General features: G+C 50.6%; 2 protein-coding genes across 5 annotated transcripts in view; one reads left to right on the top strand and one right to left on the bottom strand.

The window, feature by feature from the left end:
- Positions 1-32,093, top strand: part of CEP250 (centrosomal protein 250) — a 33,638-nt gene extending 1,545 nt beyond the window's left edge. The window contains exons 2-31 of one of the 4 annotated variants that reach the window (XM_074920001.1): positions 330-386; positions 1,079-1,161; positions 1,705-1,870; positions 2,540-2,646; positions 3,689-3,916; positions 4,487-4,583; positions 5,022-5,120; positions 6,109-6,270; positions 6,575-6,753; positions 7,201-7,383; positions 8,200-8,344; positions 8,629-8,775; positions 8,951-9,181; positions 11,364-11,557; positions 13,816-13,943; positions 14,137-14,306; positions 15,165-15,344; positions 16,485-16,592; positions 16,953-17,096; positions 17,531-17,832; positions 19,096-19,255; positions 19,890-20,202; positions 20,611-20,738; positions 20,979-21,099; positions 22,813-22,967; positions 24,639-27,263; positions 28,033-28,188; positions 29,235-29,342; positions 29,510-29,560; positions 31,800-32,093. In XM_074920001.1, the coding sequence (XP_074776102.1) occupies positions 330-386; positions 1,079-1,161; positions 1,705-1,870; positions 2,540-2,646; positions 3,689-3,916; positions 4,487-4,583; positions 5,022-5,120; positions 6,109-6,270; positions 6,575-6,753; positions 7,201-7,383; positions 8,200-8,344; positions 8,629-8,775; positions 8,951-9,181; positions 11,364-11,557; positions 13,816-13,943; positions 14,137-14,306; positions 15,165-15,344; positions 16,485-16,592; positions 16,953-17,096; positions 17,531-17,832; positions 19,096-19,255; positions 19,890-20,202; positions 20,611-20,738; positions 20,979-21,099; positions 22,813-22,967; positions 24,639-27,263; positions 28,033-28,188; positions 29,235-29,342; positions 29,510-29,560; positions 31,800-32,087 (7,215 nt within the window). In that variant the 3' untranslated portion in view covers positions 32,088-32,093. Of the gene's footprint in view, positions 1-329; positions 399-1,078; positions 1,162-1,704; positions 1,871-2,539; positions 2,647-3,688; positions 3,917-4,486; positions 4,584-5,021; positions 5,121-6,108; positions 6,271-6,574; positions 6,754-7,200; positions 7,384-8,199; positions 8,345-8,628; positions 8,776-8,950; positions 9,182-11,363; positions 11,558-13,815; positions 13,944-14,136; positions 14,307-15,164; positions 15,345-16,484; positions 16,620-16,952; positions 17,097-17,530; positions 17,833-19,095; positions 19,256-19,889; positions 20,203-20,610; positions 20,739-20,978; positions 21,100-22,812; positions 22,968-24,638; positions 27,264-28,032; positions 28,189-29,234; positions 29,343-29,509; positions 29,561-31,799 lie in introns of all 4 variants that reach the window. The other 3 variants (XM_074920000.1, XM_074919999.1, XM_074920002.1) reach the window with 3 other exon arrangements.
- A 17,383-nt stretch (positions 32,094-49,476) lies between these two features.
- Positions 49,477-63,994, bottom strand: LOC141967146 (sacsin-like). The gene is made up of 8 exons (XM_074920594.1): positions 63,819-63,994; positions 63,223-63,310; positions 62,923-63,025; positions 62,425-62,571; positions 60,763-62,095; positions 60,435-60,523; positions 50,337-59,791; positions 49,477-50,303 (listed from the first exon to the last, which is right to left on the bottom strand). The coding sequence occupies exons 1-8, from the start codon at positions 63,992-63,994 to the stop codon at positions 49,728-49,730; spliced, it is 11,967 nt and encodes a 3,988-aa protein (XP_074776695.1). The 3' UTR covers positions 49,477-49,727.
- Between the last annotated feature and the right edge of the window lie 5,109 nt (positions 63,995-69,103).

Raw genomic sequence — 69,103 nt, 5'->3', positions numbered from 1 at the left:
CTGGAGGGGTTGAAGAGTCGGGCTGACCCAGCGCTGAGGGATCTGGGGGAGTTAGGAACGGTCAGGGTGTGGTTCATGGTTGGACTGGAGGAGCTTCAAGGGCTTTTCCAACCGAGATGATTCTGTGACTCTGAAACCCTGTCTCAAGTTGTTTAATAATAGAAAAGGTGAATCTTTCCTGTATCGTAATGGCTTCTTGTTGGCTGTATTGGGAGCACTGGGGAATGTGCTGTGCTTGAGCTGTGAAGACTCAGAGAATTGCTGGTGCGGGAGGAGCTGAGTCTGTTACAAGCTGCATTTGCTCATCTTCGTTCTCTTTATCCACCCAGGTGCTGCAGTACCGGACTCGGTGTCAAGAGCTGGAGCAGCAGCTGGAAGCAGAAGGGGTGAGTATGGAGGTTGCTAACTAAAGATAGTGCACGTAGCATTTGTTAACACAGACAAAAAGTTCCTGAAAACAACGACGGAGGAAAACAAGATTTTTCTACCCAGGGATTTAAAGAAGCGCTGTACATTTGCCCATCACTGTTTTGTCCAGTTACCGTCCTTACAGCAGCCAGTAGTCCCAGAAATGCCAGTCCAAAAACCCATTGAAGAAGGATTTTAATTTTGTGGAAGAGTGCTTTGTTGCTGGAGTGACATTTGTCATAGGTCTCAGGAGCGGGCTGTACTGCCTGTTACATTATATGGCTGTCTCTGAAAGAGTTGACTGAAACATAGCATTTTGGAAGGCAAGAATGGTGGCATTCAACACACAGAGCCTGACCTCTGCTTTTCTTTCTGCCTGACAGCTAAAGTAAACTTAGGAAACAAAGGAGAGTATTCCCAGGCTTCAAGTCTAAGTGGGCACTCATCATCATCAGCAGCAGCAGCTAAGGATACCTAGCTGTGAGAGTGGGAGACTGAGGAGAGCCACTCCCACTGAGTAACACCCTTCCCCTCCATGGTCATGACACTGTTATGCCTGGAAGAAGCCATGAGCTCCTGAGATACCAAAGAAATAGAGGGGAAAGCGGTGGTTGCTGACAGTAGTGAAGGGAACACAGTAATTTGACTAAACATTTCCTTTCTTCTTAAGGGATCCCTTCTGGGCAGGTGGGAAGCCACAGAAGACCACAGCCTGGAGAAAGCACTGCTTCAGTTGGAAGAGGAGCAGCAAAGGTAAAGGGAAGAACCTTACATTTGGTATCCTGGATGCTTATGGAGTGAGGGAAAACCTGTCAGTGCTACCTAGTCTCCTTGAGAGAAGTGGTTGGGCAAGTTGTTTAGAAAGGAGAAAGGTCCACAGTCTGTGTGGTGCAGTAATAGTCTTGCATGCTGAATGGCTCTGTTTTGAGCAGGGGGTTGTTCTGGGTGACCTCCAAAGGTCCCTTTTCAGCCTAAATTAGGTGAGTGATTTAGGACAATGCTAGAGAAAGGTGATGCATCCAGTGATCAGACCGCACAAAGGGGAGACAAGACGTTGACCGTGGGCATCATCAAAGTTGAAGAGGAAACCAAAATTGTAGATGAAAGTTGAAGGCTCAAAGCAAGGAGAAGCAAATGAGTTTGCCATCACAGAGAGATCTTAGTTAATCCTAGAAGGCACTTTTACTGCCTCTCAGTTTGACAACAGCCAGCGTTGAGGGAGTTGGAAAGTCACGGGGGTACTGCCTGTGGACAGCAGTTGTTCCGTGACCTCATTGCTGTTTCTCCCTTTCCAAGGTGTGAGCATCTGGCAGACGTGAACACTCTCCTGCGGGAGCACCTCGATAAAGCAAATGAGGTTAATTCAGCACTTAAAGAAGATGTTGGAAAACTGACAGCGGATTGGATAAGGGCCCGGGAGGAGCTGGAATTGAAGGAGAGCGAATGGCGCCGTGAACGTGAGGTAGGGATAAGGCTGCGGGAGTGTCAGATGTGATGCCCGAGTGGAATGAGAATGCATTTTATTTCTGGCTCTGTGAAAGTTGTGGCTCCATCGAGGCTGTGTTGGTGCTGACTGCAGGAGGCAGGGGCGTGAGGTGGAGGAGTGTCAGCAGACTGTAGGCATGGGAGATACCCCCCTGCTGTGACCACACTGCTCGGTCTGAAAGGCAAATGCTTGCTGTTGCTGGACACTGTAGGGCAGTCTCACATGAATGGTCATTGTTTCAACAGTTCCTAAATCTATCTACAGCAGTGCAGAGCAGAGAGGTCTTTGTGTTTTCAGACTCAGAGTAGCCAACAGCAGAACAGGACAGGCCTCCCTTACCAGTAGCCTGCTGTAAGCAAATCTGACACTGGTCTTGGAGGGGCTTGTTTTAGTCTCTTCTACCAAGATTGTTCGACACCTCTGCGAGGAGAGATGATGAATCGTGGTCAGTTTGTTTTGCTGATACCCACTCCTGCAGGAGAAGTGTGAATGTTTCTTTCTCTGAAGTCAGGTGGCAGGTCCACTGAGGATGCTTCTGTGGTTCCTCTGCAGTCGTGATGATGGTTGTACTCTCTCATATCTGAAAGACTCGTACAGTGACAGCTGAGGCTGAATTGGCATTTCTTCTTGTCTTTGCCTGTTTAGCTTTCTGATAACTACTTAAGGGGTGAACGTAACCGTCTGCTCAGCCTGTGGCGCCAGGTGGTAACCTTCCGCCGTCATTTCCTGGAAATGAAGACTGCCACTGACCGGTGAGTAGAAGTTCAGGCTGGACCTCTTGCAGAAAAAAATGTAGCTTCCCTTCACAGCTGCTTTTTCAGCCTTGATGTTACTTTAGTTGCAGCTAAAGATAAGATTTCTCTTTTGGTAGGCTGGAGCAATGCCATTAACCATGCTTTTGGGTCTTTTCAGAATAATTTTTGATGCTGGTTTTCAGAGCACACTGCGGGGCTCAGGCTGTAAGTAGTGCAGAGGCCCTGATCAGATGAACTGACTCTGTTGATGTTTGGGCGTATTAACAGAGACAGGGGCACATGCGGACACCTTGGAAGAGACTCACCAAAGCTGTGTGTGCAGCACGTAGAGTGATCCCTTTCACAGAGGGATTAAAATCTGCCTTAAATCTCACTGGCTTTCTTTTCCCACTGCTCCTGATGGAAAGATCATTCATGAATATTTTTTTTTCCTTCTCGTTTCCCGCTTACATTTATTCTGGTCAGTTTACATCTGTTTATTCCTGTACTAACATTGTTGAGAGAAAGAATAGCTTCTTGGCCCTGTTATTGCGTTTATCCAATGTATTTTGCTTAGTTTGATACCTTCTTTTTATGATTGTTTTTTTGTTCTTGGTCTCTCTGAGGTTCCCTTCTCACAGTTGCCTTCTATGCAAACAAAAGCAGTGTAGCCATAATAGTACATTCTTCTGTTGTCAGCATACAATTTCAAACTCTGGGTTACTGTCAGCCATTTACCTTACTTGACTGTAAGCTTTCCTTAATGTGCCGGGTATGCCCTGACCTACTAGTTAATTCTTGAAGCCTTTTTTGGCTGTTCCATACATTTCTTCTTATCTCTGAGGGGAAAACAGCCTCACTCCTCAAACCATCAAATAGACCCATTGCTCCACTATCCAGATGTGTCCTGATCTCAGAGTGTCAGATGAATGTTTTGTCCCCAGCAAAGATGTCATCTTTCCTGCCAGCTTTTACTGCTGCACCATTAACATGCTTCAAAAGTGAGTCAGCTGATAAAGATGGTGGTGTGAATATGATCTCTTTCTTGATCCTTCTGCAGAGATTTGTCCGAGCTGAAGGCAGAGCAATTGAGGCTTTCTGGATCTATACTTGTAAACTGCTCCCGCCTGAACTCTGGCGTGCAGCTCTGGGAGACCATCAGTCTGAGTAGACGTGTCCTAGAGGACCAGGCACAGCAGCAGGCAGAACAGGAAACAGGCCAGAAGACTTGGGAAGTGATGCACTTACAAGTCAAGGGGGACCTGGAGAAAAAGGAGCTTCAGGACAGGTAAATATGTTTTAACTTTGCTGTTACCAACGCTACCTTGTGGTTGTTTTTTGGATTCATAGACGGGCTGTGTTCACGTTTAAAACACACCTGCTCTGCACAGACTTGTTTCTGTCCCTAGTCAAGCTATGGCCTTCAGCAGAATGGATAGAAAAACACGCCTGACTGACAGAAGCTTTTGTAAGACAAGACTGGAAAAGAGATTGTGAATTACAATTTTTTTGCTGTTACCTGGTTCTTGGTAAGAAGTTGAGGCCAGCATAAAGAGAGCTGTGCCTCTTGTACAGCCCTTTTGCTACCCAGGGCTGTGCAAAGGAGTTGCGAGGAATTTGCCCAGGGCCATCTGTACCTCTCTACTGACAATTCCTTGCAAGACTGAGTGCAGAAGTCTTTTGGGGCAAGAAGTGCCATTTTGCAACTTTAGGCATATTAACATGTAGAGATGAACGCTGCCTTTGCTGTATTTTCTGGGCTGAACTGTCTCTGCTGTGCTGCTGGGAGCTGCTTAGCTCTTTAGCGGGTACTGGTGTGTGATGCTTTTGGAATGGCCCGTGGACCTTCTCTTCTCAGGGTGACGGAGCTCTCAGCCTTGCTTGTACAGTCTCAGAAGCAGAACGAGGAGAAGGAGAAGACCGTGAAAACGCTCAACGACACTGTGGAGATTCTAGTATGTTTTACCTTTATTTGGGAGATGGCCCAATGTTTGTTCTCCAGCTTTAGCACAGAGGGGTGTGGTTTCCTCAAGAGAAAGAGCGGTGAGGACGATGGTGTGGGAGCATCAGGCACATGTGAGTCAGCCCAGGTGCAGGCAGTGGCAGGGGAGCTGCAGACGGTTCCCGGGGTTGCACCAGTGCTATTCTGCCTGTGACTAGATCTCCAGGGATCAAAGTTCCTTGAAACTGACAGCTTCATAGCAGCCTGTGAAAACTAGCTGTTGGTCTTTCTCTTCTTAGTTTTAGTAAAGAAGGAATTCAATAGATATGGGAAGGAATATACTGGAATCAGTAGGGCTGAGGCTTATCAGCACAATGGTGCTGCTGAGACTGGGAATGCTGCAGAAGGGAGCAGCTCTTCTCCACCCACCCTTTGCTTATTCTATTCTCAGGAAGCAAGTTGGTTAGAGAAAGAATATGAAGCTTCATTGACTACAAGTGTCAAAGAAGAGAATCTTTCCCTCCAAAAGCTGATAAAAGATATAACACAGGTGAGTACAGAGTTGGGACCACATCCCTGTAATTTGATTTAAAAGTACTTGAGAAAGGCAAACCACTAGCCCAGGGAATAGATATCTATGTTTTATACTGTCTGTGTTAACTGCTACTGGCTGTTTAATTATTATACCACTTTTCTGGCATAAAGCTTGTTGTTATAACTTCTGAGTTGGCTGTCTTGTGACACTTGAGCTAAGTCACTAGAAGTTTCAGTACCTTTGCCTTTGCCCTAAGGCCTCTGTTTGACTGTGCTTTCTGAGTTGGCTACTTGACATTTGTATTCTAGTGTTGCCTGGAGGCTTCTCCCACCCTCCTTGGGCAATGACTCTGTTATTTAGGTTTTTATAAAAGGTCACTGACTGAATCAATATACTTGCCAACTCTGTTCCTTCACTCTGCATTTACTGACCATTATTATCTTCCCAGAATTGCAACTGATCTAACTGTTTAGGGCTAACTTTAGCTTAGTCCTAAACCTCACTCTAGGGAGGGAGATTTAATCATTAGATCTTTTACACAGCTTCTCACAAAGTCAGTTCTTTCCCTTTAGGTAGTCATTTTTATCTTCTTGTGCTACTGCTCAGAATAATTACAGACATTAGTTTTTTCAATGCTGTTTTCCAGTATTCATCAGCTTCCTTCTTCCCTGGGTAGCATTAATATTTCCTTTCATTGCTATTTCCAGTGTTGATCTGGTGTTCCTCATGTCTGTGTCTCTAAGAAGCTGAAGGAGACTCAAATCATTCAAGAAACTGAGTGTTCAGGCTGTCTCCATCCACTTCACAATTGTTTTTTCTTGTTTGTAGTAGCTGTATTCAGAAACCCCTGGAGTGCTTATGACCACAGGGACAAAACTGTTGTTGTCTGAAGAAATGAGAGAATTCAGTTTTTAATTACACTAGGTTGAAGCGGGGGAAAATGGAGAAATAAACAAAATCAAGTAGAATGAGCAGAGAGTAACAGCTTGATGTGGGCTTTCAGGTGGTGTTAGATGAATGTGACAGCATGGTCAGCATTATCTGCACTGACAGCTCCCAGCAGGTAGAGTCTAGCAACATCCTCTCCTGTCTGAGCTCCGTTGATGCAGAGCATGCCTTTGTTTTGGTTCAGGAAGCACTGGCAAGGAGGAGAGGAGCAGCACAGGTGAGAATTTTTCCTTGCCTTCACCACTGGCCACAGGCTCAGCTGCTGATGCCTTGCTTATCTTGAAACCTTTCCATTTACTTAGCCAGTTTCTTTCTAGCCATCCCACTCCTGGTACTATATCACCTCACCAGTCTCACCAGCTCTGTGTTCTGCTGCTTTTCTCTCTTTGATATGCACCCCCTCATCACATCTTTTACCTTCAGGTGAGCTGTCTTGCTGCTTGCTTCTCTAACGGCTATCAGGAGCCATCTTCCCTGCTCCTTATTGCTTGTTTGTGCTTTTCCCCGCCTATTCCTTGCAGGCGCTAAAAGAAGAGCTCTCTGCCAGGCAGGACTCCATCACTGTCCTGCTGCACCAGCACAGGCAGCAGGAAGAGAAGTGCAGGAAGCTGCAGCAAAGCCTTGAGCAACTGGAGCAGGAATGCCAGATGGCCAGCAGCCACCAGCAGCACCTGCAGTCGCTGGTAGAAGCACTCAGAAGGTGAGTGTCCCCTCCTCCTCCTGCGTTCTGGAGGCAACCTGCTTCCAGTCCTGGGAGTTCAGAGTGTTATGGGCAAAGAACTCGCCTGCCCTCCCCGTGTATGCCCCCGTTTGGCCCTTCAGCATCCTCCTGTCACTGCTTTTCCTGCTCTCCTGTGAATCCGAAGGCTGTCTTGGAGACTCGGAGCGAAGCTGAAACAAGACGCTTCCCTCTAGACATGCTGGTTCTCTGAATTCTGTTCTTTGGGGGCTCTTTCCTAGCCACAGCTTCCCAGTGAATGAGGGCAAAAGCCTGCCTGCCTTCCTGTGTCCCTCTCCAGTGGCCTTGTGAGGGGAAGGGCAAGTTCTTCCTTAGCGTGCTGCCCACAGCGTCAGCCTGGAGTGACTGAAATGGGATCCGTGACGCTTCAGGCCCGTTCGTCCTTCTGACTGAGCCTTGTCTCTGCAGTGACTGTGCAAACGTTGAGAAAACCAGGGCAGAGCTACAGCAACAGCTTGAAGAGACGGAGCAAGAAGCCTCGCGTCTGCGTCAGAGTAACACTGAACTGCAGCTGAGGGAAGATGCAGCCCAGGGGGAGAGGGTGGAGCAGCAGCAGAGGATGGAGAGAGCGCATCGTGACCAGGAGCTCCTGTGAGCATTAAAGCTTCCTCTGGGCAGGGGTGGGCGCTGCCGGACGGTGGGAGGCCCCCCTCAAAGAATGGATTTTGTCTGCTCAGCATGTGTAGCACAGACTGGTGAAGGGAGCACGTGGGCAGATCTGGCTCCCTGCTGACGCACAGCAGAGGTGCCTCCTTGTACTTTCTTTATGGCTCTTGAAAAGAATCATTCCAAAGCTGACCAGAGTAGACCCGATGACAGGCCTAAGGTGAAAGAAGGAGGTTCAGGCTGGCTTTAAGGAGAACAAAAAATGGAACCATGAAGGCAATCTTGCTCAGAAAGGTTGTGCAGATTGCATCCCTGGGAATTTGGAAGGCCCAGGTGGGTCGAGCCTTGAGCAACCCAGACTGATCCCATAGCTGAGCCCAGGTGCTTTGAGCTGAAGATTGGGCTAGAGGCCTCCTGGGGTCCCTGCCAGCCTGAATCATCCTGTCATTGGAAATTCATACAGATCTCCCCAAACAGATTGTGGGCTCTTTCATCATTTTGTTGCCGTAAGCAAGAATAATTGAGAGAATGTTAATCTGGACTGTTGAGAGGACCTGAACTTTTTGGAAACCTGTGATGTCTGGAAGCTTATTTTACTTTCTCAATGACGAATGTTTCACCTGGGTCAATGACAAAGACTGATGCAGCGCTAGTCAGGAAATTACATTATTCTTTAGGTGTAAGTAGAAAGCTGTTGCAAATCATTCAAACTGCCATATCTTGGAAATAGTATGTAATCTTGGTTTTGGAAATGAAAATGTTTTTAATGTAAAAACTTGTTTGTCTTTCCCCTTCTCATAGGCTGAAGGACTTAGCTGCACTCGAAGAAAAACATTCTTCATTACAAAGTGAGCTGGTAGTTGCAAGAGAGACACTGGAGGAATCACACCTTCGGAGAGATCTGCTGAAGCAAGAGAAACATGAGCTTTCCATGGCCCTGGAGAAGGTATGGTCACCTTATTCCTAGGCAGCACTCCTGGGAGAGGGAATTGTGATAGCAAGACCAGCACAGGTGGCGTTTCTGTCAGTAGAAGACAGTGACAGTGTTGTTCTCCTCCTTGGAATATAGTGATCAGACCACACAGGCTCCTTGGTGTAGTTAGTCCCCATGTGCTTATTAGGAGCACTGGACAGGAGGTGTGTCAGAGGCACCAAAGGGGATCTGGAGTCACTGCTTCAAGTCAGGGATTTTCTTGTCTTTGCTTTCATGTTGTTCTTTTGTCTCTTCAGGCAGAGCAGTCAGTAGCAGAGTTGAGAGGGGCTCAGAATAAGCTGAGTGCTGAAGTAGCTGATCTACACATTGCAGCAGCGAAGATGAGCAGTATCAATGAAGCTCTTGCACTGGATAAAGTGCAACTGAACAAACTTGTGTTGCAGGTGAGCAGTTGCAAAAGATCTCACCAAGTGTTGGTCTGCAGCTGCTGCTTCTTCTCAGACTTCTTGCCTTCAGACGTATGACTGCCTGAATATGGAAATGTTCCTTTTTCTGACAAAGCCAAACCTTCTACATGGTAAATCTTACTGTATTTTCTTTGTGCTTCTGTGACTGTAGCTGGAGCAAGAGAATGAAGTTCTGTCAGGTAGAGTGGAGGAGCTGGAGAGAGCAAAGATCTCTGACCAGGAGAAGCTGAACTCGTGTGAAAGAACGAATGAAGAGCTCAGTGCAGAGAAAGCCCACCTGGAGCAGCTGCTGAAGAAAGTGGAGGAGCAACGGGAGGGGCTGCAGGTAGAGCTGAGGATGCTGGCAGAGGAGAAGGCAGAAACCCAAGAGCAGCTCAGTCAGGTGAGACCAAAAACCTGGTGCTTTCCGGGTGGGCTTTTGGCTGCTGGGCTCAGTGAAGCTCTGTCTGTTGGGTTCTGTGGTGGTTTTGTCAAGGAGAGACCTGGTAGTGCTGGAGGTCAGAAGCTTTCTTTACTGCCTTTTGGAAATGTGTTGATGGCTGGCAGAGCTGTTCTGCAATGCTCTCCGTTGTCCTCTGCTTCTACAGATGACTTCAATCCACCTGTCTGTGGTGGCCTCTCTTTTGGCTTTTGATAAGCTGCAGAGAGATGATTTGTCTTGCCCATGAATCTGAGTGAGGCTGCTACTCTCCCATGTGGCAAAAGAAGCAAACCGTGTAGCTCTTCACCCTTTTTCTGAGTCAAAAAACCTGGGGTTGCGTGTTTCTGTTTATGCTTTTTGTTGTGAAGTCTGCAACTTTCAAACCTCCATTTGTTCGAGTCTAGAGAGCGGGACAAAGCTGCAAGTCAGTGTCTGCTGTCTTGTACTGCTGAGAACGGGAACGAGATCTTGAAATTGTTGAAATTGTATTTTAAGGCATACATGCAACTTTGTGGCTGGAAATTTGCCTGGGGGAAAAGGACCTGGGGATGCTGGTCAGCAGCTGGCTGATGATCCAGCGGTGTGCCCAGGTGGCCCAGAAGTCCAGTGGCATCCTGGCTTGTGTCAGAACTAGTGTGGCCAGCAGGGACAGGGAAGTGATTGTCCCTGGTGAGGCTGCACGTCAATTACTGTGTTCAGTTTTCGGCCCCTTACTACAGGAAATACATTGAGATGCTGGATCGTGTCCAGAGAAGGGCAACAGAGCTGGGGCAGGGTCTGGAGCACAGGTCTGATGAGGAGTGGCTGAGGGAACTGGAGGGGTTTAGTCTGAAGAAGAGGAGGCTGAGGGGAGACCTCATGGCCCTCTACAACTACCTGAGAGGTTGTAGCAAGGTGGGTGTCGGTCTCTTTTCCGAAGTAACAAGTGACAGGATGAGAGGGAAAGGCCTCAGGTTGCACCAAGGGACATTTAGATTGGCTATTAGGAAAAATTTCTTGATGGAAAGGGTTGTCAAGCCTTGGAACAGGCTGCCTAGGGAAGTGTTTGAGTCACCATCCCTGGAGATATTTAAAAGCCATGTAGATATGGTGCTTAGGGATATGGCTTAGTGGTGGGCTTGGCAGTGTTGGGTTAACAGTTGGACTTGATGATCTTAGAGGTCTTTTCCAACCTAAATGGCTCTATGATTCTGTGAGCTGTTAGAGCCTCTTTAGGCTTTGAGGAAGATGAGAAATAGGTGATCACACAAGACTCTTCACTCTGGACTAATTGATTTTGATAGCCTGGAAAAAGAGCTGGAGAGAATCATGTCACTGAGAGATACCAGGGAGTTTGTCATCATTTGAATGTCAGTTTCATAATGTACAATCTTGGATATTGTGGGATAACTGAGAGAATTGTTTGTTTCTGATGGTCTGTTGTCTGTTAGGTAGTCAGTTTTGGAGTCCATGGTATGTTTGGCAAATACCCAGCAGAGGTGTTATATTGAAGAAAAAAGCTGAAGAATCGTGGTTAATCTCGAGTTGAATACCAGCAAGGTGTATTAGACAACTTCTTTTGTAAAACAAGCAAAGAGTGTTGTTGACAAACTACTGTACAAATAGAGTCTACCATCTCTTTGGTCACATCAGCCAGACTTTCATAAATCACTCCAAGGGCTGTTTCCCTGCCCAGCATCACCTCATTGCATCCAATGCACTTTGATCTTTTTCTTATTTTTCCAGAAGGAGAAACTATGTGTATTTTCACTTTCTTCAGTGAGCAAAACTGCTTTTGCTCAAACTTTTCTGAAAATTTCCAGCACTGGGATAGATTCTGATAGAATTTTAGTTTGCAGGGTGGCAGCTCTGGAAGATTCCATATTTTTGCATGAAAACACGTAGTCTGGTGTGTTTATGTTTGTTGTGAAGGAGCTGTGTGGTCCCAGGCAGCCCAGTGTGACCTTACTCATCGCTTTCAAGTTAACGGTCCCAGTGCCTTTTGGCAGCCCAGGGTATTAGCATGGTATAGAGCACATGCTCTTAAACTTTCAGCCCGCAGTACAGGAGCTCTTTCTCCTACAGCTGATGCAGAAGTGGCACTGGCTGGCTCTGCACAGAACTCCAGAGAAAGGGCTCTAACTGTCTTTTGTCCTGCTTTCAGGTTTGCCGCCAGCAAGAGTCAGCTCACAGCGGTCTGGAGCAGCTGCGCCACGAGTCCTCTCGCCAGGGGCATGCACTGGCCACGGTGTCCAAAGAGAAGGAGTTCCTGGTGCATGAGAAGGCTGCCCTAGAGGTGCGACTGGAGGCCATGCAGCGGGACAGACAAGGCCTTTCAGAGCAGCTGGCAGAGGCCAGGTAAAGGCAGGGGGGAAACCCTAGGCAGGACATTATATCATGTCTATAATTATAAAGGTGGCAATCAGTACACAAGGATTTATTGCATCCTGTGTGCTTTTCAAATGTTTTCACCTTCCCTGGGCAGAGAATGAAAGAATCTTGAGCAAAATGAAAAAGAGTATACTATGATTTTAATGTTGTTTTCCTGAGAACTAAAACTAGCAAACATCTCCTGGGCCTTGGGCTCATGTTCATGCCCCCTTGCACATTCCTGTGTGAAGTCCAAAGCAAGCCAGCTTGGCTCTGAATTGAGTATGTGTTAAACCCTGCAGATGTTTACTGAAACTGAAGTTTCTCTCTGGTTTTGGTGTCTTGTTCTATGCATTTGAACATAGATCCTTCCTTATCAAGTAGTTGACTATCGATGGCTATTGCATACAGACGTTGTGAGTAGGACACTGCCATCTAGGGTGAAGCCAGAGGCTCATGCTGCAAATCTTGAGGGTATTCTGGTTGGAAGCTCACTCTTGTCTTGGTGCAGAACCCACAGCTGGTTATATCAGCAGCTGGGAAACCTGTTTTGAATCCTCACGTCTTTGAGGATTCTTGCTCATCACTGATGTCTGTGTCCTGTACTCCTTACCACATGCTGTTAGAGACAGATGTCTTGGAGAAGTTACACAGGGAAGGAACAAGATTCTGTCCTTCTGCCTTTCTAAGATCGTATGTGACAAGTTCTGCTTTTCAGAAAAAAAAAAAAAAGAGGAGTTGTTTGTACTCCTTGTAGGTGTTTTTTCAGAAGACTCCTGAACTTGCAGAGCTGTACAAATGATGGTTTAGACATTGCTTCTCATGTTTCTTGACTTTTACACTTTATTACTCCAGAGTATGTCATTAGGATTTTTGATAAACACCCGTTTTGACTCTGTGTGTTTCTTGAGAGCTGCTGCTTCTTCTGAGCTCCAGCTTCTCTTATTTGATCCAGCTGTGTGGATTGGTCAATTGATCAATTTGAAAAAATTTGAAAAATTTCAAATTGATCAATTTGATCCAATGTTTGGTCAATTATTGGGCTGTTACTAAACTATTAAATGTTCTGCTCCTTTTTTAAAAAAATTTTTTTAAGGGATACATTATTTTTTTAAAAAATATATTAATTAGTTATGAAAAACCTTTGAAAATAGATAAAAATTCAGCAACTATCCTTACCAGATAGGTTCTCAAGAGCCTGTTGTTGTCACAGTTTTGGACTCTTATCTTTTCTGTTCTGTTTTAGAGACTGACTTATATTCATCCTAAAATGGAGCATATTTACTTTGGACTGCCAGAGATTGGCATAATCAGAAATATGTGCTGGTTCTCCTTCTTGAAGATACATCCTCCATTGTCCATCCAAGTAGTGAAATTCTACTGTTGTGTTGTTGTTTTTATAGCAGCCCCGTACTAGTGAGGCAGTGCTGTGTGTTGAAGGAACCTGGCACACAGGCGCTGTGTTAGATCAGGGAGGTGACTTCAGCTCCTTGTTCCAGAATCCAGCGTGTCATACGCAGCAGTTGGTTGAAATCTGTGGCTATAAGAATTTGGCTCTGCAGTATTACAGCTTCCATTTTAAAGAGCAACAAGTCATTTGGGCTACTGCTTACTTAGTTAGCAACACTTAGAGAAAAGTAGCAAGTTTTTCTCTTGAACTTTCAACAGTTGAAACTGAAGGCTGCCGTCTCTCAGGTGCTCCTTGTTCAGAGAAAATCTAGTTCAGATTTCTTACAAATGCTGCTCCAAGCGAGAGATCTTCTATATCATCTGATGTATTTCTTGAGTCCCTGGAGTCTGGAAAGTTACTTACCTATAGCTACACTGTGAACAGCATTCGAAAAGTCACAAGTCATCCAGGGAAAGACTCTTATTCTGTCCCCCTGCAGAGCAACCTGGAAGCACTGATGAGCTGAGGGCTGTGAGCAGAGACAAGGCTTTTGCTTGTTGGCCCAGACTTTGTGGCCACTTGTGTGTCAGCCAACAGAAATTTATGATTTGGCCATTGAGATCAAATCTGGATGGGCTTTCTGTGTTATGCTAGGTCATGAGCAAAGCCTGGGCATTGCCCCGGAGGGGCCTGCATTGCTATTTTAAGTGGCAGAAACATGCTTTCTGTATACAAGTTTCCTTGCAACCCATTTTCCATACTCAGGGGTAGGATCTTGAATGACTTCTGACTGGAATAACTCTCAGTGGGGATCAGGAGCAACAAACTCATTTCTCTCTGTATTCACAACTTACAGGTCAGTGAAGGAGACGCTGGAATCCAGCCTGTTTGAAGCTCAGCAGCGCTTATCTCAGCTGGAGATCACCAGGAGTCAGCTTGAAATCCAACTCCACACCGTCACGCAGGCCAAGGAGGTGATACAAGGTGAGAGCCTCCTGTCTCTGGTGATCCCCTGCCTAGGGAAGGTGGTATAAAAATAGCTCTGTGTCCACAGTGCTTCTGAGGAGTGAAGGGGATGGAGGCAAATCTCTCCTACACTGAAATTCAGATGGCTTAAGGTCAGGGAAGTCAGAACCAGTGTTTAGACACTGAATCTTGCCATTTGTCCTGTTTGCAGGGGAAGTGAAGTGCCTTCAGTGTGAACTGGAAACAGAGCGATCTCTAATGAGGCAGGAACGGGAAAACATGGCACAGCAGCTCTTGCAGATGGAGCAGCAGTATAACAGTTCCCTCAAACTGCAGCAAACTGATCATGAAGTGGAAATAAACAAGCTCCTGCAAGACCTGGTAGGAAACAATACGCTTCTGAATTCTTCAAGCAAGCTCTGTGGGCTGGCTTTAGAAGAGTAATAGCCTGAGTGTGTGAAAAGGCAGCAACATCTGCCATAGGTCACACCTTGCTGGGCCAGGCAGCAGAGCCAATGGCTTGTACTTGAAGGCGTGTGAAGACCCCCGGGACTCTGCCTCTACTCTCAGTAGAAGCAGCCACAGGTTCAGTGCGGGCCTAAGGCGAGTTTAACTGGAGGTTGGGTGCTCCCCACCCAAAGCCTGGCAGGAAAGGGGCAGGATCTTACCGGACTCCTGTCTGCCATGAAGTGGACTCCTCACATTGCTGTCAACTGCAGTTATGGGAACTTTCTTCCTTTCTTTCTGTCCTTTCACTGTCGTCAGAGCTGTTGTCTCTGGGCTTGAAGCATGTGGAACAGGCCCCTTGTTCCTGGTACTTTTGTTCCTGGCCTGTCTTGTGACCGGGGCATCAGGGTACCCGTCTCTTTCTCACCGTGCGGTCCCTCTACATCTTTTCACTGATGAAAAGGGATGTGAGCTTTGAAAACAGACTCTTAAGAATAGAGGGAAATCCTGAGGAGACAGGTGCTAGGAAACGGGCAGCCATCGGAGAGAGGAAGGTAACATCTCCTTTTCATAACGGTTGGACTCAATGATCTTAAAGGTCTTTTCCAACCTAAATGATTCTGTGATTCTTCCACCTGCTGACCCACCTTTTAAGTTCCTTGACAGGATGTGATTTATGGAGAGTACAAAGCCGTTGTTGTTCACTGTTGAGGTGGGAGGGATGAAGCTTCACACTTGTTTTGAGGAGCGTGGCTGGGACTTCACCTTGAAGTCTTTTCCTCCACTCATCAGGCAAGCGAACAGGAGGGGCATCATTCAGAGCTGCAGAAGATACTGGAGAAATGGGAAAAAGAGAAGGCGGAGACAGAAGGGGAGCACGAGAAGAAGCTGTTTGATATGAAGCAGAAAGTTGCTGCCATGCGAGCTCAACAAGAAGAGGAACGAACCAGAGTCGAAAATGCCAAGCGAGAGGTAAAGACTGTGAAAGGAGAATTTGTGTCGCTTTTTGCAAGGCTAGAGCTGTGGGAGATGTCTGGATATTGGGCTGTGTGGAGCATGCCCTACATGTTTTCTACATGAATTTGGTGAGGTGAAAGGCAAGCAGGGTTCTCTTTGGGACTAGAAGTGAGTCCTGTCTTAGGAAGCTGGGCAGAAGCATCACCTTTCAATTGTGATTTTTGTGTTGCTGTTGTTTGGGTTTTTTTAAGACTTACCTCAGAGTATCTTCACGGTCCTCTTTTGATCTTTACTGATACATGCTTATAACCTGAACTCCATTAAAGACCAAACTGAATTTGTAGGACTGAATCTCCATGAGGATGGGGTTTTTGTTTGGAGGGGACAGGGGGACATGGCAGGACATGGCAGGATTGTTGACAAAAGAAAAAAAAATTTAGACTCCTCTGAAATATTTCTGAGCAGTAAAACAGGGGTGTCTTCTGGGCTGTTTCAAGTCACTTGCTGGTAAGCAGTATTTTGTGCCCAGATCTCCTGTGCAACCCTGTCACACAGTGAGAGTCCTCCTTGTGTCCCCCCCGAAGTCCTCTTCACAGAGTCTGCCTGGGGACAGCAGTACCCCCAGCTGTGTCTGCAGGTACTGAAATGCCAGGGCAGTGCTCAGAGATGTCAGCGTGTCCCTGTAGCGTCAGTACTTTACCAAAGTCTAATGAATACCTTAAAAATGAAGTAATTTTCACCAAACCCCACTTGGAATACATGAGTTTTCTGAAGGAGCTGCTGGCTTCAGCCCTCTGGCAGCCCTGCATTTTCTCTGCTACTAACTAGGTGTAAAAATCACCACTGAAAGACAAACAGGCCACAGCAGAAGAAGAGGGATACCCTCACCAGCAAGGCGAGACATCTGAGAAGTGCCACTCATTGTCCTGTTAGGTGTTAGCTGTTTGCTGGAGATTCAATCACAGAGGGACTGTGTCTGGACCATGTTTATGCTGCCAGTCTCACTGAGGGAGCTGTGTCTGCAAGTGGCAGAGAAGGGCCTGGGGGAGCAGCAGCATAGCGCTTTGAGAGCGCCTCAGCCCACCGGTGTTGGAGCCTTGCCACACAAATTCTGTGTGGGAAGTTTAAACCTGTCTTCTCTTTGTTTCTGTGCAGGTCCTGCAAGAAAAGGAGCATGAGAAGAGTGCTTTATTAGAGACACTGCTTCAGACTCAGGGAGAGCTAAGAGAAGCCAACCAGCAGCTGGAGCAGCTCAGGCAGGAGGTGAAAGAGCAGCATGAGAATGGGCAGGTAACTCTGACTAGTCGAGTGGGTTGAAGGAACAGGCTGTGGGCAACTGGACGTAAGCTGAGAGAGGCTGAGAGTCCCAGATAAGAGTGAAGGGCAGTAACAAGGAAATAAAGCCTAAGTGCTGTGAGTGAGGAGGCAGGGACTGCTGCAGGCACTGAAAGCACAGAGCCTGATGAGCTCCAGAGATCAGCAACAGGAAGGAAGTGTTCCAGTGGAAGCAGAGCTGGGTAGAAAAGCAGAAGTGGCTGAACGAATATGATTTTGAGACAGAAAGAGGAGAAAGCTGAACCTGATGGCCGATCCCAGTAGCTTGCTCTCCATTTGTTTTTGCAGAACATCAAAGAAAAACTGCAAGCAGAGCTGCAGGAAACTCAGAGTAAGATGCAGGCAGTGGAGAAGAGGCACAAGGAAGAAATCAAAACCATGAAAGAAGAAATTAATATCCTCCTTCAGCAGAGGGATGCTCTACAAAAGCAGGTGAGTGAAACAGCAATAACTACTCCAGGTATCAGCAGGGTGGTCTCCCCACGGCAGAGCAGCAAGCGATGGGGTAAGTCCCTCTGGCTGCCATCACACTGTGGTCTCCATCTCAGCTGGGCCGAAGGAGACTGACCAGCCAGCTGCTGCCCTGGACAGATGGGCTGCTCTTTTGCCTGTTTGCCAACTCTCCTCATAAGGGATTTCTGCTGGCCTGTTAACTGCTAGCCTTGTTTTTTAAGGTGCTTTTTCAGATGAACATGGTGACCCACTTAGATTTTTAAACAAGCCAGCTGTATCCATTGTGAATCTGGTACTTTCATGAAAGGTGAAATTCAAGGTTGTACTTTCGCTTTCCTCACAGTGTATGATATGGCTGATGTGGCTGACAGTGGGAAGCTGTAGTCTGACTGCTCTGTTGTGTTTTACTTGAGGTGGAAGAGTTGACATCTCAACTAGCAGCCTCCAAAGAGTCCCAGCAAGTGATTGGCCGCAAAGCTCAGCAAGATCTGAGTGAGGCACAGGAACTGTCAAGGCAGAAGGTGCTGGAGGTTGTGCACCTGCAGAAGATCCTGGAGGAGAAGAAGAGTCAGTGGGAGAAGGTAGAACATCAGAACAAGGAGTTGCAAGTGTGTCTGCAGTCTTTGGAGGGGGAAAGGAGTCGATGGGGAGAAGTGGAGCGTGACAACACAGAATTTCAGGCTTTGCTGAAGGTCCTAGAGAATGAAAAAGCCAGGTAAATGAAAGTCTGTGAAACTCTCTGTTCTGTTTAATGGATTCCTGCTTTCAGATCTTCACATATACAAGTGGCTCAGGCAGCATTCCCTAAAAAGCAGAGTTCTGAACTATTCATGCAGATATGTTTCAGTCTCTTGATGTTGTGTTTCATTTTCGTTATTTTTAATCTTTCAGTTACAGTCTTTCTGAAGACAGTGGCTTTTGGAGTAGTCCTTTCCTTAAAATGAGGTGTTCTTCTGTTAGGTCAGCGTGTTAATGCTGTTAAATGAAACTTTCAGGGGTTTCAAACCTGAAACACACCAAAGGAGGCACAACAAGCTGCAGTATAATGAGCTAGATATATCCATCAGCTTTGCCTTGGGTCTAGTAAACTTTAAACATTTAGGATCTGTATCAGTCTTCCATCCTGATGCTTTTGGTTAAAACCATGGTTTTGAACTAAGCCAGATTCCCCTCTGAGGCACCCAAGAAAATAAGCATGTTTCTGATTGCCATCTGTTTCCTCATTCCTCAAAAAATCCCAACCGGTGTCTGGAAGGGCTTGAGCGGGGTCCCTGCCAGCCTCTACAGTTACAGGTGTTACTGACTGTCCAAGGAATGCAAGAAAGAAGAGAAAGGGTAGGTAGGCTACTTTACCTGGTAAAGTCTTGCCAGCCTTCAACACACACCTTAACTGAAAAAGAGAAATAAAAGGCAGTGACTTCTTGTTTCCCCTGTGAGAAATCTGGCATCTTATAGAAGGATCTGAGTATTTCCTCCAAACCTCCATTACTGCTCCTGGTATCAGCCTTCATTTGTCTAGCTGAAAGTAATATGGGTGCTGCAAGTCTTATGAAACTCCCCAGAGATCACCTGGCTGTCAGTTGCTGCTGTTCCTACCAGGACATACAAGTGAGGGGAAGAAAATGTCTCTTCATTATTGACTAAACCTCTCCCTTGGAGTCTCATTAGTCAAAAGAAAAATTTTCCTCTGCCCTAATATCTTCATTTCAAGACTTTGTTGTGTTTCTATTCACATTCTCATCTCAAAAAAAAAAAAAAAATAGGGTATTTAGCCAATAATTCACCTTTCTTCTGTGGAAAAAAGCATAGTGGGCACGTGCTTGGGTGTGGTTGCCAACCTGGCTGAGGACTGAACAAGCAGCCTAGTTGTTTAGACAAACCTCAGCAGTCAAATCATTTTTCCCCTTGGTGGTGGAAGTCCTAAGAGTTTATTAAATGTTACACCATGTAGTAATGAGTTGCATGCTCTGACTTTCAGGCTGACTCTGTCTCTGGAAGAGAAGGAACTGAGCTTCAAAACCCTGGAAGAAAACAACCTTGCCCAGCACAACAAGGTGTCTCAGCTTCTTTCTGCTCTTCATGAGGCTGAGCAGCTCCATTCAGACCACAGAAGAGAAATACAAGAGCTCAGCAACCAGGTGACCTGTGCACTAGCATCCTCTTCTCCAGGGACATAGAATACCACCTGCAGCTTGTAGGCCTCAACTTGTTTTCCCTCCCAACCACATACACTCCTTCTGTGTCCTGCCCAGAGACTGCACACTGAGGCTGAATCTGCTGTGTTCTGCCTGTGTTTTCCCTGGTTCTCTCGTGGTTCATGGCATTAAATGTCTGAGAAGAAACAGAAGACTCCTTTGGAGCTTCTCAGTATCTCCATTACAGATGTTGTCCCCAGATGGTGTTTCTGCCTCTGCCAGGCACTGAGCAGTCTGGTGAGACAGAGTTGGTTATGGCAGTCTGTGGGAGGCACTCCTGTCTCGGCCATTCACCTGGCATTTGGGAGGTGCCCCAGGAAGGATCTGATTGTCTCCCCTTCGCTTCTAATCCCAAGCGTCCCTTCCTTTGGGGATGGGCAAACTTCCTTTTGCCCTCCTCAGCCTCCAGATACCTGTTTGTAGCTTGTTTTGCTCAGTTTGAATCCTTGGCCTTGTGCATTCTGTTTCCAGTGTGGTTTTTGGCCTGAAGTAGTTTCTCCTTCCCCCCTCCCTCTAATCCCTGCCCTGGTGCCTCAGCAGCAGCGCAGTCCCTGAGCTCTGTGCCTCTGTGTTACAGGTGCAGTCGCTGCAGGAGGCAGTGCTGGAGAAGGAGGCTGGCCTGGCAGCTCGGGAGGAGCAGCTGCTGCAGGATCTGGAGGAGTCCCGAGCAGGCGAACGGTGCTCAAGGAACTCTCTATGTGTGCTGGAGGCTGAGGTGTCTGAGCTGCGTTTGAGGCTCTGTAGCACAGAGAGCAGAGCACAGGCACTGGCCACGGAGTGTCAGCAGGCCAGCAGTGCCCACCGTGAAGCCCAATCCCAGCTGGACAAACTGCACTTGGTTCTCCAGCGCATGGTCTGTGACAGCAGAGACTTAGTCCCTTGGAGTTCAGGCAGGTGTGGGGCTGGGTTCACAGCTCTGTAGGGCAGGTATAGGTGGGCAGGTGGAGGGAGGGGTTGTTCTTTGTAATCCTGATGTGACAGACCTGTCCTTTCAGTTTAAGCTGATTCAAGCCTTGAGAAGTCTTGACAGCCTGACATCCCTGACAAGTCTGTGTTTGCGTGTGGAGAAATGACCAGCATCAGAATGAAATAGGGTCCAAGGCACGTGCGGCCTTCCTCGAGGCAGTGCTGACATTAGTGGTCATCAAAATAATGTTAGCCCAGGACACATGTCTTGCTGTAACATGAGTTCTAGGATGACGTCAAAGGCATTGCCACCTCCTCCTGTGCATAAAGAGGCCTTGTTTGTTGGAGACCCTTTCAGTTAAAGCTTTCAACAGAATTGCTTCTCTCTTCAGAACAGGGTTGTGTCTGGGGCCCAGCTGTTTCCCAGGCCAGGGACCTCCCTGCAGAGCTCACAGTGGACAGAGTGGCCACAGCCCTACAAGACCTGTGTCAGCACCTGGAGCAGGCTCAGCAAGATCTGGTAACTTGTATCTAGTGCACCCAGAAATCCCATCCTTCTGCTGTACTGAACTGACAAGCAGAGTGCCAAAGCCAGAATGGATGTAAATTCTTGTAGGCCAGATTGGCTTGCTGCCATGGGGGAAAGGAGAATCCCCATCCCCTGTGCCATTACTGTCCAGCTGCCCCCTCCCACCTTGGCTGTTCCTGCCCATGTGTTTGTACCTCTGTGAGATGATACTTCTTTTCTTACCTCTTCCAGAAGGATGCAAGGAAGAAGATACAGGACTCAGAGCTGGAGCTGAGCAAAAGGCAAGCTGAGAAGGACTATTTCAGTGCCCAAAATCAAGAACTGCAGAAACAGCTGGCTCAAAGCCAGGAAGGTACAACTTCCCTTTTCCAACCCACTGACCCCATCCTGTCTCACCAGTGGGGATCTCTGATACCATGCAGAGGGAAAATGCAGTGCCCAGAGATGGGAAGAGGAGAAAAACAACAAGCCTGAGACTTATCTATAGAACTACCAGGGAAAGATTTTCATAGAGAAAGATCCAGTGTCTGGCAGGGCATCTGGCTGTGTGACTGCTGATACTGTGCACAGGTGGTGCCTTTCAGGTCCCATGTCACTACTAAGTAGGTGTAGTGTGATGCCTCACGGTACCCTTCTCTGTATGGTCTTTAAAGGCACCAACCTCAAAAATTCTTGTATTTATCAACTTCCTTTTCCTCTTACATGCCAGATTCACAGAGCATTAGTTCAGTGTTAAGTTCCTGTGTTATTGCATCCTTTCTCCTGCTTGCTTTTCCTTGTTCTCTGGAACCTAGTGCTTCTGCATCCTTCTTACCTGTTTTCTTGCCAATATTGATTTGGTGCCTGAGCTCACAGCCATCAAAACCACAATTTCTTACTTCTGGAGCCACTTCTTATGCCTTTGGTAACATGTTCATGTTGTGTTTATCTATAAACTGGTTTTCACATGTAGCTAGTTGCCACTTCCTCTAATCTCCAGGACATCCCAGAGCCTCCAGGGCTGTTGGCCTCTCAATATTACAGCTGGACAGGCTTCTCCTTTCTCTGTCATTGCTTTCCCACTCTCTATATCAGAACTGTTTTTTATCTCATTGTTGTGTTTTCCTTGTCCCAGACAGGAACAGGGAGGTGGGGGCATTGCTCATTGCCTCCCCCACAGGCTGTCACCTGCTCACATAGTGCCTTTACCTGTTCAGTATTTCTTCATGTTCCCTCTCTGAGATGGAACTGCTGCTCATTTTTCAGACTCTATATGAGAGTTTTCCAGGCCTTAGATCATTTTTTTCTGCTTTTTTTCTGGAACATTCACAGTTTTTAATATGTATGTTACATATGATAACAGCTTGAAATTCTGCCGTTGGATGGATCCTGCTTGTCCCACTAGTCAGTTCTTTCCATCTTTAGTTCCTGTCTATTAGTTTAGTTTACTAGTTTTGGTTTTAGTTCCTGTCTATCTGTAGTCATCCTTGCTTCAGGTCTCGGTACTGGTGTGATGCTCAGTTGTTTTTTTCTTGCTGTTGTCCTAGTATCAGTGAATATTTCCTCTCCTTTTTTCTGCCAGTGCACAACATATTCCCCTAGCTTCATTCTTTTGAACAAATACCAAAGTGCATCTTCAAGCACAACATTGACACCTGTTTTTTTCTGTAAAGTCTCTTAAGTCTTCCTGGTCAATGAACTGTGTCGTAGTCAGTCTTCACTTTTGCTGCTTCTTCCTTTTCCTTTAGGACCTAGATCTGACTCTCACCTACTGTCTCTGCCCATGTTTCACTGATGTCAGTTCTACCTGCTTCTCACACTGTGGGTGATGTGCTGCCATGCTCTTAGCCCTGCCCTTTCAACACTCAGAAGAGCAAGCACATTTGTGTATTCTTCTGAATCTTGCCACTCTCATTCTTTATTCTCTACCTGGAAGTTTCCTTTATTTATGTATGCTTTGAAAGTCCTTGTGGGCTTAGGGCCTGGAAAACACAGGCAGATAAGAAAAGTATGTTTTCTCTGTAGAATGCAAATCAGTTTGGTTTTGCTTTGCTTTTCATCTTCTCCTTCACCTTTCCTGCTGCAGAGACACAGATGGCAGAACGCAAGAAGAGCTCTCTACAAAGTGCCTTGCAGGAAGAGGCTGCTGCTCTAAAGAAGGAGATTATGAGTCTACGTCAAGAGGTGGCATCTTTGGAAAGGAAACTCGAGACCACTGAGAAGCAAAGAAAGGATGTCCTGGTGAGGCTGGCAGATGCTGTGAAGAGCCATTTCTTATGTATTTTTTGGCCTTCTGTTAAAAATTTTAAGGAGCAGCTTTTTCCAGTGGAGATCTGATTTTAGGTGGTCTTCTACAAGTGCAGTCCACATCTGAGAAGGTAGAGAATACGCAAATGCTCACCAAGCTTCCCTCATTTTCCCTTTCCATTCATCATTCCTGTTTCCCAGACTTGCTTTCCTGCCAGGCCAGGTAAGCTGAATTAGCAGGGTCATCACCTTGGGTAAGGGAAGAGAGTCCAGGAAGGAGAGATCATTGAAATGACCAGTATCACAGCCTTTGTGGAGAGATCACAGACAACCATAAGAGCAGACAAATACTGATTATATCATTGGTCATTTTTTAGTTTAACTTTTCCAGTTACATCCTTTTGAATAAGTAGGAAAAGATGCTGTAGTCATATAAAATTCAGTTAAGATTCAGGGTGTTTGTTTTCCTCTATTTTGATGAATTCTCCCCTTGAAGTTCAGGTCAAAGTAATTTTCAAATTTGTCTCTATTTACATAGCATGGCTTGGGCTGTTATTTGTGTCCAAATCCATATTTAGTTTTCTAAATATCTGGATCAGAAAAAAAGGGATGAGAAGACAAAAGTTTGCTAATAATAGGAAGCTGTTCAACATTGCCATCTGAGAGCAGACAGTGGGGAAAAAATAGAGACGTTTGAGAAACAAAAGTGCTGATCCAGATAAATATGTCTGCCTGCAAGGGGACAGCTAGTCCTGATTTGAAACACAGAATGACAGTCTGTGCTCTGACTATCACTCCTTCCAGAGGGCACAGTGTGGTTCTGGAGGATGGTACCATGAAAACGCTACACAGTAGAGGTCGTAAAAAAATCCCAACCCCCAAAATGGGAAATCAAATGTCAGGGTTGTTCTATCTTCCCTTCCTCCCTGATAGAGAGAACATCATCATGCCGCTGCCTAAATCATGCTTAGTCTGGACTTTAAGTCCTGGCTGCAGTTCTGGTGGCTCCTCCCCAGAAGAACATCTCAGAAGTTCAGAGAAGGGCAAAAAGGCAGATAGGACTGGCTGAGTGAGCTGGGAAAGACTCAGCCTAAAGGGTGGCTCAGGAAAGGGGTGCAGCATACTGAGAGGCAGGGAGGGGGCAGCAGTCGGTCACTCTATTTCCAAGACCTGTCTGATGAAGCCAGAGCCATGCTGCAAGGGATGGGAGGTGGTGTGCTTACCTGTGTAACTCCTTGGCAAAGGGTGTTGTAAATACAACAGGTCCATGTAGGGTCAGGTGGAGACTGTGAAAGGTCTGACAAGCTGGGACAATGCTGGGGCTGGGGAGGGGAGGTGTCATGTAAGTCTACCCCACTGTTAGGCTTCCTGCCCTGGGTACGCACATACAGCGCTGGCACATCCAGGGCACCAGCCTGGACATTGAGCCAGTGCAGCTGTTCTTACAGGACCAAAAATAAGTCACAGACAGAGTTGAATAAATACAATATGGTTCTCAAATTTATTTTGAGTGACAGTAAAAAATTTACATTGAACAGGGAAACCAGCTGAATAGCTTGAACTTTCTACTAAAAGCTCAAACTTCAGCCCTTGACTGCCACTGGAGCAGGAGTTCAAATCTAGTATGAAAACCAAGTTATTGAATCTCTCCCTCCTGTTTCACAGCAGGAACATGACAGACTGCAAGCAGCTGAAGAAAAACTGGTACAGGAGATAAAACTGCTTCAGGAATCAGTCACAGCTTCTGAAACCCGAGCAAATACAGTAACAGATATGCATCACTGCCTTGAACAAGAATTCCAAAGTACACTGTCTCTATTAAAAATCAAAAATGAGGAAGTGGAAATACAGTGGGAGAAAATCCAGATGCTCCAGGAACAGGCAGCACAGGGAAAAGCTCTGCAGGAGACTCTTACTTATATGACTGCCATCCTGTCAGAGAGGAAGGGAGAAGTGAAGATGTGCCAGGAACAGAGGAGAATGCATGAAAAGCAGAAAGACATGCATAAAACTACTCTCGATCAGGTTATTGAGAACATAATAGAGAAAAAAATGAAGATCACATCCCAGGAAGAACAGATACAGGAACTGGAGAAGCAGCAAGAAAAACAAAGGATTGCTGTAAGTAAAATGAGCAAAGAGTTGGAAGAGAGAGACCAGGAAGTCAGATCCCAGCAAGAACAGATACAGGAGCTGGAGAAGCAGCAAGAGATGCAGAGGACTGTGGTGAAGAGGATGAGCGAAGAGCTGGAGGAGAAAGACCAAGAGATCAGATCCCAGCAAGAACAGCTATGGGAGCTGGAGAAGCAGCGAGAGATGCAGAGCACTGCTGTCAGCAAGATGAGCAAAGAGCTGGAGGAGAAGGACCAGGAGATCAAATTCCAGGAGGGGAAAATAATGATTCTAGAACAACACGGTGCATCGCAAGTGAGAAATCTGCTTGTGGATCTGGATCATATGAAAGAAAACTTGAAGGACAAAACCAGGGAGCTTATGTCTCTGACTCAGCAGATCCAAGAACTGGAAAAGGAGAGAGAAGAAGTGAAGTCTCTGCAAACAAGCCTTGAACACCTGAGGGCAGCTCTTAAGGACAGAGAGAGTGAGTGCCATGCTCAAAGGGATCAGTTAAGACTCTTGCAGCAGTACAAGGAACAGCAAGAGGGGCACCTGCAAGAGCTTCATGGTAAAGTAGAAAAGATGACACTTTCTTTATCTCAAAAAGATCAAGAGCTTGAGTCGCAACAGAAGCAAATCCAGGAAGCTGAAGAAGTCATGGAGATGCAGTTAAGGACTGTCCGTGACCAGCTGGAGCAAGCCTTAGAGACCTTAAAAGAAAAGGACAAACTCATAGATATTCAAAAGCAACAAATACAGAACTGTGAGGAAAAAACAGAAGAACGGATGACTGCCTTACACAGAGACTTAGAATGCACTAAGGCAATAGTGAAAGAAAAGGATTTCATGGTTGAATCTCAGAAGGAACTGATCGAGACCTTGCAAAAACAAGAACGAGACTCCGAACAGCAGAAGGAAATTCTGCAACATCTTCAAGTGACACTAAAGGAACAAGAGCAAGAAATTTTATCCCTTAGAAAGCAATGTGAGGCATGCAAGGAAAAGGAGAAAAAGCACGCAGCTGAGCAAAAAAATTTTCAAGCAACAAAAGAGACGCTGAAAGAAGGAGAAAAAAAGATAGAGGCTCTGGAAGAGGCTGTCTCTAGGCTTCAACAGCAAAAGGAGGAGGCAGCGATGCAGACTAAAGCTATACTGCAAAAACTAGAACACACTGAATCTTCTCTAGAAGCTAGAGACCAAGAGATAGAGTCTTTGCAAGAGCATGTCCAGGGCCTTCGAGAGCAGAGGGAGTTAGAAGGCAAGCAGGCCAAGAGTCTAGAGCAGGATCTAGACAGAATGAGCCAAAGAGCGAAGGAGAAGCACGTGGAGTTCCTCAGGCAGACGGAGCGAGTGAACATGTTGCAGCTTCATGAAGAAAGCATGAAAGTAGCGCTGGCATCATGCCAGAAACAAGTGAATCTGCTTGAGGAAGTGGTGAGGAAGAGAGGTGAAGAGAATGAAACTCTTAGGCAAAAACTCCAGTGCCAAGAAGAAGAACTGAAGACCCTGCAGAATCTCCAGCTTTGGCTAACGGAGAAGAATGTGGAGGTTAGACATCCCAGAGAGCAAGAGAAGCTCCTGGAAGAAGCCTTTCCTGAGAGGGAGCGAGAGACCAAGGCTGACAGTGAGCAGAAAGAGTCAGAAGAGGAAATAAGAGCTCTTCGGGACGATCTCCAGCACGTTCAGCAGACTCTGACAAAGAAGGATGAAGAGATAAAGTGCCAGAGAGACCGAGTCAGGTATTTAGAGAAGACTCTGATGGGGAGGGAACAAGAGCTTGGGAGGCAGAGTGAACTCCTGAAACAACTAACCTCAGCTTTGCGGTGGAAAGATGAAGGGGAGAGCCTAAAGAAACAGATCCAGAAACTCCAGAAATGGGAGGAAGAGGAAGCAGAGAAGAGGAAGATTCTCCAGGAGAGAGACCACCTCTTGCAAAGGCAGAAGGAGCTAACCCAGCAACTGAAGGATAAGTCTAAAGCAAAGGGGGAAGAACTGGAGCGTGTGATGTCTCTTTTGAAGCAGAGCGAAAGCAGAGAAACAGAATGGAAAGAGAAGGCACAAGCACTGACTCTTGCCCTTACCAAGAGTGAAACGGCCAGTGGGACTCTGAGGGAGGAAATAGCCATCCTGCAGAGTATGGTTTCAGAGAGGGACACAGACCGGTTTCATCATCAGGTAGGCAGTGGGATTGGTCATCCCTCAACTAAAGTGTCTATGAGGGATTCTAAAGATGTTTCCCATAAAGATATGGGAATCTCTGTTCCCACAAATACAGGACCTGCTTGGCCAGAGAAACCATGACTGCAGCCAGCAGGTTTGCCAGTCTGTATAGCTCCAGCCGGAGACCCTTCACCTGCTAGAATGTTTTCTGTCAAGCCCAGAGCTACTGAAGGGACTATGGAGCTTGCTGTTAAAATTACCTCAGGTGCAAAAGCTGGGGACGGGTAACGGGTTCTCTCCTATCTGGGCAAGTGCTGCCAACATGTTGTGGTTAGGATTTGGCATGGAAAGGAAGGGGCACCAGTGACCAGAGTGATGTACTAAACGCAGTAGAATTGTATCACGATGGCTGAACAGCAGCTGCACTGGTGGTGCTTAGAGGCTGCTTTCAGAGATGTGGTTTTCTGAGGTAGAGCTTTTCCAGTGTATTGAAAAGAATGGAATTTGTCCCATTGCCTGATCTGGTTAAAGGCTTCATTTTGCATTCAGGATGTACCTGTGCCACATTCCAAAAAGCACGAAGGTAAATTTGGGTGGATTTCTCCAAGGTGATCTGGAGGAGGGCCCCTAGGAAGACAGTGTGTTGTCTTGGCCTGTGGACCAGGAGGAGAAGGGAATTAGCACTTGTCCATGCCTTGGGCCGGTCACTCTCCCCAGCTTGCTGATTCTGGCTCTTCCAACCTTGATGTGGCACCAGCTCACATAATCCCCTCTCTGTACCCAGCAGGCTGCTGCAGAAGGGGAGCAGCTCTCATGGCTGTCGGAGAAGAGACTCCTGTCGCAGCAGCTGGAACATCTACAGCAAGCAGTTGCAAGGCTGGAACTTGAGAAGACAGAGCTGAAGCAACTCATTGCTGAGCTCAGGAGGACTCTTGAGCAGGTAAAAACAGCTTTCACTGCCTCTGCAAAGGCTCACGGTCCTCTGGAACACAACACATTTCCACAGACAGCACTTTGGAGTCCTCTGCTTGTTTCCTTCCTGTTTTGCCGATTATCAGGCCTAGCATAAAGGACACAGCCCGCATAAAGATGAACCAATAACCAAATTGTATTTGATACAAAAGGGTCAGTACATGGGTGAGCGCTGGGGGTACAAACAAATCAGTCAGATTATACATAATTGACATCAATCCCACTGACTCCAATAACGACACCACACAACCAACAATGGGTGGAATAAATGGTGACATGCAGTCTCCCATAGAAGGGACAGGAGACAACCGAGTCAACAAACCAAACACGTAAGACCAAGGAAGCCACATACTGAATCTCTACACAGCCCACGTTTACAAAGGCCAGACCTGACTGGAGCCCAGTCCCAGGGAGGCGGGAGGTCCTTCCCCAACAGGGAACTCTGCACAGGGCATCCCCCTCACACACAGACACTGCCCCTCCTGCAGTGGTCCCAGCTTTTATCCCTAAGGGGGACACCTGACCTTGGGTTACTTAATGCAGGACCCCTGGGGCTCCTTTACCCAATGGCTCTCCCTGCCAGGCCGGCTGCACCCTGGAGGGAAGCCTAAAGGCAAACTCACCCCCCTTTGGGAAGGGCTGTGGGAATCACCCACATGTCAACCTTAATGTGGGGCTTGGGGTTGAAACCCCAGAATTTCACTTCCCTCTCCCACTTTCCTTTGTGGACACACACTTTGGTATTTTCTCTCTCTCCTCCCACCCCATTGCCTTCACAAATGCACATTCATTCCAGTACCACCCTTCTTGCCCCAGTCTCCCCATGTGCACCCATTTGTCACTCTTGTGTTGGGAATTGTTTTCTCTTCCTATTTGGAGTGCTTTTTGCCCTCGTTGTTCTCTGGTGCAGTTACAGTCTCTGAGCAGAAATCTCCTTGCCGTGATGTCCAGAGGTCCTTTCACTCCTTGTTTGGTCACAGCTTTCTGTGACCCTTTCTCCTGTCCGATGTGCAGGTGGAATGTGAACGGAGGAGACTGAAGAGATGTTGCAGTGGTCGGTCGCTGCCAGATGCACGAGGATTTTCCCTCTCTGACCAGCACAAGATCCCTGCTTCTAGAGAGGTGAGAATGGAGTCTTACTCGGTGGGAGGAGGGTCTGGCCATACAGAGCAACGATGGCAAATCCCAGTGGCAGCAGCCCCCCAGTACAGACCTATGAGAAGTTGAGTAGAGACCATGGCCCTGACCAGACCGGAGACTAAAAAGAAATCTTTGTGTTTTCTTCACAGGAGGAGTCTCCGGCTCGCTGCAGTCATCGATTAGCTGAGTTGCAGAACCAGGTGAGGAGTAGGAAAGCTCTCTTCAGAAGCTGCTGTGCCTGTGCTGATGGGCTCAACTTTGCATGGCACTACAGCCCGAGTTCTCTTTGGTGTCAGGACGTGAGTGCAGCCGGCGCTGGCAGGGCCCCGTCAGACACAGCTGTTGGCCATGGCCAAATGACATCATTCACTGGGTCTACTCTCTGACTTGTCGAAAGGTGGGGCATGGTGGGAAAGGGGTTGAAGGAAATTAAGAAAACTGGAACTCGATGGAAAATAGAGAAAGAAGGATGTTCCCGTTGAGTTTTACTCATCTTGTTGACTGTTTCCCTTTTCCCTTGACTCCGTTAACAGTGGACTTTGCATCATATCAGAGCTCCAGGGATCTGAGGCAGTGCCAGAGCTTAGAGCCTTCAGGCAATCATCAGTCTTGTAGTGCTGTGCTGTGCTGTGCTGTGCTAATCATGATCCCAATAGCAGACTGAGTCAGAGTCCTAAGCACTGTATGGACATTTGTTTTATCAGTGTAAGAATGTACATTCCAGCAACTGAACCCTTTTGCATCCTTTGACAGTGGTGTTGGCAGGAGCAGCAGTAGCCAGACTTCTCTTCCATGTACTTTTATGGGTCTGGTAGACCCTGGTCTCCCTGAGGATGTGAATCTTCATGGGTGTTCGGGGCAAAATGGGTGTAAGATTTATGGGAGTAAAGTACGTCATGCTTAGCTCTGATAAATGGTCCAAGGATACTGCTGGAGCCATCGAGTTATCTCTGAGGGCTGTTTTCACCGGGAAGCCTCAGTGTCTGAAGTTCTGTTGCTGCAGCTGACTAACTGAACCCCATTCCCTTGTGACTGTTGTGTCTGCCAGCACTGTGGATCTGCTCGAGCAGTTCGGCAGGGAATTGAAGGTGCTCTGCTCAAAGCATCATCCTCACCTGGCTGGCTGGGCACACCTGTGGGTCTGGGAAACAGCGCAACTGGGACTTCATCTCCTGCTTCCTGGGAGATGCTCTTAGCAGCAGATGGCCGCTTCTCCCACTCATAACTCTGGGCTACCTACCAAAGCATGGGAGGGCTTTTCAGGCTTCTAAGCCCAGTTTCACAGAGGTGCCCTTACTTCAGAGAGAAGGTCAGATCTGTCCCTTTCTTCAGTGGTGGTATTCTCTAGCCTATGCATATTGCTTGCTGTGAAGTCCCTTTGACATTTTACTTTCCGTGTGCACTGCTGGCTTTGCATCCAGCGCTGCACGTTCCCCTTTTGGAGCTGGCTGTCTGGGTTTCACATCTAGTCTGCTCTCAATGCTTAACAGATTAGGGTCCCCCTTTTCATCTGGTTTTGCTTTATTTTGACAGGCCTTGGTATTGTAATTCAAATATAGCAGGTTCCATAAGCCACAAACCTCCTCAGTGAATTGCTTCTGTTATTTGAGTTCACATGCCAAGAGAATATTTTCATATTCCTAGCCTGAGGTTGGGGGTGGCATTTCCGTGGGGAAATGGCCCTTACAGAGGAAAGCCTCTGCCCTGAGCTGTTTCCCCCAAAACAGCAAAGCACCGAGCGCTGCTCCCAGAGCTGGCGTCTCCCGCTCTCCAGAGCAGGCAGAGGGCAACGTGCCAGAGGTGCTGTGGCTGCACCGCACTGCAAACCTACCGGGGGTGGGAGCAGCGGGGTCTGTCCCACCAGACAGCCCAGCAGGCACCACCCCACGTTGCCAGGAAATGGTAGAGTTTGAGGATTGCCAGGGCCTCAGCAGCCCTTTAAGGCTCATTACCCCGTGGGCTTTGTTCATCAAATTATGCTCTGCTCATTTGAGAAATGCTCTAAGGTTAGGAAGAATGAGAAGTTGCTCCCTTTTCATGTGCTAGCTGTCAGGTTTTTAAACTAGACCATAACAGAGCAGTTCTTCACTGTCTTGTGTAACCAGTAGCCCTCCTGCTGAGGAAAAAGCAAGTGGAACTAAGGTGTCAGTAGCCCAGATCTCTCTTTTGAAAAATAATTGGGTTACTCAATCCTGTAGGAACTTCTGTCTTTAATATACATGTAATGTCTTAGTGTTGTACATGGGAATGGTATGCCAGACAGAAGCTCGGATTGTTGATCATCTGAGCTCAGTTCAGGGTGACTCTAGGAACCTGTTACTCTCCACAAGGACAAAGCGTTTGTCAGGGCTGGAGGCTTCCCTGGGAGCTGGTATTAATGTGCCATGGATGGTCCTGGTGGCGTGGGCATGTCTGAGCTCAGCCTTTTGCCTCTTTCAGGTGTCCCTTCTGCAGATGCAGCTGGCACAAGAACGAAAATACAAGCAGGACTATATTGAGTGCTGTGCAAAGACCAGCCAGGAGCTGTCAGACCTTCACCAAGAGCTGTCTTGCTCCTTAGCAGCTGTGGTCAGGGAGCCTGAAGCTGCTGTGCTGGAGGCAGAGACCCGGAAGCTCGATCAGTCTCTGAACCTTAACTTGGCACTAATATCTCTAGACCATCAATTTCCTGAGAGACAGCCACTGCATTCAACAGCCAGATCCACCAGAAGCAATGACCTGAGGTGACAGCACCAGTGAACAGCAGAAGGCCTCAGTAGTAGCCAAGTCAGGACCTGCTGTAGCCTGCAGAAACAGCTGATCATCTAGTTCTCCTTCCTCAAAGCGTAAAGAGGTTCTAGCAATTCAAAGATGTATGTATGCCTTAAAATACAATTTCAACAATTTCAAGATCTCGTTCCCGTTCTCAGCAGTACAAGACAGCAGACACTGACTTGCAGCTTTGTCCCGCTCTCTAGACTCGAACAAATGGAGATTTGAAAGTTGCAGACTTCACAACAAAAAGCATAAACAGAAACACACAACCCCAGGTTTTTTGACTCAGAAAAGGTGAAGAGCTACACGGTTTGCTTCTTTTGCCACATGGGAGAGTAGCAGCCTCACTCAGATTCATGGGCAAGACAAATCATCTCTCTGCAGCTTATCAAAAGCCAAAAGAGAGGCCACCACAGACAGGTGGATTGAAGTCATCTGTAGAAGCAGAGGACAACGGAGAGCATTGCAGAACAGCTCTGCCAGCCATCAACACATTTCCAAAAGGCAGTAAAGAAAGCTTCTGACCTCCAGCACTACCAGGTCTCTCCTTGACAAAACCACCACAGAACCCAACAGACAGAGCTTCACTGAGCCCAGCAGCCAAAAGCCCACCCGGAAAGCACCAGGTTTTTGGTCTCACCTGACTGAGCTGCTCTTGGGTTTCTGCCTTCTCCTCTGCCAGCATCCTCAGCTCTACCTGCAGCCCCTCCCGTTGCTCCTCCACTTTCTTCAGCAGCTGCTCCAGGTGGGCTTTCTCTGCACTGAGCTCTTCATTCGTTCTTTCACACGAGTTCAGCTTCTCCTGGTCAGAGATCTTTGCTCTCTCCAGCTCCTCCACTCTACCTGACAGAACTTCATTCTCTTGCTCCAGCTACAGTCACAGAAGCACAAAGAAAATACAGTAAGATTTACCATGTAGAAGGTTTGGCTTTGTCAGAAAAAGGAACATTTCCATATTCAGGCAGTCATACGTCTGAAGGCAAGAAGTCTGAGAAGAAGCAGCAGCTGCAGACCAACACTTGGTGAGATCTTTTGCAACTGCTCACCTGCAACACAAGTTTGTTCAGTTGCACTTTATCCAGTGCAAGAGCTTCATTGATACTGCTCATCTTCGCTGCTGCAATGTGTAGATCAGCTACTTCAGCACTCAGCTTATTCTGAGCCCCTCTCAACTCTGCTACTGACTGCTCTGCCTGAAGAGACAAAAGAGAACAATTTCTGTGACCTGACATGAGGAATGAATAGCAACACATGGTAAAACATCTAATAGTGGTGAAAACCAAGATAAAATTTGAACTGTCTATGCTGCAGAAATACATTTATTTATAAAATGCTCAGCCTCCAGTGGTCCACTGAAAAGAACATCTCCTTACTCATGAACCAGCCAAGAGGGAAAGCACAGTAGAAGTTGTATCTTTTCTAGGTACAATAGGGGTTAAAATTCATCAGTTCTAGAGTCTTCCAGTTCAGTATACTAGAAATGTGATGATGGATGGATAAGAATTGACAACAGAGCCTGACTTTTCTCTTCAGTGATTTGAAGACAGAAAACACCCTCCCTCAGTTTCCAAATTACATTTCTTTGAAAAACCAAAAGGAATGTAGAGTTGTACTTAATGACTGTGCAGAACAACTTTCATCTAGGTGGGGTACAGATGTATAAATACGGAACCAATATCAAAAGAACATGAGACCAAAGGTTACATACAAGCATAGAAAAACATTCATGCAAACAACATTAAGTGAATGAAATAATCTCACTGGGATTTAACATTCCTGCAGGCACAAATAAAACAAAATAAAAAGGACAAAATAACTTTTTTATTACAAACTTTTTTTTTAAACACAGTTTTAGTTTTTCAGCATTTACACTGGTTTTTGTTCCTTCAGACATGTGAATATTGCGTAATGACGGGGAGGAGAACTTGTGTTAAAACAAGTTCTGTCCAAGACTTACTTTGCAAATAAAAGATTCTCAGGAGACCATCAGATGTCCTTTGGGCATAAAGGTGACCATGGTGTAAGGATATTTATGAAATAATTCTGGGGTCACGTAAGATTTGGGTAACACATTTTTTTCTGAGAAAGTCTGTGATCCAGGGGTTTGATTTTTTACGAAAAACCCTCAGGACATTTAGAATGCCAAACACAAGTGAAATGTGGTTTGAATCTATTCCAGCAGATATTACCCTAGGATGGGATAATGGACTTGCATCTCTTAAGAGCCTGAGATTCACAGGCCATCTACATCAAAACTGTGATTCCCACTGGTCAATATACACCATATATATGTGTATATACATACACATACCTGTACCATATTGTCAATAATAACTCAGAATGTTGAAATGTGGTTGTAACTAATAAAAGCTGATATTCAGTAACTCTTAAGAAGGACCTGCTTGAGATGTATGCACTCACACGGTATTTAAAAATGAAAAAAAAAAGGAGAGCAATTACTGATAAGCTGAGTTTGCTGGCTACTTATTAACATTCTCCTGATTAGGAAAGTAACTGAGTTTAGCTAATGTTAGCAAACTTGTATGTAATTTGTATCTACAGGACCTCTGATCTCTGTCTAATGGAAGGATTTCTGCCAAGCCAAAGACAAAGAATCAAAGCTTATGGATGTGAGAAACGGGATGAGCTCCCCTGGGCAAGGCCACTCCCTGCCTTTTACCTGTATTTCTCTCACATGCAGCAGGTGCTGTCAAACCTCCCCTTATGATGAATAGTAGAATCTACAAAGTATTTCAGGCAGATGATTTCTGGAGACAAAATATGAGTATGTGAGAACAAAAACATAGAAAAGGAGAGAGAACTGTGTATGAAAAAGGAAATCCAAACAAGAAATGAATAATCCCTGAAAAATAAGACTTTTTCTGGGACACATCTGTTCTAGGACAGGTACTCAACCAAAATAAAAGGATGTAAAGATTGAGCTACACAGAACTAAAGCTAACATAACTAAGCAAATGAAACTGCACCTTATGCAGTGCTGGTTCTGTTTTGCATGTGTGTTAGTCCCGTGTTGTCTCCTTATTCTACTTTCTGAAAAAAAACAGTTTCAACTTGTTTCTACCCAGGAGAGAAGTTAGAGTTTTGAAGATGTTAACCACAAGCACATGACAGAAAGTTGAGAAGCTCAGATTGGGATTACATTGACAGTTTTACAAAGTGCTTCTGAATGGAACCCTTCACAAAGAAGCCTGTGCAGATTCCCTAGCTGGAGATCGATTAAACAGTGACCCTCAGGAGCAGGAGAGAGAAACTGAAAAGCTGGCGTGCTAGCTTAAGTATTTGACTAGCACCAAAAAATAATAGTATGGACTCAAGTCTTGCCATCAGGTGTACAAATGTCATACAGCTACTCTGACATGAGGCGGTGCGATGGAATAAACGTTCTGTAGTACTGACATTCTTGTTCACCCCCTTATCCTCTACTGATTCAAATTGGTAGGGAATAGAAGGCAAGAACAAAAATACTGTCAGTCATCACAGTTTTGTGCCAAATAGGTCTACTAAAATGACTATTTTTGTTGGATTGTTAATGTGGTTTATGATTATAACAGTTTGGAATATTTGGACTTCTCTTAGATATTCAACTTTATCCTGTGTGACATTCTGTTAAGTGTGTCAATAGGACTGAGCATTAATGCAGACCTTGAGGGTGCACTGGGTTTGTGTGGGGGGGGGTTTGGTAGCAAGGGAGGGGGCTACAGCAGTGTCCTCTGTGAGAAGCCTCTCAAAAGCTCCCCTGGCTGCAAGGCAGATCCGCTGCTGGCCAAGGCGGAGCCAGTTAGCAAAGGTGGTGGGAACTCTGTGATAAAGTATTTAAAAAGGGGAACCTGGGAGGGGGTTGGAACTTGTGAGGAGGAGTTAGGGCACCTCTGTGAAGTGAGGTCAGTGGAAGGAAGGAGGAGCAGGGGAGGTGTGCCTGAGCAGACACACCCCCAGTACCCTGTGGTGAGAGGGCAGGGCTGCCCCCCCAACCAAGGGGGGTCACCAGTGAGCAGATCCTGACCTGCAGCCGTGGAGGCCCCCCCACAGGAGCAGAGGGCTGTCCCCGGAGAACACCGGGACTCCAGGGGAGAAGAAGCCCCCGCTGTTGTAGTTTGGTGCCGGCAGGGCTGCAACACTTGGGGGTGACCCACTCCGGAGCAGCATGGGAACAGCTGTGGCCTGTGGGAAGGACTCGTGGAGAAAATCCGTGGAGGATTATCTCCTGTGAGAGGGGAACCACCCTGGCGCAGGGGAGAATGGGAGGAGTCTCCCCCCCCACCCCTCCCTTGGAGTAAGGAGCGGAGAACTGACTGCACCCCCATCCCCTGCTCCTGCGGGGCTGAAGGGCAGGGCTGGGGTTATCGTGAGCAAAGCTGAGCCTGGCGAGAAGGGAGGGGTGTGGGAAGGTGCTTTTAAGATGTAGTAATGCTTCTCACTGTCCCACTCTGTTTTGTTAGTGTTTGAATTAAAGGGATGTTCTTCCATTTTCTTCCCCCAGTAAGTCTGTCTTCTGCCAATGTCCATAATGGGTGACATCCCTCTCTGTCCTTATCTCCAGTCCCGGGCCTTTTGCTTTATTTTCTCCTTCCCAGTGCTGGGGGGAAGGGGTGAGTCAGCGGCTACATGGTGCTCAGTTGCCTTCTGGGCTCAAACCGTGACAAAGGGATCAAAAATTACACACACATAACTGCTTATGTGAATCATGATCCAAACAAGATATTTCCAGGGGAGCTCACAGAGTTTTGACCAATACTGGTCAAAATCTATACCTGTAATTAAAGATGAAAAAAACCTTCTTCTGTAAACTAAAAAAATGTTCAAACCAAAACAAAGAATTATGAAGAAAGGTTATACTGAGGCAGAAAAGAGTCTCACCTTAATGTACAAAAAGACCAGGCTCTGAGCTGTCCACTTCCCTTGGGGGTCAGGGAAAACTCCTTGATTGTTGGTTGCTGCCATGAAAACATTGCCCAAGAAAAGACTGGGGAAAAAAAGGGGGGAAATGAAATGTTACAAATAGCTAAGAAAGCAACTGAGAACAAAAAGAAGAAAAACATTATGCCACTGCCTATGTCATGCTTAGCCTGGATCTCAACCCTGGGTGCAGACTTGTACCTCCAGACAGAACTAGGGGAGAAATCAGCAGTGGAGTTCAGGAGTTGAATGGCTTCCACAAAGGACCACCTGGGTAAGCTGGGACTCTTCAGCAGGGGAGAGACACGGCCTGTGGGCTGCACAGGAACGGCCTGTGACATCCTGAGAGGCAGGGACAGAGCAGGCAGCAGCTCTTCACTCTTCTGCAGCAGAGGAACAAGAGCCTCTGGATACAGCTAGTGGGAGCAAGCAAATGAGGGGGGGTGTTTTTTCTTACAGCAGAGCAGGGCTGCTGAACGCCTCGCAACTGGGTGTTGTGAATGCAAAATGTTCACATGGGTTCATGGTGAGGTGGGAAAAGTACCTGAAAGAGAACCACCGAGGGCTTTCAATAGACCCCAACAGACTCAGGAGATCCCAAGAGCTGAAAACAGTTGCACATGAAGAAAAATATTAGGGGCCTTTTTTCCTCATTATGTAATGTGACAGAATTCCCAGAAAGTCTGTCTGCCCATCATCCCTCTTCCTACTCCTCTTCACTGTCCTTAAAACACCAGTATTCCTAACTCTGCCTCCAAAAGGTCTGCAGTAGCTACACAGTCCTTTCTGGTTTTCAACTGTGTTTTCTCCAGTGTAAACCCTTCATTTTTCAATTCCGTTGTGCAAGACTTCTACAGCACATGCAATTAGAGACCTACCTCACCTCACTCCCTGCTCTACACACACAGAGTACTTGCTCTCAGAACAGCCAGCCTGCGTTCATGCCTATTGCAGAGAACAGATGCAATGCAGAGATGCTTCTTGTTAACTCGGATACATGCTGTGAAGTTCGAAATCCTGGCTGTAGTAAGGTTGCTGTTGTCATGATAGTTTAAGCACATAAAGCAAGTTCTGTGGGAAGAAGTGAAATATTTCATTAGAACAACTAATATTGTAGCTGTCAGGGCAGGAGCCTGCAGCTGGCTTGTGCAGGCTGTAATGTCCTGGGGGGCTGAACTGGTGACAGTGACAGTGTTGTCCCACAGGCGGGGTGTTTACCCGGCCCGCAATAGCCAGTATACACACAGAGCAGAGGTATTTCATTTATTTCACGCCCGTGCAAAGATGGGTAATCCCACACAGCTAGCACACCCCACAGAGGAACCTCCCTGTATTTATACACTTCAGAGTACGCGAATACGCATTTCCTGCAATGACCACGGGTTCGTTTCTTACCCCTTTGTCCCTCACTGGTTATATTTCAATTAGCCTTGCTCGCTGTGGGCGTTAGCACGCATGCTCCTTACAGGCGTGGGGGGGGGGGGCAAGTCTTTTTGGTCTTGAATTGAGTCGGAGGTCGTGATCTCCCCCTGCTGCCGTTACCTTTCCCCTGGTCACCGTAGATTTTTGCTGACTTTTCCTTCTTTGGCAATTGCTCAAGTTTCAGCACCTTCTGGGCAGGATGGAGCCTCTTTATGAGTCTTTTGGTTTCTTCAAGCATATAGTGGCCTGCATCGTTTATACAAAGTAACCAGACTCACACAGTAAAACCTCAATTCCCTGTCCTCCTCAGAGGACTTAAAAGCAGTATATCTAATTCTAACTTGATTAGTGTCACTATAACCTGGGCACTTATTCAGACAAACGGTTTTACACAGGTAACAACAGGGCAGGAGCAGGTCTCTGGCTCTGGCAGGTGCTTGTGCTGCCACTGCTGGATCTGTAGCTGTTGGGACAGGAGCACGCAGCTGGCTTGTGCCAGTTTTGTACTGCCAAAGAGCTCTTCAGAGTCCGGCCTAAATTATTGTAGAGCTGATCTCCCAACCCAAAGGGGCTCCACAGGAAGTATTACCACCCAACATTATATTCCCACTGGACTCAGCATAAAGGCTCTCCCATCTTAATGCACTCGCTGAGCCCCATCAGAAATGGCTTCCTGAGCAGCAAGCAAGCTGTCACACTGTTATAAAGCCACTATTACTAGCATCCTCTTACTTGCTTGCTAAAATGTAATGAACTGTAAATTGTAGAACAATAAAGTATGTTCTATTGCCAAAAGCTGAGCATCATTATTTGTAAAAACATGCAATTGGAGTGTGATCTCTCGTACAAAGTACTGAAAAAAGTACCTTCCCTCAAAGCCAAAGGAGTGACACAGTATAAAAGAGAGACAGTGCAGTTGAAAAGGAAGACTTTTTAAAGTTCAAAAGCTCATGTTCTGTTTGGGAAAAGGTATCATTCACAGTGCTGTTTATTAAAGATATCACTACAAGAAGATTATAGCACATACATCCTGTTAGGTGCTGGGAAACCTGAGCAGTGCAGCATCATCAAGACACAAACGCACAGCCAGCACGCTGTGCAGACCCCACCCATAAAGAAGGCACCCTCTTTTCATGGTTCAAGCTGCTGGAGGATTTTCTTGCAGGAAGACAGTTTTATACGTTGTTTCTACTGTCAAACAAAAAGAAGCTCTCATGAGAACACCTTGCTGTGCTGTCAGACAAAAGCCCAGCCTGCCATCCCTGGGTGTGTTTAAGGGTTGTTTGGCTGAGCTGTTGGGGGATGTGGGGTAGAGGAGAACTTTATAGAGTTGGGCTGAGGGTTGGACTTGATAATCTAAAGGGTCTTTTCCACCCTGAATGGTTCTATGATTCTATATGATTTTATGATAATCACAGGTACCAAGTGGGAGCTGCCTGCAGGGTCCTCAGTTACAATGAGCTGCTGAGTTTATCACGCAGGCAAGGGCTTGTGTGTAGGCCATGCTTTGTGTTTGGCACAGCGCAGGCCTGGGCATGCTCAGGTTAATGTGATGTGGAACGCTGTCTCCTTGACGTACAGCGGTCTTCTGGTCAGGATGATTGCAGGTGGGAAGATACGTGTTGGGATCGGAGTGCAGGGTGGTGGGTCCTGACTGCTACAGCACACAGTGGGAGTGGCAGTGCTTTGGGCAGGAGTCTGACCTTTCGTTGTGCTGGGCCTGAGTTAGCTCAGCAAGAGTGAAGTGGTACCGCTAGGCAGTGACCACAGGAACCACTGAGGAAGGTACATAAACCGCTCCCAGTTTGAGCGCTCCTGAGGAACCGATAGCCTGTGCCTCGGTGAGCTCCCCTTAGGGTGCCAGGTGAGGATACTTTCCTTGGAACTGAGTGATGCCCATTAGGTAGATTATAAAGAATTTGGAATAGAAGCAGAATAATCCCCACTCTCAGGGTGGTGTAATTGTTATCTACTTAATAAGTGCCTTATCCTAATCAACCTTACTGTGTGCCTTGGACTTGAGCCTCCTTCCTTCAAGGGGTAGATGGTGGCAGAGGGTCCGACCACTCAGCATGATCAGAAGAGTCAGAGGTGGGTACTCCTAATGGTTCAGTTTAACTTGCAGTCTGTCTAAGCCCTTGCCCAAAATCAAAAGAAGGGAGTTCTTCAAAGAGAAATTCATGGTAGTAAAAATCAAAGTTTAGATCTGACTTACCTCTGAAAGAGACCATCTCTCTCCCCATTGACTATAAAAAAACCAGGGAGGTATGAGGCATATGAGCCTGATATTGGTGCTTGTGAAGGCCAATTGCTTGGCTGAATCAGCTTCTCTGAATGTTTCCAGTATGCTGATCTTCTCTGAGGACTTGGGACTGAAGATATGAGCAAATGGCTGCAGATGTCACCAGCAACAACAAGCTCCCTGTGCATGAGATTCCTGTATATAGGGTTGGGATAGACCATCTTCCCTGATCATGTTATTGTATCATTGGGGGGAAAAAATCATAAACTGAGAATCAGATCAAGGTGGTAACACTCATAAAAGGAATAGCCATGTGGATAAATACAAAAAAGAATAGCAATAAATAGAGCCGGAAGAGAGTTTGAGAGGACATCTAAACCCCACTGCCAGTCCAGAAACTGCCTTTTCCAAGATGCCCCTAAAAGCTTTCAGATTTACAGCCTCCCCTAGGTTTGCTACTGGAATTTATTGGGTTTGCATTTTCCCTGTTACCTAGATCTTTCTTTTTGGCCTTTGAATTCTTGTCCCATCTGTACTGGATCTTGTGAACAGTTCCTGCCATCCATCTATTTTACACTAAATCATTACCTGAGTTCCTTCCATCCTTTCTGGAAGCATTTTCTACACCCCTGACCATGCTTGTTGCTTTTCTCTGGAGTACATCCTGCCTGTCCATGTGTTTTCTGAACTAGGGTCTCAGGACCAGACACTGTGTGCAAGCTGAAGTCTCAGCAGAGCTGAGCAGACTGAGGACGACGATGCTGTGTGTCTGACTGTCGGTACTACTGGTGAGGCATGGTGTTTGCTTTCTCCACAGCAGTAGGACACTGCTGACACAGGGAAGCTTGCAATCAGCTGTAATCCCCAGCTGTTTTCTAGAGATTGCATCTCTAGCCTATCACTGGCAGTGTTGTCTTTGTGCAGCTGATAGAGAGAAATACAAACCTCTAGATGCCAGTTCATCTGACCTGCTTGTCCTATCTGTCTTTAGATAAAATGAGTTTTCCTCTGGAAGTGCCTAATCTAATAATCTGCATTGATTATGCAACAAGCAGACTAATAACTCAGACAGAGACATCTAACATTAGCCACTTAGGTGAGGGCAGAAAAATCTTCCCATGTGTGGAACTTTTAACTTGTCCTTATTAAACTGCAAACTATTTTTTTTTATAGAATCACAGAGTGTTTGAAGTTGGAAGGGACTCCAGAGGTGACTTTGTCCAGCCCTCTGCTCCAGCAGGGCCACCTAGAGCTGGCTGCCCAGGACCGTGTTCAGGCGGCTCTTGAGTATCTCCATGGGTGGAGCCTCCACAACCTCCCTGGGCCGCCTGTGCCAGCGCTCGGCCACCCTCACGGTGCAAAAGTGTTTCCTGATGTTCAGAGGGACCCTCCTGGGTGCCAGTTTGTGCCCACTGCTCCTGTCCCTGGGCACCACTGAGAGGACCCTGGCTCCGTCCTCTCTGCACTCTCCCTCCAGGTCTCTGTACGCGCTGGGGGGAGCCCCCTGAGCCCGCCCTGCTCCGGGCTGAACAGTCCCAGCTCTCAGCCTCTCCCCGTGGTGGATGCTCCAGTCCCTTCATCACCTTCCTGGCCCTTCGCTGGACTCTCTCCAGTATGTCCCTGCCTCTCCTGTACTGGGAGCCCAGCACTGGACCCAGCACTGCAGGGGTGGCCTCCCCAGTGCTGAGCAGAGGGGAAGGATCCCCCCCCTCCCTCCCTCCCACTGCTGTGACACTCCTCCTAACGCAGCCCAGGAGACCGTTGGTGCCTTTGCTGTGAGGGCACGTTGCTGGCTCATGGTCAGTGTTGTGTCCACCAGCACCCCCAGGGCGTTTCTGTCAAGCTTTAGCTTTCCAGCTGGGCAGCCCCCAGCATATATTGGTGTATGGGGTTGCACCTGGGGCTGAAGGACTTTGCACTTCCCCTTGTTGATCTTGATGAGGTTCCTGTTAGCCCATTTCTCCAGTCTGCCAAGGTCCCTCTGGCTGGCAGTGTCCCTCTGGCAGATCATATGCTCATATGCTCAGATCAGAAAACTTGCGGAGACACACTCTGCCCCATCATCCAGATCACTAATGAAGGTGTTAAAAAGGACTGGACCTGGTATTGTCCTCTGGGGTACACTGCTAGTTACTGGTTTCCAACTAGACTTCGTGCCACTGATCACCGGGTATTCAAGGGGGCAGTGAATTTGAGAGAGCCATGTTTGCTTGTCTGGTCCATATTCAGGAATGTTTGGCAGGATTTACAACAGTGATTTCTGTTCCATGTCATACGTGGGAAAAATTGTAATGTTCCATGCTCCCCCTCACCAGAGGTGGGTAAAGAAAAAGCAGTACTGTTGTTGGTGATGATGGATGTCATCTGAATAGGGACCATGCTAGACTGGTGCACCATATTGTGGAAAGGAATGCTCCAAAAAAGTTGAAACTTGGGGTTTAGAGATGATTTGAAGACTATTCTTCAAACCATATAAGTCCATATTTTGTGGAGACCAGGAACAATTTACTTTCTCCCTGGGCAAGGGCTGAAACTGTGATTCTGTGAGATGGTTAGGGAGCTCTTGAGCCAGTTAGACATACAGCAGTTCATAGGACCAGAGGGTGCTAAGGGAGCTATCATCTCTGAAAAATCATGGCAACAGAGGGTGTCTCCTGAGAACGGGAAGGACCATCACACCAGTCTTCAAGATGGGCACAAAGGAGGATCCGAGGAACTACAAACTAGTAAACTCCATTGCAATCCCTGGGGAGGTGATGGAACAATTCCTCCTGGAATCCACTTTCAAGAACCTATGAGGGAAAGTAATTGGCCACAACCAGCACAAATTTACCAAGAGGAAATAATGCCTGGCCAACCTGATTGGCTTCTGTAGTAAAATGAATGCCTCTGTGAATAATGGGAGTGATGTTGTTTACCTAACATTAGCATGACATTAAACAGTCAAATAGTCTCCTTATAGCCAGACTGGTGAGATACGGACGGAATAAGTGAGTGGTGAAGTGAGAGCAAAACTGACTGAACCAGTGGGCTCAGAACTGGTGGATCAGTTGTATGAGGTGGCTGGTCCATAGTGGCACCCCTCAGGATTCAACACTGGAGTGATATTGCTGTTTATTAATGATGTGGGTAACAGGACAGATCCAAAGTCACAGTCAGCATGAAACAAGGGAGGGAATGGTCAACACACCAAAGGGCAGGGCTGCAACTCAAAGGGACCTTGACAGGCTGGAGAAATGAGCTGGACTACGAGGGGCCGGGAATCCTTACTCTCAATCACCTATTTTAAGCCTACAGAAGCCCCCCCCCTCTCCTAGTGGAGGGATAGACTGTCAGAGTTACAGCACCCAGCACTCTCTAACATGTTATCTTTCCTTGCTGGCTTTTGCTGGGAACACAAACACTATTAATGACTTGCCCTCCATCGTGCAAATGAGAGGTTTTGTTGCACTTAATGGCCATTCTAATCCTAATTCTTTACAGTCTTTTTCCTGGCACTGCTGACTTCCTGTTCGGTCAGCAGACTGCTTTTATGTTTTTGTAATAAAGGCATTCTCTAACTCTTGTTTCCAGAGCTGATGTGAATGTATAAACCACTTATTAAAGGGACAAGCAATTAGAAGACTGACCCTGAAGAAGTGCTCAGCAAAAGCCTTTTCTCAGGTGGAGGGCAGACCCATGGTCCTTTCCATTAGCCAATTCCGCCTCCCATCAAGCAATTCAGTGTAGATCCGTTTTACATATCAGAGTCTAAAATGTTTTTGAGAGAGCTCTAGAACAGTTGAGATAAAGGTCACACTCTGTCTTTGTCTTGAGTACAGCTGCTTCCTGTTTGGCTATTCTGAGGTTTAAACAAACTGCCCTTTCAGGACAATCAGCAGTTTCAGCTCCTGGTAACGACGCATTTTCTCATTAAAACTTTGAACTCTATATGAGTCTCCACAGAATAAATTCAATAAAGAAGGGTGAGTGGAAGGAAAGTTTACTCATTGCAAACAAAACCTAAACCTGTAGTTCGCAATTGTTAAAAGCAAAAAGCAAAAAAAAAAAAAAAGAGTAGCGGTGCAAAAAAGATGCTGGGAACTGAGTTTTAAAGATGAGTGGTGGTGGAGAATGCTTTTTTTTTTTTTTTTCTTCTTTTTTCCAGTAAGAGTTGATTTCAAAATCACTTTCATAAAGAGTGATCTGCAGCTGATATCTAGAGCTGATGTCAGATATCGACTGACAATTTAGATAACAAGAGTTATGTGGGGAATGGGGGGGTGGGGGGTGGGGTGATGGACGGAAACCACAACAAAGGGAGAGGGAGAGGGAGAAGAAGAGGGAGAGGGAGAAGGAGACAAGGGAAAGGGAACATTGTCTCCAGAGAGCAGCCAAGAAGAGCAGCAACTGGATTTTGAGGTGAGTGTCCTCGCACAGGCTGCTGTGACAGAGGGTTCCCAACACTTCTGTGAAATGACTGCATGCTTCTCCTCTGGAGCTTCTTAAATGCCCCATTAGCCACTATTCTTATGGTGCCTTACTCAGAGGGAGGTGCAGTTTGCTGATTAGCTAGAAGACGACCCCGATATCCAGAGCCCTGGGGAGAACTCAGGTGACCAAGGTAGGACATTAGACTTCTGGAGGGCTAACTTTGACCTGTTCAAAAGACTGATTGACAAAATCCCTTGGGAGGCTGCCTTGAAGGAAATGGGAGTCCAGGAAGGCTGGACATGCTTCAAGAGAGAAGTCTTAAAGGCACAGGAGCAGGCTGCTCTCGTGTGCTGAAAAACAAGCAGGTGGGGAAGGAGACCTGCCTGGCTAAACAGGGACCTTTGGCTGGTTCTCAAGAACAAAAAGAGAATCTATTGCCCTTGGAAGAGGGGGTAGGTCTCTCATGAAGACTATAAAGATGTAGTGAAGTAATGCAGGAGAACATTAGGAGACCCAAAGCACAGCTAGAGCTCAACTTGGCCACAGCTGTTAAGAATAATAAAAGATGTTTCTATAAATTTGTTAACAGCAAATTTGGTCTAGGGAAAATCTCCCTCCTTTACTGGATGCAGAGGGAAACATGGTAACTAAGGATGAGGAAAAGGCTGAGGTGCTCAACACCTACTTTGCCTCAGTCTTTATCAGTGGAACTGGCTGTTCCCCGGACACCCAGCCTCAGGAGCTGGGAGATGGGGAGGGGAAGCAGACTGAGGTCAGCACAGTTGAAGAGGAGCTGGTCAGAGACCTGCTGCACCCCTTGGATGCACACACGGCTGTGGGAGCGGGTGGGTTACACCCAAGGGTGCTGAAAGAGTTGGCAGATGTGCTCGCCAAGCAACTGTCCATGATTTACGGACCTGAAATCATGGCTAATTGGGAAGGTCCCGTTGGACTGGAGGGTGGCAAATGTGACACCCATCTACAAGAGAGACGGAAAGGATGATCCAGGAAATTATAGACCTGTCAGTCTGACCTCAGTGCCAGGGAAGGTCATGGAGCAGGTCATCTGAAGTGCCATTAAAAGTCATATAATGGGCAACCAGGGGATCAGGCCCAGTCAGCATGGGATTATGAAAGGCAGGTCCTGCCTAACAAACCTGATCTCCTTCGACGACAGGGTGATCTGCTTATTGGATGAGGGAAAGGCTGTGGATGTTGTTTACCTTGACTTTAGCAAGGCCTTCGACACCTTTAGCAAGGCCTTTAACAACTGGCTACTCGCAGCTTGGATGGGCAAACACTTTGCTGGGTAAAAAACTGTCTGGATGGCCGGGCCCAGAGAGTTGTGGTGAACAGAGTTAAATCTGGTTGGCGGCCGGTCAGAGTGGTGTCCCCCAGGGCTGGGTGTTGGGGCCACTCCTGTTTAACATCTTTATTGATGATCTCGACGAGGGGATCGAGGGCACCCTCAGTCAGTTTGCAGATGACACCCAGCTGGGTGCGAGTGTTGATCTGCTCGAGGGTGGGGAGGCTGCAGAGAGACCTGGACAGGCTGGAGCCATGGGCTGAGCCCAACTGGGGGAGTTTCACTGAGGGCAAATGCCGGGGGTTGCCCTTGGGCCACAACAACCCCCAGCAGCGCTACAGGCCTGGGGAGGAGTGGCTGGAGAGCTGCCAGTCAGAGAGGGACCTGGGGGGTGATTGACAGCCGGCTGAACAGGAGCCAGCAGTGTGCCCAGGGGGCCAAGAAGGCCAATGGCATCCTGGCTTGTGTCAGCAATAGCGTGGCCAGCAGGGACAGGGAAGGGATCTGAGCCCTGTGCTCGGCACTGGTGAGGCCGCCCCTCGATGAGTGGGTTCAGTTTTGGGCCCCTCACCCCAAAAAGGCCATTGAATGACTCGAGCGTGTCCAGAGAAGGGCAACGGAGCTGGGGCAGGGTCTGGAGCACAGGTCTGCTGGGGAGCGGCTGGGGGAACTGGGGGGGTTTAGTCTGGAGAAGAGGAGGCTGAGGGGAGACCTCCTGGCCCTCTACAGCTCCCTGAATGGAGGGTGCAGAGAGGGGGATGAGTCTCTTTAACCAAGTAATTAGCAACATGACAAGAGGGAATGGCCTCAAGTTGCACCAAGGAAGGTTTAGACTAGTATTAGGAAGCAATTCGTTACAGAACAGCTTGTTGGGCGTTGGAATGGGCTGCACAGGGAGGTGTTGGAATCCCCATCCCTGGAGGGGTTTAAGAGTCAGCTCCACATAGCACTGAGGAATATGGTGTAGTTGGGAACTGTCAATGGTTGGACTGGATGATCTTCAAGGTCTTTTCCAACCTAGACGATTCTGTGATTCTGTGACATGCTCCCTGCTCTAACTCCTGGGACAGCTGCAGCCAGCTTCAAGATGGACCTGCCACTGGCCAAAGCTGAGACAATCAGTGATGTTGGTAGCACCTCTGTGATAACATCATAGAATCATAGAATCGCAGAATAGTTTGGGTTGGAAGGGATGTTACAGACCATCTAGTTTCAACACCCTGCCATGAGCAGGGCCATCTTCCACTAGCCCAGGTTGCCCAAAGCCCCGTCCAGCCTGGCCTTGAACCCTTCCAGGGAGGGGGCAGCCACAGCTTCTCTGGGCAACCTGTGCCAGTGTCTCATCACTCTCAGTAAAGAATTTATTCCTAAATCTAATTTAAATCTAAATCTCTTTCAGTTTAAAACCATGACTCCTCACCCTATCCCTACACCCCTGATCAAGATCCCTCCCCCCTTTCCTGCAGCACCTTTCAGCCTTGGGAGGCCACTCTAAGTTCTCCCCAGAGCCTTCTCTTCTCCAGCTGAACCCCCCCAACTCTCTCAGCCTGTCCTCACAGGGGGTGCTCCAGCCCTCCGAGCATCTTCAAGGCCTCCTCTGGACCCACTTGAGCAAGTCCATGTCCTTTTTATGTTGGTGGTCCCAGAGCCGGAGTCTCACAGGAGCACAGTAGAAGAGGGGAATCCCCTCCCTTGACCTGCTGGCCACACTTCTCTTGATGCAGCCTAGGATATAGTTGACTTTCTGGGCTGTGAGCTCACGTTGCTGGCTCACAGTCAGTTTTCCATCCACTAATACCGCCAAGTCCTTCTCCTCAGAGCTGCTCTCCATCCACTCCTCACCCAGCCTGTGTTTGTGCTGGGGATTGCCCTGACCCATGTGCAGGACCTTGCCCTTGGCCTTGTTGATCTCCATGAGGTTTGCATGTCCCACCTCTCCAGCCTGTCCAGGTCCCTCTGGATGGCACATCCCTTCCCTCCAACATGTTGGCCACACCACACAGCTCATGGGAGAACTTGCTGAGGGTGCTCTTGGTCCCACTGTCCATGTCACCGACAAAGATGTTAAACCATGCTGGTCCCAATACTGACCCCTCACGAACATCACTCATCATATTTAACATATTAAAGAAGGAGTAAAAACTGCTGCACAACAGCAGCTGGGAGGGAGGAGTGAGGATCTGTGAGAGAAACAACCTGAGAGGCACCAAGGTCAGAGAGAAGGAGGGGGAGGAGGTGCCAGAGCAGAGGTTTCCTCTGCAGTCTGTGGTGCAGGCGGTGGTGGGGCAGCTGTGCCCTTCAGCCCCTGGGGGGTAACGGTGGAGCAGAGATCTACCTGCAGCCGGGGGTAAATACAAGTAGGTGGAGATGTCCTGAAGGGAGCTGCAGCCCATGACAAACCCACACAGGAGCAAGCTCCTGGCAGCAGCTGCAGCCTGTGGAGAGGAGTCCACACAGGAGCAGGTCTTCCGGCAGGACCCATGGCCCCGTGGGGGACCCATGCTGGAGCAGTCTGTTCCTGCAGGACTGCACCCTGTGTAAAGGACACATGCTTGAAAAACTGCAGCTCATGGGAAGGACCCACATTGGAGAAGTTAGCATAGGACTATCTCCCATGGGAGGAACGCCGCGCTGGGCAGAACAGCGTGAGGAAGAAGGAGCAGCAGAGATGAAGTGTTATGAGCTGACCCCAACCCACATTCCCCATTCCCCTGCGCAGCTTGGGAGAGGAAGTACAAGAGTTGGGAGTGAAGTTGAGCCTGGAAAGAAGGCAGGGGTGGGGGGAAGGTGTTTTTAGGTTTGTTCTTTTTCTCATTATCCTACTCTGCTTAATTGGCAATAAATTAAATTAATTTTCCTAAGTCGAGTCTGTTTTGCCTGTGACAGTAATTGGTGAGTGATCTCTCTGTCCTTATCATGACCCATGAGATTTTCATTATATTTTCTCCCTCTGTCCTGTCAAAGACAGGGAGTGATAAAGCAGCTTGGTTGGCACCTGGTAGCTAGCCAAGCTCTACTCACCACAGTCCTCTAAACCCTTTCATCACCACCTTCACCTTCCACACACCCCCAGTCAGCCATGACCTCTCCATGCCCCCTGACCACCCTGTTTAGTGAAGAGTCTACCAGCACGGCAACATTTATTATTGTACATTATTTCACCCCCCACAAGGCATGCCAATGGCACATGCTACCCCATGACTTTCAGTGGCCTAGGCCCCCCATCTGCTCCCATCCCCCTCCTGCCATAGTCCGGACAGGTCTGTGGTGGTCCTGTGGCCCAGCTGGCAATGCTCCCTCTGTGGGGACATCCTCACATTCTGTCCACGTGGTCCCGCAGCCTCCCCAGCACTCCTTGCATCCGCTTCAGCACCCCCTCCTCATCCACACTGTTGAAGGCCTTGTTGGGAGTGATGGGGAAGGGGTGGTAACTCGGGTACTGGGTGGCCTTGCTATCTACGCCACAGCCATGCAACCACTCCACCTCCTCTGTCAGGCCCCTCAGCTTTGGGTCCACTGCCTCCAGCCATTGGGCCACTCCCAGCAGCCCCACTGGCGCCTCAAAGGCCTCACTATGGCAAAGTATGACAGCCACCAGCGCCTTCTCCAGGGCCTGGTGCACCTTGAAGAGGACCCAGTTGGGGCAGCAGCGCCTTATGTCATTGTGGGCTGCCTGCAGGTCACTCTCGGCCTGCTGTAACCACCGCTGGGCCTCTGGGATGGACGGAGTCAGGGCCATGGCCTTGGACAACCAGGAGCCATGGCCTTCCCATCCCCAGAAGTAGCGCTGGGTTGCCAGGCTGTGACCCACATTGCCATTCACCTCTGGCATCAGGCTGTGCCAATCCTTCCATGGCTTCCCCTCTGCCACAGCCTCCTCCTGCATCCGCTTCAGCTCTGGCTCCAGCTCTGGTGCCATGACCTCCTCTGTCTCTGGTGCAGCACCCATCAGCGCCACATCATTCTCCTCCAGAACAAAGGCCACATCCCGTGGCTCCTGGCATACCAGCATTTCACGCAGCACTGACAAGGTGGGTGCATCCAGCTGTCCACCCAGGATGATATTGATCTCCTGAGCTAGTGTCTCCAGGATCCTCAGCTGGTGACGGTCCAGCACCATCTCTGCATGCCGGATGTAGAGGAGCCGCTGGGCACCACCAGACGAGCACACATGGATGACTCGTGGCTGGGAGCTGCCCTCCACCTTGGCACCACGGTGGACCAGCATAGTGCAGATGTCCTCACAGCACTGCACTTTCAGCTGCTCCACTGCAAAGCAGCCATCCCCCTCTATTCTCATCACAGCCCTGTGGCTCTGCCACCGGAGCAGAGTCTTTAGCCCCATCCTAAACCATGGTGATACCAGCAGGGTCTGCAGACGCCTTTGCCCAGGGCAGTGAGAACCGTAGCGACATGGCCGTGGACTGCCCTGCTCCAGCCTCTGCTCTGTCACCTCTGAGAGTGCCCGTGGCCGCAGGTGCTGTGGTAGCATTTGCAGCAGCTGCCAGGTATTACACCCGGTCCCCGGCAGTTCAGCCATAAACACAAAGGTCTTCTCCAAAGCTTTAGAGATATTTGAGGACACGCAGTCATTGAAGTACAACCTGTGGGATGACTCTAGGCAGTCAGCAGTGCTCAGCAAGTACAGCTCATCCACAGTGGAGAGATCAGGGGGCTCCCGTGCCTCCTGCAGCAGCTTAAAGAAGTGCCTTGTGGCCAGCAAGACTGTCTTCTTCTGGATAGTACTGAGAATCCCACTGGCATGGCTCTCCTGGTGGATTTTGGCCAGGACATGGCTGTAGTGAGTCAGTGTGGGGAGCAGGACCACCCCAAGGTGTTGCAGGAGGTCTCCATAGGCAGCCACGTGGGAGTCAGGCGTGAGAAGATAGGGGAAAAAGTCAGCCTCATCTGGGAGTGATGTCACCACTTGATGTGGCATGGCCATGTCCCCTGACTTGGCAAGCACCACAGGCAGCTCAGCAAGGTGCCCTGTGTCCACCTCCTTCAGATGGGTCTGCAAGAAGTTGTACACCTTCTGGAGCACATTGGCCCGTGTGTTCACCTGCTGCTGTGTCTGGCAGGTTGCCCTGCACACCTGCTCCAGGTTGGCCATCACCAGGGCAGTGGGTATTTCTACAAGGACTCCCATGGCCTCCAGGAGGTCCCGCTTTTGTTCAAAGGACTTTGGCAGGATGGTGGCTGATGTCCACACGAGCTCAGCCACATCTTCTTGGCAGTGGTAAATACTGCCCTTCAGGGCTACAGGCTTAGTGCAGGCAGAAAATGGGGGGTGGAGGTTGATCAGGCTTGGGGGGATGTCCAGTGGAGGCAGGAAGCGGATTGAGGCAATTTGCCCCAGGAAAGCCTCCGACACAGGCTTGCCCAACAGGGTGCAAAGCTCTTTGAGCATCTCCTGCTGTTGCGCCAGCAGGTCTTCACTGTGGCACCCACCCTGAGTTGCTTGCTGCTCTATCTCCTGGGCCAGTGCCACAAAATCCTCCTCAGAGAGGCTGGTGCGGACACCCAGCTGAAGGAGAAAATCCTTAGCAGCTTCCTGCTTGCCATCTAGCTCCGCAAAGAAAGACTTGGGCACAAAGCGGTGTTGGAGCCGCAGAGTGTGGAAGGAGAGCGTGTTGTCATAGAAGTAGGAGGCCCGGCACAGCACACCGTGGGCATTGGGTATAAAGGCCACAGTCTGAAAAGCTGCCACAACAGCTTCCTTGAACTTAGCATCACAGATGGGTTGCAGAACAAAGAACAAGCGCACAGCTTCCATGAGCTCTTGCACTGTGAGCTGGGACAGCCGAGGCAGCACCACAGTCAGGAAGAGCTTCTGGTCATCTGTAAGCTCCCACTGCAAATCCTTGGCCAGGTCCTGGTGGATCTTGTCTGATGTGAGCAGCAACACATCCTTATCCAGGTTGTACAGGGCTTGGGCACCCCGGGTCAGTTCTGGGAAGTGACTGCTGAGCATTAGCACCTTGTGGTAGGGTGCCACAGGTACATAGCCCCCACCATACTTCCGGAAGAGAGGCAGGAGCCGGAGCTGCTTCACTGCCGATGAATCCAGTTGTCCCCGCACAAAGTGCAGCAGGACAGTAACTTCCCAGTCGTTTAAGCCCTTCCAGCAGAGATCAGCTCTGGCTTTTGCCAGCTGGGCCAGCACAGCCCTGGGCTCTTTAGCCTGCAGTGCCCTTGCCTTCAGGCAGTGGTAGGCAAAGTCAAGAGGCAGCAGAGACTGTAGGAGCATAGGGATGCCCAGTTTGTGCAGCACCTTGGCCACCTCTGTGTCACACTGAAAAAGAACACTGGGGAGGGAGGATAGTGGCAGTAGGTGCTTTGAGCCTCTCTCATGCCCCTGAACAGGCAGCACCACCACATCCTGGAGATGATTCATGAATGACTTCATGTCTGCCTCCAAGTCCTTTTTGGCCTTTATGGGTGTGTAGACAGTGCTGAAGAACTTCCACAGATCCTTGAGCCATTTCTCTCCCTCTTTGGTCCAGTTCAGCTGACCCAGTGCCTTCTCGATGAATGGTATGGCCTCCAGGAGGCCAAGTTTCTTCACAAAGCGAGGCAGTGTCAAGTTAGAAGTGAATTTGTCAGCAAAACAGTGGTGATGGTGGGGGAAGAGGTGGGCAAAGGTGTTGTCGAAGACTGGGTGGTGGATGCTGAGGGCTTTCAGGCAGCCATCATGTGTAGCCATCAAGGGCAGGCCTTCCAGTTCTGCTTGGTCCACATCCGTGGGATCCAGGCAGAGTTTCAGCAAGATGGAGCAGTTCTCTGGGGTCCTCAGGGGTGTCTCAGCCACCATGCAGGGCACGGGGATTGCCAGGACCTTGAGGAAGCGCCGGAGAGTGTGTGGCTGCAAGGCAACAGCATCCACATGGGCTTCAGAGAACTCCTCATAGATCTGCCGCAGGTGGGAGAATGCTGGCACCAGGTTCATGTTCAGGTGCTGCAGCACGTTCTGGAGAGCTTGCTCAGGCACTGCCTTAAGGAAGTATGGCTCTGTTAGCACGTCCCCACCACCTGGAGATGCCCAGGTCATTGTCACCACATTTTTAGGTGGCTTCACGTGGTACACAGGCACCAGGGGCAGACGGGCATGACTTAAGTGCCTATAGACATCCCTCACCAGGTTCTGAAAGACAGGTAGCACCTTTTTCACAGTAGGGAAGAACTGGAGGTAATGGGAGGCCAGGTGCTTCTCGCAGACCTGCAGGGACTTGTACTGGAGCCCTTCAGGTCCCAGAGCTTTCCACTGCCTAGTGAGAAAGGCACAGTATAGTGGAGCCACCAAACGCTGGAGCAAGAAGCCATTCCAGGCTGCTTCTGTGCTGCCTCGGTCCTGGCGGAGATTGCGTCTGGCTGCATCCACAGAGAAGTTGGCATTGATGTGCACAGGCAGGCCTGTGGCCAGCAGCAGTGGGAGGGTGCAGAAAACTTTGCCTGTGAATTTGTCCAAGCCCAGTGGCTTCAGGCGGGCAGCTACAGCTCCATAGGGCAGACGCTCAAGCACCGGAGACTCCTCTGCCCCCTCCTGCACCCCGATTTGGGAGATCACCCTCCACACAGTGCTGGTCTTGGCCTTGCTGGTTTTGACTGCCATGTTATAGGAGACAGAGGTGGGGCTGTTCCCATCCACAGCTTGGCTCAATCTCGCTTGAAAACCCCGTCTCAGTTCTGCATCACGATCTGTCAACTCTGTGGCCACCCGCAGCCTCTCCAACACCTGCCTCCCATCTCGGGGGATCTCAGAGAAGACCACCGTGCGGAGGTGCCGGAGGAAGAGCACCAAGTCCTCACCTTCCTCAGCCAGTACTGTCTCCATGGCCATGAGGTCTTGGTCCCTCACAACCATGCCAGACACCTTGGAGGTAGCAGCCCCAATTGCAGTGCGGAGGGGCAGCCGGAAAAGGACACCCTGGTTCAGGTTGAAGAAGGAGGGTAGGAAGGTGCCATAAATGTCTTGAAAGGTTCTCTTGAATTCAGGGTTGACAGCGAACATCCCACCAGGACTCTCAACTGTGGCTACAGGCACGTAGTGGAGATGGGGATCAAAGACACACAAAGCACTGTCTCCAGTAAGGAAGGCTGGGCAATCAGTAAAGTGGAAGACAGTGTTGAAGCCAAGGCCAAATTTGCCTGTGACATCCTGCCGGCCTTGCTTGCCACCCACCCCCAGACGCTGAATGCCTTCAATGTCCTGCTGCTGGAAGGGGCTGTCACTGTAGATGCAGAGGGCAGGGCCCTGCAGGTCATTCCATTTCTCACTGAAAGTGGCAGCCGCTGGGTGCTGCCGCCGGTCCCAGACAAAGTGCACAAGACTTGCACCAGCATCATCTGCATTCTGGAGCATCTCTGTCACGATATCACGAGCAGATGCTGGGTACTCGCCCAAGATGTTCTTCAGTCGTGTAGGCAAGTCTTCACGGGCACCAAATGGCTGTGCCCAGAGGTTCAGGTCCACAGTGAGCAGTTGGCTCCTCTCCAGTGCCCGGTGGCGTGTGGTAGACACCCCACAGCGCAGGGCTGTGGGTCGGGACAGCTGTTCATGGCACAGCAGGACATTTCTGTCCACTGGCATCCATGGCGTATCATTGAAGTGAAGCTTGTCCCGTGGACGCAAAATGCCCTCCTGATCAGGCAGAAAGAGTTGCTGGGTCTGGTAGGCATCTGGCTCTTTGTCATCTGCCATCAGGCCAAAAGACACCAGCTGCAAGGCCATACTCAGCTCCCTGGCTGGCAGTGGCTCTCCAGCATGCCTGTCTGCCAGGGTGCAGAGCACTTGGGCATAATCATCCCAGGTGAATGTGTGGCGCAGCCCCACACATTTCCAGAGTTGGCTGTAGAGATGGTACTGCTCTGGGAGCTGGTGAAGATATGGGACAGCCTCAAATGACAGCGTCTCAGCGACAGCGGTGACTGGCACAAAGTGGGAGCCTATCAAGACGAAGGGCTCCTTTTGGGCCACCGCAGAAGCCACCTCATCCCAGTTGGAGTGATCTCTCTGGAGCAGCATGTTCAGGTACTTGTAGCAGCAGTGGGCTTTGTTCTGCAGGTTCTCCAAAGGGAGAGCGTTGGAGCTACGGGTCAGTGCCTTCAGCTGCTCAAGAACTGTCGCTGCTGGTAGCTGCCGGTCCAGCCCCAAGAAGGATGCAACTTCCTTGGAGAGGCTGAAATTTTCACCCAGCACTTCAGGAGCCAAGACAGGGTGGATGAGCCCCACTAGTGGGGCGCAGTGGTGATGGTAGAGCTGGGCAGCAGGCAACAGCACATTCTCACCAGTGGGCAGTGTACCAGGGAGGAAGGGCAGAGTCTGGAAAGCTGCCTGCAAGGTGTTGTTCACCCTCTTTTCCACTGCATCCTGAAGCAGCTCAAGGATGCAGGCAGACCTCCGGTAGCCCTGGGCATGGTCCTTGGTCCAGATAAGTTGCACTGTCTTTGCCCGCTCCAGTAGCTCTGCCAGGGCCATTGTGTCCTTAACCATGCCCAGCCTCTCCAGTCGGCTTAGTCTTTCTGGGGAAAGGAAGGCGTCCCCAGTGGGGAAGCGCCCATCCTTAGGGTCATATAAAGAGGCAGTGCGGCCTCTGGGATGCACCAGGCAATTGATGAGCTGCAGATGACCATGAGGGGTGGCAGGAATGCAGGGCACTCTCTGCAGCACTTTGTCTACATCATCATGGGACATATCCAGTGCATGGAGAAGCAGTGAGTCCCGGTCAACAACAGAGAGGTCTTCCAAGTTGGGAAGCACAAGTTCACAGTAAAAGCGGGGCCAGTCATAGGTGCCAGCATCCACTGCCTGTCCGAGGCCCCTCTGCACATGCTCTGGCAAGGCCACAGCTAACAGGGGATGGGGCAGGATAGTGACAAAGACACGCTTTGCCACGGCACCCAGCTTGGGGTGTCTGACCACAGCCTGGTGCAGGAAGCGGGCATCCTGCAGTGAGCACCATGAGCAGCCATCAGAGAAGAGCCTGGGGCCATTCTTGGCTGTCACAGCCTCGTAGAAACCAGTCACAGCCTCCGTAAAGGGGTAACGGGCAGTGTTAGTGTCCGGCCAGAAGACATGATATTCATAGCTCTTCAACTCACCTGCCTCATGCATGGTGCGGAGGTGGTCCAGTGCCCGGAGCCAGGCAAGCGGCACAGCATTGCGGAGCAGCGCCCGGTTCCACTCACCCCGCTCCGCCGTGTCCCACAGCCCCTTGCGGTTTGAGAGGATGCTGAAGGCCCCGTGCACGTGGATTGGCAGCCCTGAGGCGACTGGTATGGGAAGGTGGCAGAAGACTTGTCCCTTCTCAGCATTCAAACGCGGCACCCACTTGCCATCTGCAGTAAGGGCAAGGGGAAGAGCCACACCAGCCATGGGAGGCAGAGAATGGAGCCCTGCCTGTTTGTTCTGGTGAAACAGTTGCAGCAACTTCCCATCACTCTGACACACCAAAACTAGGTAGTGCCATGTGGTCTTGGATGCCTCTTCACAGGCTGTGAGCTGCTCAATGGCTGCCCAGCTTGGGGGGTCCCCAGGGGCCCCCAAGTCCCGAATCTCCTTTCGCCGTAGCATGGCCAGAGGCATGGTATGCTCCGCAGAGGTGGCCGTGTCTGGCAGCATCTCCAAGGACATCTCCCTCACCTTCTTCAGGAAGAGCAGCAGGAGCCGGTTAGAGCCAAGGAAGCCGGTGCCAAGGGACTGGATGCGCTCAGTACCAAAGGCTTCTGAGCAAATCTGGGATGTCACAGCTTCCTCTTCAGTGCGAAAAGGCAGGCGGAAAAGGCTCCCTGGAAAGGGTCCTGACTCAGGCAGGCGGCACCCAAAGATACCATGGTAGGGCCAGAACTGCTCAGCAAAGGCACGGAGGATGCGTGGTCGTCTGGAGAAATCCAGGCGGATGCCAGGGCAGCCAGTCTTGGGGATGTGCTTGCCCAAATGGGTGCCATTGGGATCAAAGATGAGCATTGTCTCCCCACTCAGCACTGCTGGCACATCTGTTACACGGTAGACAGAGCTGAAGCCCAGCCCAAAACGCCCGATCTGGCCTGCCTGGCCCTCCTTTGTAGCAGCCCCAACTCGTGTGATGTTACGGAGGTCATCCTCTGTGAACAGGGCATTGTTGTAGGCCCAGAGGGCTGGACCATGGCATGCAAGCATGTTGGGGTCTAGCAGTCCGGAGGTGGCCTTTCTGCAGGGTCGGAGGTCCAGGAGGAAGCGGCACACAGTAGCTCCAGCATCCTCTGCATTCTGGACCATCTCTGTGAAAAGGTCGCCTTCCTCACCATACTCCCGGAGGATGTTGCGGAGCCGTAAGGTGATGGGCTCTGAGGGGCCACAGGCCGTGAACAGCTCTGGCCCCAGCACCCGCGTACTGAGCAGCTCTGCCCCAAGGAATATGGCTGTGCTGGATGGCACTGACTCATGCACCACCTCTTGAACATCCTCCTCTGCCTCCAGCTCCATGTCCAGGTACACAGTAGAGGCAGCTGGGCGGAGGGCAAAGCCTGAGCCCTGCGAGATCCTCACAGGAACTGGCACTGTGCCCTTGCCCTGGTGCCCCCGACTCTTAAGCCACTCCAGGACAGCTACAGCCACCTGCAACTCTGCTGCAGTGCCCTCTCTGGAGCTGCGTGTGTCTATATCTCGCCCCAGGCAGTGCAGGGCTGCAACTGCCCTCTCCTCACTCACCCTCGCCTGCACCCCCCAAGCCTGGAAGAGGCAGCTGTAGGGCAGGAAGTCAGGGGGCACCCGGGGCACCAGCATCCCCAGATCCAGCTCATCAGGATAACCCAGTACAGCATCACATGGCGGGACAAACCCAGACCCAGTCCACACCACAGCATCATCGGGGGCAGCCCTAAAGGTCTTCAGGTTTTCCTGCATATGTTGGTAGACAGGCCGGAGTGCAGGACCTACCTCACCCATGTCCCTGCACACTGCCAGCTGTCTCAGCTGCTTCCACACACTCTCTGGTGGTGGGGTCTGGTTCAGTCCCAGCTTATTCTCTGCCTCTGGCACAAAGGCACCAGTCAGGTGCATGGCAAGCCCCACCAGGGGCTCGTACTGGAGGGACCGCAGCTCCTTGGGGGGCAGGAACTTTTGCCAGGTACTTCCAGTGCACTTGGAACGAGGCACCCATGGCAGGGCCTGGAGCTCCCTAAGCTTCGCAGCGCTGAAGCCAGCCAGTGCCTTGGGGTGGTTACAGACCTTGATCAGTGCCTGAGCCCTGTTCAGAGCCACTGCGTCACCCTGACGCACACTTGCTGCAGCCTTTAGGATGTCTGAAGGCTCCAGGCAGCCTTTACCGTGCCGCAAGCCCAGGGCTCTCAGGGCACGGAGAACAGGTGGACTGCGGAAGGTGGCAGGAGGAAAGTGCTCAGGGCCCAGCAGTGCCTGCAAGGTGCTCTCGCAAGGGTCATAGAGGTCTCGTGGGCACACGGGGCCATTGGGAGTCTCCAGGAAGGCCAGCCTGCTGCAGGCCTGCTTCAGCAGGGGACTCTGTGCAAAGAGGATGTCTCCATGCTGCAGTACCCAGAGCATCAGAGCCTGTGTCTCAGCTGCTCGCCCTGCATAGGCACCCTGGTCCACAGCTCTGATGGCCTCCAGCATCACGTTGGCTACACTGGTGAAGGACGTGTTGAGCCTCCCGAGGAGCCGCCGGTCAGCTTCATCCCGGCACTGCAACATGGCCTCTGGCAGCACCACATCTCTGGGCACCTCCATCTGCGGCTCCAGGGCAGGGGTGGCACCAGCTGGTACCAGCTCCGTGGGCTGTGGGGTGGCCAAGCAGGGGAGTGGGGTGAAGAGGGGCAGAGCAGCCAGTGTGGCCCTGTCCTGCTTTTCCAGGGAGGGGAGGTCTGACAGGTAGAGTCGGAGTGTGACCACATCCGCAGCAGGCAGCGAGGCCAGGCGGGGGGCCACAACTGTGACTCCCTGCCTGCCCAGGGCCCGCAAGGCATTGAGGGGGGATGGAGGCAGGACATAGAGGGACAGGGAACGGTGCCACATGCCTGGTGGCACCACTGGGCAACCCAAGACCTCCAGCACAGAGGCCACAGCAGGTGGCAGGCACTGGTCCTCCCATGTCTGGAAGATAAGACTGGACTGGGGTAGCAGCGGAGCCAGACGGATGCTGGGGGAACCCAGTGGGGCCAGGGAGATGAGAGGGAGCCCCTCCAGAGGGCTCAGGTCTTCCACGTGGTGGGCCAGAAATTGCCACAGGGCTGGGAACCAGGAGGCTGGAGGCTGGGGGGAGCCTTTGGCCGGGCACCAGGTCACTGGGGTTGAAGATTGGGATGTCCAGGTAGGGGGAAGAGCCAAGCGTAGGGTCTGGGCAGTCACAGCTGGGTCCAGCAGAACCAGGTTGGAGAATAGACCTGTGTGTGGGAGGCAGAGGCTGGATGAGGACTACATGGGACCTAGAACCTGGCAGGGGGACCCAGGGGAGAAAGAACCTGAGATCTGCAGGGGATTGGGGGGCCCCCCATACTGGGGATGGGAGGACCTGGGCTCTGGAAGGACAGTGGATGTCCTGAACAGGAGGAACAGTGGAACCCCAGATTGGTGGGGACAGAGGAGAGCTGAGAGGGAAAAAGGTATTAGCAGGACCACTACTGGGGGGCACAGAGGTCCTCAGATGGGGAACACAGGGAGACCCAGGATCCAAGGGAGAACAGAGGAGACAGAGGAAACTTCTAAGAACAGCAGGGACAGTGGAGTCCCCAGAGACACAGGGAGATGCAGGATAGGAGAGGTGGCCTTGGGCTCAGACAACACACCCCAAACCAGAGACAGTGAGACTTGGGATCTACAGTCCTGTTAAATGGATGGGGGAAGCCCGGAGCGGGGCCTTGGACAGGGTTCAGGGGCTCCAGGTATGTATAGGGAGTATCAGTGTGGTACAGAGAGATACTGGGGCTGCAGAGGAGCCCCAGCGTGTACAAGGGTGCCTAGGGCTGTTGAGGTTTAGAGGAAGATGAAGAGACTCAAAGGAGATCCAGGGACCCTCCAATCTCTTACCCGCCTTAGCAATGCCTCGCAGAAGGCTGTCCAAGCCTGGCTCCAGGTCTGAGGGCAGGAATGACCCAGCCAGGCCAGGCAGGAGCTCCCTGTGGGGACAAATGGAGATGCTGGAGGACTAGAGGAGTAATGAGGGCAGGCAGCTTCCTGGACACTGGCTCAGCTCCCACCCAGTGATACTGAGGGAGAGGAGGAGGGCAGTGAGACACCCAAATGTTCAGGTTTGACCACGGGGACGTTCAGCTCAAGAGCGGGTGCTGTGCCCTAGGTAACTGGCTCACCTGCTCACTCCTGCAGGGAATGAGGATGCCTGAGGCCACAGACTCACCTGGGGCAGTCCAACGTGTCCACGTAGACAATGGCTGACTCGGTTCCAAAGGCCACAAAGGTCCCATCAGCACGAGGCAGGAGGGGGAGACCCCGCAGTTCAGCATGGCGCCCATCCCCAGCCACATAGCGCAGCAGGGAGAGCCGGTCGGCGGCGGGGAGGCCTACGGTCCCATGGCGACGCAGCACCTCCCGCACGTGGCCTGCTGTGGCCTCCCGTACACCTTCCACCATCCCCAACGCCAGTGCCCTGTGGACATGGGCTGGGACCTCAGCCACTGGCTCCCCAGCTGCCACCAGAAAGGCCTGGACCACCTGCCGTGTGGCCATGTCCCCCATGGCCTCTGGCAGCAGCACAGCCTCAGCGGCCCGCAGCCGCCCCGCGGCCCTCTCTGCGGCTGGCACCAGGGTGCGGGCAGCTGCCAGCTCCCGACAGACATGGGTCACCAAACTGTGGACGCGGCCACTGCTTGGCGTGTGCTTGGGGTCTGGCCAGATCCTGTAGGTGTCTGTGTCAGGCAGAGCCGCGACCACAGCAGCCATGTGGCTGTAGACCTGTGGCAGGAGGCCAAGGAGCAGCAGAGCATTCCAGCGGGCATCTTCCCCATCCTTCTTGTCCTCCTCAGGCCAGCGGAGATGGCGGCGGTCGTCGGAGAGGGTGAAGGGCGCACTGGCGTGGACGGGCAGCCCTGTGGTCATCTCGTCTGTGGCTGGCAGGGGTAGGAAGCAGCACAGCCGCCCTTGGCAGGGCCCACAGAGGGGGTGTGCCAGGCTCAGCTCAGGGCAGCACCCCAGCTTTGCGCCCAGTGCCACGGCCGGCCCCTCCATGGCCCTGCCCGTGGCCACCAGCCATTTGCTCCCATCCCTCACCCCATCCCCGTGCAGGGCCACCAGGCGCCACGACAGCCTCAGTCCCTCATCCCCTGATGGCCCTGGCACAGGGAGAGGCTGAGGGGATGCCACAAGGGTCCCCATGAGTGTCTGTGCTCCATCTGGGGCCACGTGGTGCACCGCCACGTGACGGATGTGGCGGAGGAAGAGGAGGGCGAGAGGGGCCTCTGTAAGGAAGGTCTGGAGGAGGTTACGGAGGCGCCCAGGATCGGAGACCGCTGCAGTGATTTCTGAGGGTTGCCGGCGGAGGGGGAAGCGGAAGAGGGTGCCATGGGCAGAGCCACGGTGCTGTCCCACAGCTTCCAGCCCAGCCCAGAAGGGCTCGAAAAGGCCAGGAAGGTCCCGGGCTGCAGAGACATCCCAGCGGGCACCACCACCTGGCAGCACCTGGCATTCGGGATCCAGCACCCCCAAGGATGGGAGGCTCAGCACACCTGGCAGGTCTGGGGACATTAAGAACCATGAGGCCACAGGGATGGCATGGACACCACTGCTTCCTTGAATCGTCCCAGCCCATCGATGATCCCACAGTGCCTCCCATGATCCCAAGCTTAATCCCAATTCATCAGTCCTCCCTCAGTTTTTTTCTGCAGCCCTGCCCTCCGCCCCCATCCAGCCTTCCAGCCTCCCGGTGCTTCAGGTTTCCTCACTTCAGACACAGCCCTCCATTTTGCACCCCCTCAGTGCCCCCCAGTACTCCCCAGCACCTGTAGTTCAGTGCCTCCAGTACACCCCCAGTTCAGTCCCAGCTGAGGCCCCCAGTGCTGCTCACCTGTGAGGTGGTAGACAGAGGTGAAGCCCAGGCCAAAGCGCCCCACAGTGCTGGGGTCCTCCCGCTTGTGTGACACGCCTGGGCGCAGGATCCCTGTCCAGTCCCGGGGGGACATCAGGGCATCATTGTAGGCCAGGAGGGCTGGGCCTGGGGAGTTAGGACCATGGGTCAGGGGAGACTTGGGACATGTAGGGAGCATTGTGACCCACACTCAGTATCTCCACAACCTCAGTTTCCCCTCCAGTCCCACAAAATCCCGCTCAGTGCCCCCAGTACCCCTGAGTCCTCCCAGTACTCTCAGTGCCCACAACACATCCCAGAACACCTCATTGGTTCCAGTTCCCCCAGTCCACCGTGATCTTTCTTCAGTTCTTCACCAGTATCACCCAAACCCTCCCAAGTACTTGCCAGTGCCACCCCTGCGCTTTGTCCAGTTTACTTGCCAGTGCCACCCCTGCGCTTTGTCCAGTTTTTCCCAGTGCCCGTAGTGCCTCTCACCCTGGGTGCCCTCCAGCCCTCCTCTGGTGACGTCAAACTCCCGCTCGTCAGACACAAACACGACCTTGTTAGCACCAGCATCGTCCGCATTCTGCACCAGCTCCTGGGTTCAGGGATCAGCGTTAGGACACCTTGCGCCCCCCCAGCCCCCAGAGAAAAGCACTGACCAGCTCTCCCGGCTGGCCAGCGAGGTCCAGGGCTTGGTGCTGGGCAAGGACCACCGCCCACCCCAGCTGCCTGTGGTCTGTCTGCCCAGCTGGGCAAGAGAGCCTGGGCTGCTGGGCTCCCTGGGGGTCTCACCTTGAGGATTTGCCCCCCATCGGGGTACTTCTGCAGGATACTGTGCAGGTAGTCAAGGAAGATGGGTGCCCGCTGGCAGAAGGTCTCCCTGCAAAGTGGAGAGAAGGGGCGGGGGGAGCAGAGCAGAGCTCACCTCCATGGGCAGCCAAGACCCCCTTGTCCTGCTCGGATCCCTCAGGATGTCCCACTTCTTGGGGGGGGTCAAGGACCCCATGTCCTCCCGGGCTCCACTGAAACAACCACCTCCGAGGTCTGTGTGTGTGTCGTCGTCGTCCCCCCCCCCCCCCCCCGCCCAAGGCCCCCATCTCTTTCTGGGATCCTCCAGCAACACTGAAACTTCTCCATATACCCCCAGCAAGCCTCCAAGTCTCCCCAGTAACCCTTGAGTCCCCAGTCCCACCAGCAGCCCCCAGTAACCCCCAGGAAGTCTCCAGCCATCCCTCACGTCCCCCATAAAACCTCAGTAACACCCCGGTGCCCCCCCTCGCCACAGCCCCACTCACGCATTCGGCTCCTTGTGGGCCATGAGAGGGGCTGTGGGGGGACACCGTGTCCGGCGATGCGCTGCCCGATGCGCTCCCCGGTGTCTGAGTCACGCTGGCTCCGCCGGCCCTGGCTCCACCCCCTCCCCCTGCAGTTTCGTTTCCTCGCGGAAAACGCCTTTCGGTTCTGAAAAATTGAAGCGGGGGGAAGGGGGGGCGGGGGCCGCTGAGAGACACTTGGCCAGGAGGATACAGCGATAGGTCGCGGTGGGGTGAGGGCCTGAGGCCATGGCTATGGGGCAGGGACAAGGGAATATGGCTATGGGGCAAGGACCATCAGGTCAGGCAATGGTGATGTGGCTATGGGGTGTGGCCACTGGGCGACAGGAGTTGGATGGGCACACTGCGTAAAAAACTGTCTGGATGGCCGGGCCCAGAGAGTTGTGGTGAACGGAGTTAAATCTGGTTGGCGGCCGGTCAGAGTGGTGTCCCCCAGGGCTGGGTGTTGGGGCCACTCCTGTTTAACATCTTTACTGATGATCTCGACGAGGGGATCGAGGGCACCCTCAGTCAGTTTGCAGAGGACACCCAGCTGGGTGGGAGTGTTGATCTGCTCGAGGGTAGGGAGGCTGCAGAGAGACCTGGACAGGCTGGAGCCATGGGCTGAGCCCAACTGGGGGAGTTTCACTGAGGGCAAATGCCGGGGGCTGCCCTTGGGCCACAACAACCCCCAGCAGGGCTACAGGCCTGGGGAGGAATGGCTGGAGAGCTGCCAGTCAGAGAGGGACCTGGGGGGGGGTCATAATGAGCCAGCAGTGTGCCCAGGTGGCCAAGAAGGCCAATGGCATCCTGGCTTGTGTCAGCAATAGCGTGGCCAGCAGGGACAGGGAAGGGATCTGAGCCCTGGGCTCGGCACTGGTGAGGCCGCCCCTGGATGGGTGGGTTCAGTTTTGGGCCCCTCACCCCAAAAAGGCCATTGAATGACTCGAGCGTGGCCAGAGAAGGGCAACGGAGCTGGGGCAGGGTCTGGAGCACAGGTCTGCTGGGGAGCGGCTGAGGGAACTGGGGGGGTTTAGTCTGGAGAAGAGGAGGCTGAGGGGAGACCTCATGGCCCTCTACAGCTACCTGACAGGAGGGTGCAGAGAGGGGGGATGAGTCTCTTGACCGAAGCAACAAGTGCCAGGCCAAGAGGGAATGGCCTCAAGCTGCCCAGGGCAGGGTCAGGCTGGCTCTGAGGAAGGATTTCTGTGCAGAAGGGGCTGTTGGGCATTGGAATGGGCTGCCCAGGGCAGGGGGGGAGTCCCCGGGATCCCTGGAGGGGTTGAAGAGTCGGGCTGACCCAGCGCTGAGGGATCTGGGGGAGTTGGGAACAGTCAGTGTGAGGTTCATGGTTGGACTGGAGGAGCTTCAAGGTCTTTTCCAACCGAGATGATTCTGTGATTCTGAGTATGGATGTGGCGGGGGGTGGGGGGAGCATGTGGGTATGGCTATGGGTTGGGGACCATGGCAGTGTGGCAGGGGCGGCATAGGGATATAGCTATAGTTATGGGGCCACCAGCATATGGCAATGGGACAAAGACACATGGAAATATGTCTGTGAGGCAGAGTACTATGGGACCATGGCTATAGGCCTGGGGCCACAGAGTCATGGCCATGGGGCAGAGGCTTTGGGTCAGGGCCCACAGGGACATGTCTGTGTGTCATGGGCCCCAAGACCATGGCAGTGGGATGGAGTCCATTGGGCTATGGCTATGGAGCAGGTGGCCGTGGGGCCACGGCAATGGGGTGATGGAGTTACATGGGACATAGCTGTCTATGGGGTGGGATTGCTGTGAGCAGGGGCACTTCGTATGGCATATGGGGACACAGAGACAGAGCTTTGGGGTGGCATTGCTACAGGTCAGGGAGACACTGGGATGTGGCTATAATGGTGGGGTACACGTGGGACATAGCAAGAGGGGCACTTTGAGACACGTCTGTGGGATAGGGGGGACATGGGGACATGGCCATGGGTTGAAGGGCTGTGTTGGGGTTGATGGGAGGGAAGGCTCAGCAGGTGTCTTCCAAATCCCCTAGTCAAAAGGAAACTCTGGGTGACCATGAGCCCACCTGACTCCTTCAAAGAGGTCACCTCTTAGAGGGATGTCCCTGCCTGGTAGACCTGGTAGATCTCATGTGGCATGTCCCCATGGACAGGCAGCTGAGGACATCTCCCAGTCACAAGAACTGTGTGAGGACAGAGGGAATGGGAGGATAGAAGGACCTGGAGGGCACTGAGAAAGGCATCTCCAGGGACACAGGCACTGGGGAACAAATGAAATGGGCTGTCCCTGTCCTGCAGAGTCCCTGAGCCCAGGGACAGTCAGGGACAGAGGGGCTGGTGAGGTATGGGGCCGGTGAGGTATGGGGCCAGCAAGGATCCCTGTTGTGGACTCAGCTGGGCACTGAGCTGGACCTATGGCCATCTATAGGTGTTTCTGGGGGGAGGTAGAACCAGGACATGTGTCCGGGTGGGAAATGTGGGACAATACATGTGTCAAAGGTGAGGAGGGACCAAGACATATCTGGGGGCAACACATAGGAGCCAGACATATATCCAGGAAGATGTGGGACCAGGATGTGCTTTGTGGAGGGCACCTATGTCAGACCAGGGCCTCACAGATCCTCTTCATCCCTCCGTCCCTCCCTCTGTCCCTCCCTCTGTCCCTCTCTTACCATCTCACTACATGTTGTGGGCTGCTCAGGCAGGACAGTACACCAGTGAGTGTCCACAGATTCTCTGGAGAGAGGTTACAGGGGGACATCTTAGCACCTTGTGCTAAGGACAAGGCTGGCACAGGGACCCCAGGGTGTAGTTTCTGGTCCCTTACTTATGACTGGCCAACAGAGTCATCTGAACTGTCCTGGATCAAGGGGCTGTATCAAATGGATCATGGGGACCATATGGAGATCACTTGCACTGCATAAATTACATGAGACCAATTTAGGCACATGGACTGTTACAGAACATGTGGAGACCACAGAAAATCCCACTGACTGCACAGACACGTGAGAACCACAGGGACACCACACTGAGGCTGCATGGACGACAGCCCACAGAGACTGTATGAAGATTACAAAGACATGGAGACCACTTGGAACATGTCACGATAAGAGCACCTATAGGACATGCTGCCTTGGGGTGAATGTAGGACAAATTTCAGGGGATGCAGTGGGACACCTCTTCAAGGAAGCCCCCTCACCGCCTTCTTTCTGTCACCTTGCTCCTGACCACAATGGTGTTCAGGTCGGTGCCTCATGGCTTCATTCCCTCTCCATGCAGATTCACACTCTCCCAAACTCTTCATCCCCATGAAGCTCAGAGCTGTGGTGGGACTAGGAACAACCATGAGCATCTGCTACACGTGCCAGTGCTGGGGCGTGATGTTCCTCTTCTTCAGGGATGGAGATGGAGTCCCCCAGCAGTGCCAGGACCCACCAGCCAGCCAGGTGGACGGTGAGGCACATCCCTTCTGCTGCACCAGAAGGGAAGAGCCAGCTGTCCCACCAGAGTCCAGCAGCCCCTAGAACTGGCAGTTGTTACATTATGTGGTAAAAAGCTCATCTGCAAGTGCACGGAGCATAGACAAGCCATGGCAGGTGAAGGTGTAACTGCTCAGCAATAGAAATTTGCGACCAAGGAATGATCTGGCATGGCAGGTGAGGATGTCCAGCTGCAGAAAGGGTTAAACTGGCTGGGAGCAGGAATGCCAGGGACATCGACTCCTGTCTAGGAGTGAAATTTTCCTTTCTGGTGAGGTAAGAAGTGCAGCAGCCCTGTCTTGTAGCCATCATGCCATGTAATCCCTGAGGAGCCACATTTGGTCAGTAGAGCTGGCTCTGGGGGATGAACCCATGCTCACAGGATTGATGCTTTGGTGCTGGTGCAAGTGTATACAAGGAATTGGCTCATGCTGCATCTTTTCAGACTCCTTGTAGAACTGCTTACGGTTAGGACTCTGCCCAATACATGGTTCATCAAAGCTTTTTGGTTTTAAGCTCAAATTCGCCTCAGGGTGTACATCCTGATCAGCCAGAGAGGGGAGCAGGATGAGGCCGTTGGTGCTGTTTGTGTGGGCGCTCGATGTATTGATCGAGGTGTATATATGTGTGCCTGCATGTGTGGTGCAGGCATGCCTGCCTGCTGGATATAGGCTGTCGGCTCCACAACTGGCTGGACCTGGGGGCGTGGAGCTGTGGCAGCCTCCTCTCAGGCTGCTGGATGCAGCAACCCCTTTACAGTGATGACAGAGGGCAAAGTTCTTTCCATGGGCACGTGCCCTGGGCTTGCACCCAGAGGTAGGTGTCTGGCTGGGGGATGTGAGGAAAGAGTCGAGCGTGCCCATGGATGGGCCCCACGGCAATGCCACCAGCTCTGTCCTGGCCTGCGTTATCCAGGGCAGACCCAGCGGGGTGAGCCTGGGCACTGGTGAGGCCAGAGCAGTCTGGTGTCCCTCAGCCCAGCGTGGACAGTGGAAGCTGTTGAGATAATTGGGCCTGAAGGGAGATGCCAAGAATCGGTTGAGCCTGGGGGAGGCAAACGGGGGGTTAGACAGGAGACAGGGCCAGAAGAGGTGCCCAGAAAAGAAGGCCATAGGACACCCTGCTGCAAAACTTCTCTTACCCCATGGTATCTCCATGGGAGACCAAAAGGGCTGAAGCGGGAAGAAAGAAAAATGTAGAGGGGGTCTAGGGAGGACCACGTGGGGCAGCCGAGAGCCCCGGAGAAGTTCAGTGGCTGCTTCACCCTTCCCCACTAGATTACAGCCATAGAAACCCCATCTGCCGAGCCCTGAGCCCTGCAGTTTTGTTCCTGCTGGGGCCAGTCATGGCAGAGGTTGTGCACAGTCAGAGGAGGGCAGGACGTGCCTGCCTGCAGCTTGCAGGAGGGCAGGGAGCTACAGGTGCTGCAGCCTTCAGCACTGTGGGATCCCTGGACAAGCTGCCACCTGTCCTACACAGCTCCAGTCCCACAACCCATCCTTTCCCTGCCCTCCTCACTCCTACATCACCCAAACATGCTGTGAGACAGAAGGTGGTTTGTGGCAACGAAGGCATATCAGGACATGCAGAAGCCACCCAGCTGTTCACTGCCTCTGGCCAAAGCCTTCCACTGAAGAAGCCCTGCTTGAGCTGAGGGCAGAGGTAGCCCAGAGGGACAATGCTGCCTGTGACCCCCGTGCTAGCCTTCAGTGAGTGCCAGAGGCTGTGTGGGCTCGCAGAGGTGTCTGGGGACTCCATTGAGATGTTACACAGATGTTTCTCTTGCAGGTGCTTGGCCGGTGGCACAGAGCAAAGCTACACCAAGTGAGTATCATGAGGAGGTAGACAGGGAGTTTGGACACATCTCTGGTCCCCCA

This window comes from Athene noctua, chromosome 16, assembly GCF_965140245.1.
Source record: "Athene noctua chromosome 16, bAthNoc1.hap1.1, whole genome shotgun sequence".
Taxonomy (NCBI): domain Eukaryota; kingdom Metazoa; phylum Chordata; class Aves; order Strigiformes; family Strigidae; genus Athene; species Athene noctua.
The sequence above is the reverse complement of the archived record's forward strand: the minus strand, read 5'-3'. Positions and strand labels throughout refer to the sequence as shown.

Bases quoted from the DNA above. Each gene is read 5' to 3' on its own strand.
- LOC141967146 (XM_074920594.1), bottom strand. From the start codon at position 63,994: ATGGCCTCAGGCCCTCACCCCACCGCGACCTATCGCTGTATCCTCCTG. The intron at 63,026-63,222 runs GTGAGACCCCCA...CCCTGAACCCAG, and splicing joins ATGGGGGGCAAATCCTCAAG to GAGCTGGTGCAGAATGCGGA. The intron at 59,792-60,434 runs GTAAGAGATTGG...TCCCACACACAG, and splicing joins GCGAGGCATTGCTAAGGCGG to GTCTATTCTCCAACCTGGTT.